Consider the following 72,089-nt stretch of genomic DNA (forward strand, 5'->3'; position numbering starts at 1 on the left):
GGGGTGTCTTGTGTAAAGACTTGAGTTTATAATTATGTTGTTTTAAAAGCTTGATTATTCCTAAGCCACGATGGGTCGGACCCAAGTTATGTCTCGAGGGGTAATCAAGTAAAAGAAAATATTTTACCGTAAGCATATTCACCAGCATGTGTTGCTGACGTATTTTCTAAACATTTTGCAGGTAATCAAAAATAGGGATGGGAAGCTCGAAGTGCTCAAGATATCCGATGGCTCAGATCTTTTTGTTAACTTTAAAATATAAATGGTGGTTTTGTAATTAAACAAGTAATCTTTGTAAAACAATTAATAAGTGTTTTTATAAATCCCATCTTTTGTTAAATATATTTAAATCCACATAAAATAAAGACTTCCGCTTTAAATCCGCTAACTCTGATTTATTCACAAATGTGGTACCAACATATGCGTCGCACGCCTAGGCCGCGGTCTGGGGTGTGACAATTTAATAGAAATCCTCATCCACAACCAGGAACCATAGTGTGTTCAGTTTTGCAGCTAGAAAGGTGTAGATGTTTTCGGGTGATCAAGATGGGTTCACTAAGCAAATGGGGATACAAGAAGACATAACTCGAAGGTGACGCTCGGGCCACGGTCAACACAAGCGAGACGATGTGAGCGCGGTCCCAGTCCAACGCGATTCCGGTCTGATTCTAACTTGATGAAGGATGTTCAAGAATTCACTATATGATCACAAGTTAATGTCCTCGGTATGAATCAAGTTTTGTATATATGTGTTATATTTGTTATTATTCTTGTTTAGATTTGTATATAGTATATGTACTACAATTTCCCAAATTATATAAAGAGATTATTTATTTGTTTCGTTAATATTGTTTAATAAAATCGCGACCCATGTCCTACACCTAAGACTTTTCATGCATTTTACCTGAATTCATGGGTATGGTCTCACCATACACAAATTACCCTTAAACTAGTTATAACATCTCATTAAGTTAAAAATTAATCTGGCCAAATATTTGATATAAACATTCTATAAAATAGAGATATACTAAAAATTAATATTCGGTTAAAGAAAGATATTATTTATAATTAAAAACATTTATATATTAAAAAAATAAGTTATGGGTCTCACCAAACCAATAGCTTTTAAACCAAGTTATAACATCTCATTTATTTGTGAAACACTTTCAACCTAAAACCATAAGTATATTATTAACTTCCTCAAAATATAAAATTAAAAGTCCAAAAAAATATATAATATTAGAAATGAATAATGTAAAACATTCTTCGTAATATGGAGGATAAATACTAGTATAATATATATATAAAGAAACTGATGTGCATGCGCGGTGTGTTAAAAAGTTAAAGTTAATGGATTTAGTTTCCGCATAAGATCGTGTTTTACATTTATAAAAGTGATTTCTACTAAGACTAAACACACACAAAATAGGAAAGAGTATCTATCGTATATGTAGATAGTATTGGTAAGAACCAAGTATCGATTGGTGGACACAAATATTTCTAATAATAAATCTTCATTTTAGTTTTTTTAAGAAAACCATATAACTTCCATTTCTAGAAAACGTTTACAATAAAGTGGCAGGCAAACGGGCAACAAGCTGCGCACCTACCCCCTTTTGAATAGCAAAGCCAAACCTACTAAAAACGAAACTTTGAGACCTAGGAGTTGAAGAGGTTCCGTGTACGACACGCTGAACTCTACTAAAAAATTTACAGCCTCTGGGGCCAGGAAACCAAATGTATCAAAAGCAAATGGGAGAAATGTGACACTCGTCAATTTCAGGTTAACTCCGTTAACTCAAACTCCATCAATTCAAACTTAAGATCACTGGATCTATAACGCACATCTCATCACATTTAAACTAAGGTTTTAAATGACGCTTGACAACTACTACATGTGTAGTCTTTCGGGAATTGCACCGAAACGCAAACGAATTGACGCGAACCATTGGTGAATAAACGAAAAACATCAAAACAATAATTATGTGATAATTATGTGTTAGACTTATGTGTTATGTGATAACATTGTATGGAACGTTAACTCAATATGCAAACTAGTTAAAATAAGCTAGAAAAGTACAAATTAGAAGTTGAGGGACCTAGATGTAACATGTTATTATTAATAATAATATTAATCTAAACCCTAACACTCCCTCTCTCTCTCTCTACCCGATCGGCCCCCCCTCCCCTTGTTCTTGGCTGCCGTCAATCACACACACATACATACAAGAATTGTTCAAGTTTGTTGAAGATTAAGGTGCTAGGAAGGTATAAACAATTATTCTATGCATCCTTTATGTTTAATTTTGGTTTTTAATGGGTTAATCTAAAACCCTAGGTCACGAAATTATGAATAAGTGTTCTTATGATTGATTGTTGCTAGAGGATGATGGATTATGTGTTAGCTATTGATGTTGATGATCGCATGTGATTTTGAACGGTGAAAGATTATTGAATCATTGATTGTTTGTAAACCCTAGAGGGTTATTACTGATTTTTGTGATTAATCATGCTCGTTACATGTTTTGAGATATGTCGTATGCTTAGGATGCATGTTAGATGATTGTTTGTGCTTGCTGAGTTTTGACAGCAGTGATTGTTAAACTTGAACGATGTGTAACTTGTTGAATATAAAAGCAAACTGAGCTAATTATGAGTCTACAAGGTAGTACTCCGAGTCTAGTTTTCAGAAAGTCCAATCACACCTAATTTGGAGGTGTTTTGGTTGGTCAAATGATTTAAATGTGATTAAAGGTCAAAACTGGTACTGGACAGATTGTAAGTTATGTTTAGACAACTGTAACTAATTGTTAATGTGGAAATTGGTTGAGGTTGTTAACACTACAGGGTGCTATGTTGAGTCTAGTTTCTATAAAGTCCAAGTTTGTAATTTTTGGACGAGTAAAAGTTAATCTTTATGATTTTACAAAACTGAAGTGCAAATCTAAGTTGTGAGACCTGCTGTTAGGTTGTTTTGTAAATATCATATCTCATAAACTACAAGACCAAATGGGTTGGTTCCACTTCTGGAAGTTAACTTGTTGAGTTAAGAACCTAACCCAATTGGTCTTGCATTAATTAGATTTTTCATTTAACGGAAATAACAAATAACATTCTGTTGCGCATGATTTTTATTGCTGTGAGTTTGCTGTAATGTTTTGATCATTGTGAGAAGTATATATAGAATAAAAATACAATAAAATATGTTTTGGAAACCTAACACATTTATGTTTTTATGACGATTTTTGGTGAATTAATTGAGATGCTATGATCTGTTGAATAGAGTAATCTTTCAAGTAGAATTCTGTCTTGATGAAACTAGCTGCTGAACTTTGTGAAAGTACATGAAACGTGCTAATTGCTAGATAATTGTTATGTTTTGACCAATTTGCCCTTGTGGGGAGTAATTGCTAATAATGTACACTATTAATACTTGACACGTAAATAATTGTTCACAACATGTAACGTATCACAAATGTGCTTGTTAAGTCACACACGAGTCACAAACGAAACACGAAACGTATCTTGTGCATAGGAATTATGTGCCGGGTCTAGAGACTCGATAATAGTTCCGACTCTTAGAAAATCTCCTTGTTGTTATAGAACGCTAGTGAGAGTTTTCTGCGACGCGCATCACTTGGGTGACTTGTTTTTAGGAATTCTTCGCAAACAGTGAGTTTCATTTTCCCCTTTTAAACTCTTTAAACGTTTTTCACTTGGGGGAGATAATATACTCCGAAAACGCTTTTAGATTTTGTTAGTAGATTATATATCACTTGTAAAGGCTAAGTGGCAAACGAAATAATTGAAGTCCTTCACACATCGAACCGTTTAGTATTGTAAAATAGCGAGCCATTGTTGAGTAGTACTACTGGGTTTGACAAACCCACCCAACGCTAAGCTCGACTGGAGGTCGAGTGGGTGTAATCTTGGCTAAACACATTACCATGGTCGGGATAGACCTGGTGGCAAGGCACATGATAAACAGTCAGCTTCGGTGTCGAACACTTAGTAATACTTGTTGTATAGGCTAGCTACCTATAAATATATAATTGATTTAACACTATCTAGTAACGCAAAACGCAAAACGCAAAACGCTAAACGCAAAACGCTGAACGCTTTATTTTATATAAACTTGTGAACTCACCAACCTCGTGTTGACACTTTTAGTATGTTATTCTCAGGTAGCCGAGGCGGGCGCGCGGTATAGGATCATGCATTATTTGATACGCCATTGTTTATGCAAACTTGTTTTAAACTGTTATCAATTGGGTTTTAAGTCGTCCGGCGTGACGCAACATTTGTATTATGGTTTTTTTTACGCTTCCGCATTTATTTACACTTAAACGTTTTCGTGGTTTCAAAAACTTTATTTATGGTTTGATTATAACTAATGATTCCGAACTTGTTGGTTCACTCCCTCTGACGGTAAAACTCCGTTAGTGGATTCGAGGGTGTGACAAGAAAGACATGTTGATTCTCTAAACAAGCTTTCTCGTATCTAACAACTTTGTCTGATTCAGTCTTCAACGCAGCCTGACCCACAACAAACCCACGGTCCCTGAGCCCAACAAAAGGAGACACTCCTATAAGATCCAAGAAGATTTATATATAATATATAGGTGAACAAGAAGAGAAATTCTAAATGAGTAAATCAATTATATGAAGGTTACCATCTAAGATCAAGAATCCACTCCATTTTTCCTTAATGATTATAAAGTAAATATGTGATAAACTTGCTTTAATAATGTATGATAGAATAGTCTTTCATTTCTAAGTGAACATACCTTATGGCATAAAAGAAAGTAGCATTCATGTCTACCACGAGAATGTCAATTTAAGTAATCAAGTAGTTCTAGTAAAGTATAAAGATTAGGATTGACTTTGATTTCTCAAATACCCATTCTAACAACTTCGGGTGGTTATAGTTTAGTCACATAACCTCCCATTGGTTGATTTAAGTAGGTTATAATTACACATTCCTTTAACATGTGATTTCTTTAACTAGTACGATAACCTAAGCAATCGTGTTAACGATGTTATTTCAAAATTACCAAAACTAGAGAAATAGATCATAGCTTATATCTCATCATTTCTAAGTACAATATAAAGATCTCTGTTTTATCTTAGATAAGTTATCAAGATATTCTTTTTACCATTTCTAGTATCCAAGAACATGGGTGAATCATTAATGATTGTTAATCATCAACCTTGATTTGTTGAGTTAAAGTGATAAACATTTTTCATTAAAGGGTAATTGCAAATAACCATGTATTTACAAAAACTAAATCACATATTAATATAATCATCAAGTAAAACATAGACTCTTCATCTAAATTAGATGATAAATGGAGTTTAGCTTATAATGAGCACGGTTATGAACATCAAAAGAGATGAAGATAACAAACACATTATTAAACTAGAACAATCTAATCAAATATGGATGAATCTTCCTTCTTCAATGGTGATGGATGATGATAATGATAACTTCCAAGACTTCAAATTCTCCACAAGATATTCAATATGAGTGTAAAGTGGGTGTTTTTATAAGTGAAACCCGTATAGAACTCTCTTCAAGCACACCAAATGAATGCAACATGCTCCACTATCTATAGGCGCGACCCCGTGCTCCATGAGGCACGTCCCCCGTGTCCAGCTGTCCACTCGCATTTAATGCTCTGACAGATCGTACATGCTGACTCACCACGAGGGCGTGCTTCATGAGGCACGACCCCCGTGTTTTTAGGTGTCTGTTATATTTTCTTTTGTCTTTTCTGAAATGTGACCACGAACCCATGCTCTCTGAAGGACGGCCCCATATCCAACTGTCCGGTATTTTGTCTATTCTTGCAGATTTTTGTCTTTTCTTGCACATGAAAGCATGAGGGCTTGTTCCATGAAGCATAAGGGTATGCTTTGCTGTTTTCTTTGCCTTTTCATTCGTTTGTTCGTTTGTGGTTTGGATTTACCTGAAAATACATTTTAACATGATAAGTAGTCATTTGAACTATATTATTTGATAGAAATTGCAATTTTTAGAAATTATTTGATGCTAAAAAGATGTATATTTTTATATACATCAGAAACCTTTAAAAGCTCGCTGGTTGCACCCTACTTTTTCTCAAGTCACCAGATTGTTTTATTTGTAAATCAAGGCCTCTCATGCATTTGACCCAAATTCACGGGTATGGGTCTCACCAAACCCAAATAACCCTTAAATGAGTTATAACATCTTATTAAATAAAAAATTAATTTCACCAAATATTTGACATGAAAAATCCTGTCAATTAGGGATATAATCAAAATCAATATCCTATTTTTTAAAAAAAAATATTTATAATTAAAAAACAATTTTATAGTAGAAAAATAAGTGGATCATGAGCCTCACCAAACCGAGATAGTTTTTAGAATGAGTTATAACATCTTATTTATTTTTGAAACCATTTCATCATCAAATCATATATAAATTATTAACTTCCTTACAATAAATAAAATTAAAATCCATAAAAGTATATAAATATTAGAAATTAATAATACAAACAACCTCGTAACACGGGGGTTAAAAGTTAGTATTATTATATTATAAAAATAATAGTATATTAAAAACTTCGCACATCATATGTGCTCAAATACACAACAATAGCCAAACAATCACTCATAGGAAAAATATTGGTTGAATGTGAAATACATGAAATTTAGACAAACCATAAGGTCTTTCTCTATGGCGGGGGGGGGGGGGGGGGCATCGAAGGCTCTCCACAGTGCCATGTCATCGCAACGTAAGAAACGGGGCTTCGAAGCTCTTCTCCATAACGCTCCGCTGTGGTTTAAAGCCCCTTTAGCGCCACATTATACACACACACATACATATATATATATGTATGTGTGTGTGTGTGTGTGAGAGAGAGAGAGAGAGAGAGAGAGAACTACACCCATCGTTGTGAAGTTGCCCCTCTTCCGTGCCCCCCCACCTTCCGCAACCCTCGGCGGTGTGTCGCGCCTTCCGCGCCCCAAGGCCGCCCATAGCGGGTGGTCTAAATATGTTCTTGAGGATAAATTAATTGTTTAAGAGAAACTATTGGCTAAAAAACGATGATTGAACCGACAAGGTATATTAGAAACATAAGAAAAAAACCAAAAGAGATAACACAAACTTTAGATATATGATTAATAAGCTATTAAAATAACATGCGCATGGTAAAAAATAATAGCAGGAAATAAAACGTCTTAGAAAAACAAACACAATAAGGATGCGATATACAAAGGCCGTATGTCCCGTAGAGATGCATGTCTAACAAGTCTTGCCTAACTCATTCGTGCCAGGTAAGTTTGGGTCTGTCTCTACTTCTCCGCCCTCTTCACAAGAAAAGTTTCAACGACTCTAACAGGCATCGACGTGTCTCGTCCTCACATGACTAAATGATTTCAAGCTTCTCTCTCTTGTCTTATTTGATATATAAAACATTGTTTTTTATTTTCTGAAAAAACACCTCTAATATTTCTCGAAAAACATTATTTTTTATTCCGTCTAATCTTGTGTGCACAGACATTTACCTTAGCATCCGTATCTTTTCTACCTTCATCTTGCGCACCAGTGTCTTTTTGATGGCTCAACAATTTGAATCGTATGACATAGCCGGTGGATACCAATATTTAACTTAACAAAAAAACACAGTTTTTAACAGAATACAAGTGATTGACTTGTTCATCGACTCGCTTGTTTGGGTCATTTAACATTTTATAGTCCACCTAAATAAAGAAACATTTAATATTTTAAGCATGACTCTTCATCATTATTCATTCAATTCAAATCAAAACATTTTCTTTCTTCTGACTCTAACGCAGAGTTGAACCATTTGTTTAAACCAACAAAACCAAGTCAAACCTAAGTTGAAAATTTCAACACAGTTTAAAATTCAAGCCACATGTGAGCTCGCGCTAGGGAAACTCGCAAAGACCCCATACTCATCACTTTTATTTCACCTAGATGATGCATAATCTACTATTATAATAAACAAAAATGTTGATTGAACCATAAACCCCTTAATTAGCTTAATAGTTTGCCAAGTGGCACTCTCATGTATTAACCTATAATTTCTAATTAAATTTATTAATTTATAACTAAAATTTAATTAAGATTTAAAACATACCTTATATAGTCTTATCATTATCCCATTCATTCCTTATCTAGCCTTATCGTGGATTACAACTAAGAGAGTTTGATTCATATTATAAAGTCATGTTCACTAAACCACCATTTTTATTGATTATGATTGCCCAAATGACTTATTTACTCTTCTCACAAACCTGAAGTATATTGACTCTTGGTTTATATATTGTTCCAAGTTGCGTGCAATAGATCCCCTTTGCCAATGACAAATTTGGATGTACCATGATAAAAACATGATCAGAAACATTAGCGAGTTGGGTAGAAACCAATTGATCAAATTTTTCTAGCTAGGTTATTTTGACATTAAAACCTTATTTACAAGATCTAAAACATAAATGGGTTGGGTAGAAGGTCAAAGTGACTAATTTCGTATGGACCTGTTGGAACCGGAACACTCCTTGTCCAGTATTTTGATTAGCAATATGGGCGTCAAATATGAATACAAAAGCCTTATTATTTTAAAATCGAGCTGAAATGAATTTAGCCAATCTTTCTTTCATTTTTTTCTCTCTCTCTCTTTTGATCTATCTGACTGATTATGAATGTAAAAATCAAACTGAATGAATGAGACAAGTGTTAGGTATTAAATCATGGTTAGTTTGTTTTTTTTTTGTGTGTGAATTGTAGGTAATAGTAGAAGCAATAATTGGGCATCAGATGGCTTCATCAATGGTTAGGGAAACTAGCAATTAGTTCAAATAAAAAAAATTATATATGATTTGTATATGCTTTGTTGCTACACAACGTATGGTTTGTTAATGTTTCAGTAAAGCTATAGAAATTTATTTGTATATATAAAACTTGCAACTTATTTGTAATTTTAGTGATTTATGAACTTTTCATTTTTTATTATTATATGTAATACGTAAGTTTAATCATATAACTTATTTAAAAATATTTATCAACTATACCATTTTTATTGTCCAACCCGTGTAATTAATAAATATTTATACATATATCAAGCACTAGTAATTATTTATTTGGCTATATATTGTGTACATCAAGTCATAAACATTAGATTAAAAAATTAATCTAAAATACATAACCATGTATTAATATTAATATGAATATTATAATTTAACAAAAATACACAACCAAACCAAATTGACACGCCAATGAATCCAAAGTATATATAAAAAAATTGTCTTTTGTACAAAACCAATGTATAAAACCAATTCTTTAGTATTCTCTCTCTTGTCTTGATCTTGAAAGTGTGAGTTCGTTTTCGTGTATCCATACTCCTTTCTTTTCTTTCTTTCTGACTCTTTGCAGAATTTAAAAATCTAGTAAAAGAATCTTGAAATTAAATTTCAAAGCTGCAGCTGCAAATGTAATCAATCAATCAGCCAAAGTGTGTGACAGCAGGTTAAAATTTTAGCATGCACTCTTGTTTCTGCTTTCTAGGTCTTCTACTTTTGTTTTTTTGTGGAGTGAAGATCAGTATTATGGCTACTTTCTCAGAAAAGGTGATTACTTTTTGATGGGAGGTCCTTATAATAATATATGATAATAATAATATTCAGCACTCCTCATGCTTTGATAGGCGTGCTTTGATGCAAAAAAAACACACCCTTTTTGCTTCTTTCTTTTTCTTTTTGCTTGATTACAAGTTAGCCCCACTTTGATGTTGCAGGTTTATGTTTCTTGGTTGTGTGTTTTTGAGGCACCATCTTCTGTGTCTTTTTGGATTGTATTTTAGATTCTCCTCTGTGTTTGCCCCTTAAATCAGGGATTTAGGCTTCATTTCCTTGTTTTCTGTTGTTGTTTTTTTAGTAAACATTTGAGCTTTATGTTCATGGTGGTGGGGGTTTTGTGTTTCTTGAGATGAAAAACTTTGAATAAAGATTTCAAGATTGGATCTTTATGATGTTTTATGAGATGGGTTTGATGTGATTTGGTAGTTTTGATGACGATGATGATGAGGACCTTCATTTGTTGCTGTTAAAGTTGTTGATGTAGAAAGTATGACCACCATTGAAGAGAAGTTGAATTCAACAGGTGTGAACAGTGGGGCACATAGTTTACTTGAGGAAATGAAATTGTTAAAGGAAATGCAGGACCATTCTGGTAAGTTTTTTCTTCACTTTCAACCAAAAATATGGGTTTTTCATAAAAAGCTTCTCTTTTTCCTTGCATTTTGCAAGATTTGGAAACTACCCTTTAGTTGAGAATTTGCACTAATTTTTCTAGTTTGTTAAATCTTTTTTAGCTTGTTTGTTTGTGGATTTTTGGAATGTTTGTGGATTAATGGGAATTCTTGTACTTTTTGTTGAAAAAATGATTTTTTTAAAGTTTTTTTAGCTTGTTTGTTTGTGGATTAATTTGAAATCTTGTGTTTTTTATTTTAACATAAGAACTTTTTAAATATTTTTAGGTTGTTTGTTTATGGATTAATTTTAATGTGTTTTTTGTTAAAATAATGAACCTTTTTTCTAATCTGTTTAGCTTGTTTGTTTGTGTGATTTTGGATTACTTGTAGAATGATGTGAATTTTTTTGCTATTTTTGTTAAAAATTGCAGTGATAAAGAAGCCAATAAATTCTGAACTATGGCATGCATGTGCTGGGCCATTAGTAACTCTACCACAGGTGGGAAGCCTAGTTTATTACTTCCCACAAGGACATAGTGAACAGGTTTGTGTTTTATTAAGTATTTGTTAAATTCTTGATATTTTCAATAAAAAAGTCTCCATTTTTACTATTTTCTTGGATTGAAATCTTGTTTTGTATGCAATGTTGTCTTTGCTCTAATCGTTTTGCTAGAATTAAGATCTTGGATATAAAAATGCAAATGACATGTGAACCCCCATATTAGTTTCACATCATGTCTCACATCCCTTCTAAGTTAGGCTAGGGGTATTGGTATAGTAATATATGACATGTGAATTGTCATATATACCCCTAAGAGCTCTTTGTAATATCATATTTAGTTATTTACCAAAAAAATATATCAAATAGTCCATTCAAAACTAATAAGGATTCATGCTTACCCATTTTACCCTTTTCATAAAAACTCTCATAACCTATATCTTCACCTAAAAGAAATGCATTTATGTCAAGAATAAGAAAATGGTAAAATGGTATTTTGTGTCAACAAAAAAGAAAGAAAATGGGCATATTTGATATTATGCTTTTTTTAGTATATGTGAAATTATCTCTATAATTTAGGTAAAAAGGGTAGGAGTGAAGTAAACATAAAACAACCACACTTGTTATTTTCTTTCTCTTTCCACATATCCAAATTCCAAACTAATAATTGCATGGAAGGTGGGTCCCTTAGAAGTTGAGTGTGATGGAATCAAAATTTTTGACTAGATTATGTTCCATCACAAGTTCATAACATTTTTTCTTCATTAACAAAGTTTTAGTTATTTCTTTTACTAACAAAGTTGTTATTTACCAGGTTGCTGTTTCGACAAATAGAACCGCGACGTCACAAGTTCCTAATTATCCAAATCTTCCTTCTCAACTTTTGTGCCAAGTTTTAAATGCTACATTACATGTATGTCCCTTAGTTTGTGTCAAACTAAATAAGTTTTTAGGTTTTTATTATGATTTTCTTAGAATCAGTTTGTTTGTGTTGTTTATATAGGCAGATAAAGATACCGATGAGATCTATGCTCAAATGAGCCTTCGACCAGTGAACTCGGTAAGTTATGTAAATACATTCATGATTCATCCAGCAGAAAAAAAGTCAGACTTTGACATTTGAGTGTCAACTTAACCTCAAAATTTCAAGAAGTTTTATAATAGAAACGGAAAGCACTATGCAAAAATGCGTGATTGTTAAGGCATCATCATACTTGGCACTTATGTTGCAATGTAGTGTTTGTTTTACATTGTTGGTTTTCTTGTTTCAACAAAAGTCAATTAGTATTGATAGAAAGTCAAACTTTGACTTTGAATGTCAAATTGAAATCAAATTTTCATGAAGCTTTAAATTAGAAACTTAATACACTATGCAAGAAACAAGTGACTGTTGAACACCATTTGACGTGGCATTTTTCTTGCATAATGTAGTGATTGTTTTTTACAATGTTGGTTTGTTTCTTCAACAAAAAGTCAAATACACTTGATTAAAAAGTCAACTACATGTTCTTCCAAATTTAATCATTAAACTTGAAAAGATGGACTAAATGTTGCTTGTTATAACTTGGAAATTAGGAAAAGGATGTTCTTCCAATACCTGACTTTGGGATGAAACCGAGTAGACATCCAAATGAATTCTTTTGCAAGACTTTGACCCCGAGTGATACGAGCACACATGGTGGCTTTTCGGTCCCTCGTAGAGCCGCAGAAAAACTCTTTCCACAATTGGTAATACTTCATTTCTTACATTTCCATTTTCTTAATTATAAAATAGTTTAAATCCTAATTTGAGGTTATGCATTATATGATTTATTGGTCAATTTTCTTTTGTGTTTAGGATTTTTCAATGCAACCTCCGACTCAAGAGCTTATCGTTCGTGATTTACATGACAACACATGGACATTCCGTCATATATACCGTGGTGAGCATTTAAACCTCTCTTTTGGATATTCTTTTGTTGGAAAGAAATGAAATCAAGGTTGCAATTTGGTCAAATTTACAACAAGGGTATAATGGTCATTTATAATAAGTAAGGGTAATTTGGTCAGTTTACAACAAGTTAACAAAAAAAATCTAACAGAGTTGATGTTAGGGACGAAATGGTTTGTAAAATTTAAAACCATGGACGCTGATACAACAAAAGCTTGGACTTTGTATTAAACTAGTTATAATGGCCAAACAAGACGAAAAACGAACTTAACTCTAATTTCTTTTATAAAGCCTTTTTCTTTATCACCAAATCTTTCCACCTTTCAAAGGAAAGTTATGAAATGAAAAATCTTTATTCTGGATATTATTATTTCCATCTCAGTTTGGAGTTTTAGTTAAGTTTTTTATATTCTAATGCAGGGCAGCCAAAACGACACCTACTTACCACTGGTTGGAGCATGTTTGTTGGTGCAAAAAGGCTTAAAGCTGGTGATGCTGTTCTATTTATAAGGTATGATTATTGTAATTTAACTTACATAATTTAACTTACATTTTTAAAATGTTAATCACAATCCCAGTATACTGTTCGATAACAGACAAAGGGCAAATGAGTAATCTTATGTTGAAACAAAAGGGCTATACTGTAATTGTCACTAAACGACTGAATCACAACCATGTAGTAGTGTAATGACTTCAAGCAAACAATTAAAAGTATTAGTCAATATGTTTAGTATAGTGGCCCGGCCCTAATTAACATTAGCCGGCCCTAAATAGGGTTTTGTATTCTCTATATATATCTGCTGTTGTACAACATTAATATACACAATAATACAAATCATTCTCTACCAAGTTCAACTTGGTATCAGAGCCACTCCTTTTTTTTCCCCTGCCGATATCCTTCCTCGCAGATCCACAGATCTGTTTTTTTTTTCTGCCGACAGCAAACCCTAAACAGATTTTGTTTCTGCCTTTATCACAACTATGGCAGATCTGGCTCCTTTCTCCACAACCGACAAAACAGCCCATAATTCCCGCAAGTTTGGGTTTACCTTATCCCCTACAAATTATGGCTACTGGAAGGCTATGGTTGAACCCTTTCTTATTACAAACGGTCTCATCGGATATGCTGATGGTAGCATCCCTTGTCCTCCATCAACAGTTACAACTCAACAGTCTTCTTCTGGTAAAGATGCTGCTGCTCCTCCTGCTGTCATTACACCCAATCCGAACTACACCGTTTGGCAAGCCAATGATGCACACGTTCGTATGCTGATTATGTCCACCATCTCTGAGGCATCATTCCAACACGTTCAAGGTACTACATCACGTGATTTATGGCTTTCTCTTCAACGTGCTTATGCCCCTCACACTGCTTCAAGGGAATTTACCCTCAAAACACAATTGTTGAAAATACAAATGAAAGGAGACGAAACTGCTCCTGCCTATCTTGCGAGGGCCCAAGAATATGCAAATGCCCTCGCTAACATCGGTGCACCAATGACGGAAAAAGAGATTGTGATGTTGGTTGTGGTGGTCTTCGTGAAGAATACAATCCTGTTAAACAAGGTCTTCTCACCAGAGATTTCCAAGCTGTCTTTTCTGAACTCCCTGCTCTTCTTGCTGATTATGATTTTATGATCAAGAAACCAGTCCCGGAGATGCCGTCGGCCCAGGCATACACGACTTCTACAGCAGCCGGTTCTCCCTTGGTCCCTAATGATACGGTTCAGGCTCTCCAACAACTTGTTGCTCGTCTTGGTTTCCAGTTACAACCTACCTCTGGCGCACCTCCACCCTCGCTTTCTTAAGCCTTTTACCCAAACAGGGCTGGTCCGAATAATAACACTCGAGGTAGAGGTGGTTATCGTGGCCGTGGAGGTCGCAACAACAACTACAACCGCAACCAGGGAGGCGGTCGAAACCCGGGTCAGTTCAGTTGGGCCTCTAATCAGAACATCGTATATGGTTCTTGTAACAGGTGCGGAATCGGTCACCTGCCTTCTCAATGTCCAAATCGGGACCCGTCTACCATTCAGACACGACAGCCGTCTGCCAACTGTGCTAATCATCGCTCTCAAGCATCCACTTCTTGGCTGCCAGACACCGGCTCAAACAGTCACGTTGCTCCAGACATGTCGGGCTTTGACTCCGCCGAGCCTTACTACGGTGAGGACAATCTGCACGTTGGTAACGGTAAAGCTCTTCCTATACTACACATTGGTTCCTCAAAAATCCACTCACCTAACAAAACCTTTTACCTTAAAAATGTTCTTCATGTTCCAGAAATCAAGAAACACCTTCTGTCTGTTCAAAAATTCTGTCATGATAATCACGTTTTCTTTGAATTTCACTCTACCTTTTTTGTTGTGAAGGACAAATCTACACGCATTACCCTCCTCACGGGTCCAAGTGATGGTGGCCTTTACAAAATCAACCTTCCAGTCAATCAACCAATTCCAAAAGTTGCTTTTTCAACCACTCGAGCTTCAACAACCACATGGCATCAACGACTAGGACATCCACACTCCCAGCTTTTTCAGACTATGCTTTCTAAATATTGTTTACCTATTTCTAGCAAAGACTTTGATTTTCGTTGTAATTCCTGTTCTATTGGCAAATCAACGAAACTTCATTTACCATCTTCTGATTATGAAAGCAGTCATGTTTTGGATTTACTCTTTTGTGATGTGTGGGGGCCCGCACAGGTCACCTCCTTTGATGGACATACTTACTTTCTTTTGTGTGTTGATCATTTTTCAAAATTCATGTGGTTGTTTCCTTTAAAACGTAAATCAGATGTCTTTGACGTATTTAAACATTTTGTTACCATGGCCGAACGACAATTTTCGACTAAAATCAAATCAGTCCAAACCGATTGGGGAGGAGAATTCCGAAGTCTCTCACCCTTCTTTGCCTCTCTTGGCATTATTATACATCGTCTTTCTTGTCCTCACACCAGTGAACAAAACGGTGTGGTTGAACGTCGTCATCGTCATGTTGTGGAAATCGGCCTAACATTAATGGCCCAAGCCCATGTTCCACAACGCTTTTGGCATTACGCTTTTGAAACCGCGGTCTACTTAATCAACCATATGCCATCTCGTACCAACTCTACTACCTCCCCGTTCGAGCATCTCTTTCATCATAAACCCGATTTCTCCTTCCTCAGAATTTTTGGATGCCAATGCTACCCTTATCTTCGCCCTTATAATCCACACAAAATGGATCTTCGATCCACTTCGTGTATCTTCCTCGGGTATTGCACCTCTCATCATGGATATCGGTGTTTTGATCCGGTTTCCGAACGTATCTACATTGTCCGTCACGTTCGATTTAACGAGTTCCTTTTTCCATTCTCTATCACCGAACCTACACCCTCTTCTCCTACACCACCTACTGCTCATACATCTAACCCTTATGTCTCATCTTATCCTACACCACCCACTGCTGATACATCTAACTCACCAGTGCCCAATCCCACATCCGATCCTATACCTTCCACACCCTCATCTTCTATACCCGAACCACTTATTCCACAAACTCCTCCTACTCAGCACCCTGCTTCCTCACCTACCTCATCACCAACCTACACCGAAATTCCAACTCACACCTATTCTCGCCGAACCACCGACGCCCCACCCTCCTCCGCTTTTGACCAGTTCACCAAAAATGTTGCTCCCAGTCCCACCACACCTCCCACTCAAACCGCAAATCCCTCCCAAACACCACATCCTCGTCAACGCCCACCTAACCTTCGCCAAAATCCTAAACAAACCAAATCCTTCAAACCCGCATCCTTTCACACCTCCACACCTTTTGCTGAGTCTGAACCGACCTCCTTTACCACTGCCAACGCAGACCCTCACTGGCGTAAGGCTATGGCCGATGAATACTCGGCACTCTTACGAAACGGAACTTGGACATTAGTTCCACGGGTACCAAACACAAATGTGGTCGATTGCAAATGGGTCTATAAAATTAAACGAGATCAACATGGGGCCATTCAGCGTTATAAAGCGCGTCTTGTTGCTAAAGGGTTTTGCCAACAACAAGGTATTGATTACACAAAGACCTTTAGTCCAGTGGTTAAAGCCACCACTATTCGAGTAGTTCTCTCCATTGCTGTTTCAAAACAATGGTCTTTACGCCAGCTGGATGTTCAAAATGCCTTCTTGCATGGCGACTTAAAAGAAACAATTTATCTACAACAGTCACAAGGATTTGTAGATCCTAGTAGACCGAATCATGTCTGCTTGCTCCACAAATCCCTATACGGATTGAAGCAGGCACCGAGAGCCTGGTTTCAGCGCCTATCAGCAGCCCTTGTGTCTCTCGGTTTTCGGGGGTCTAAAATTGACCTCTCTTTATTCATCTATTCGGCTAATGGGACAGCTTATTTATGTTGACGACATCGTCTTGACAGGTAACAACAATAAGGCTATTGATCAGGTTGTTAACAGCCTCAGTCACACCTTTGCCATCCAGGACATGGGATCTTTGTCTTACTTCCTTGGTATTGAGGTCTCTCGGTACGGCTCGGCTCAGACATCGTTCTCTCACAAAAGAAGTACATCAACGACTTGCTTGCTCGTGCCAACCTCTCGCGGGCAAAACCGGTTCCATTACCATGCACTACAAGTGCCCCATTATCTCTTGGTGACAGTGAACCATTTGACGATCCAGTAAAATATCGCCAAATGGTGGGTGCCCTTCAGTACGTCACTCTCTCCGGACCAGATATCACCTTTTCTGTCAATAAGGTTTGCCAATTCATGCAGTCGCCAACTACTCACTGGTCTGCTGTTAAGCGTATTCTACGCTACCTCCAAGGAACCGCCGATCATGGGTTGTTACTCTCAAAATCCTCCTCTTGTGTGCTTCATGCATATACGGACACGGCTTTCAATGCCTTGAGTGCCTTCTCTGATGCAGACTGGGCTGGATGCCCTGTTGACCGTCGATCCACGGGAGGGTATGCTATCTATCTTGGATCGAACCTCGTCTCATGGTCTGCACGAAAACAAAAGACAGTATCTCGTTCATCTAAAGAATCAGAATATAAGGCACTCGCTGATATGGTAGCGGAAGTGACCTGGCTTAAAACACTTCTCCGTGAACTCCATGTTCCGATTCGCTCAGCTCCAAACTTATGGTGTGACAACCTAGGGGCTACTTACTTGTCATCTAATCCGGTCTTTAATGCACGGACAAAGCACATAGAGGTTGACTTTCACTTTGTAAGAGAAAAGGTTGCTCAGGGGGCCCTATCAGTTCAGTTTATTTCAACAAACGATCAGATTGCCGATGTCTTCACAAAACCGCTCTCATCTGAACGATTTCTCTTCTTGAAGTCCAAGCTAAGGGTCGTTCCTCGGCCTTAGCTTGAGGGGGAATATTAGTCAATATGTTTAGTATAGTGGCCCAGCCCTAATTAACAATAGCCGGCCCTAAATAGGGTTTTGTATTCTCTATATATATCAACTATTGTACAACATTAATATACACAATAATACAAATCATTCTCTACCAAGTTCAACTAAAAGGACATGGCCATTGGCCTGTCCACATGATGATATAGAGGGGTATTTTTGTCTTTATACCTTCTTTTTGCTGAATTTGTAGGGATGAGAAGTCGCAATTACTATTAGGAGTACGGCGAGCAAACCGTCAAAATATGTCATTGCCATCATCGGTTTTATCTGCTGACAGCATGCACATAGGAGTCCTTGCTGCTGCAGCTCATGCTGCTGCTAACCAAACTCCCTTTACAATATTCTACAACCCAAGGTTTGTCTTATATAGAGTTGACAAAATCAGTGGGTCAACGGGGCTGGGTCACGGGCGCGTCACAACGGGTTGGTTTAGTATGATTACTAAAACTAAACGAGTACGGTAATAATGTGCTTTTTAAAAAAAAATTAAAGTGACTTTTGACCTGTTTCGTTCTAGCTCATGTTCTTATTAATCTGACCCATTTTAGATAAAACATTACCAATTTGACCCACTTATAAATAATGGGTCAAAAGCACCTCTAATACAAAGATGTATACATAAAAACTACTTCGTTATTTTAGCTATTTTTAAATTCATTTAGGGCATGCCCTTCGGAATTCGTCATTCCATTATCAAGGTATCGAAAAGTGGTTTACGGGACACAACTTTCAGTAGGCATGAGATTTGGAATGATGTTTGAAACTGAAGAATCAGGAAAACGCAGGTATGTCTATCCAAATTTTTATTTTTATGAATTTGATACACTAAAATACAAGCTCGAACTCGACTCGTGAATAGTTTTTTCAAGCTTGAGCTTGGCTCATTTACACTTATATTAAGTAACTTATATACATTTTTAAATTATTCTATACATATAGCATTTTAGATATAACATAATATATATTATTTAGTGATTTTTGTTTATATTTTGTATATTATAAGTATTATATATATATATATATATATATATCAAATTTTTTTTATCATTTAGACTCTCGAGTCAACTTATGCTCAATAACTGAAGCGCATGCTCATTTATTAAACAAACTTATTTTTTGGCTTGAGCTTGTTTAAGCTCAGCATGATTCAAGCATTTAGCGGGTCGATCTCTAGTAGCTCACGAGTGGCTTGCTTCATTTACACCCACAATTGGTGTTAATCGATCATCTTGTTGTTAATGCAGATACATGGGCACAATAGTCAGCATAAGCGACGTGGACCCATTAAGATGGCCCGGTTCTAAATGGCATAACCTCCAAGTCGAGTGGGACGAGCCCGGTTGTGGTGATAAGCAAAGTCGAGTGAGCCCTTGGGACATCGAGGCCCCTGAAAGCCTCTTCATATTCCCTTCTATCACTTCAAGCCTTAAACGGCCGTTCAATTCCGCTTTTCTCGGAGCACAGCCCGAATGGGACAATATGGTAAACCGCTCGTTCATCCGGGCCCCAGAAACCATAACCGGAAACCCTATAAACCCTTCAATGCCAAGCATATGGTCAGAACAACTAATCAAGATGTTAATGAAACCTCAAAATACTAACAACAGTTCAACATCCGTTACACCCGTTCAAGAAACTTTTCCTGCCAACAAAATCCCGTTATTACAAGCGGAAACCCGTTCTCATTATCAACTCAGTCAACCCAACTCCGCCACCACCACCATTAACACAAACCCGACACCGCAACCCAATCCAAATCTTTCTGGAAGTCAATCACCACAACAGTCAGAAACGGTCAAACCTGACTTGAAACCGGTCAACTCCCCTCAGAATCTTGTACACGAGCTTCCATTTCTTAATCAGTTGTCTCCGTTTGATTCAACTATGCTCCATGGTCAACAATTTGACTCGCCTCAGATTGACTCTTCGACTCTTAACGGGCTGTTCCCATTTCCAGATACAAACGTACTAAACCCGTATCCATCTCTCGGGCCGGAAACATGGGACCCACAAGCGAACAACAATAACTCCAAATGTGTGTTCCAATCAAACCAATACGGGTTCAAAGACTTAACCGATGGGACCCACAACAATCAAGAAAGTGGGAATGTATACAACTGTCTAAATTTTGAAGGTAGTAACGGTGGCAGCACCATGGTTGACCCTTCGGTCTCAAGTACGGTTTTGGACGAGTTCTATAACTTAAAAGACATAGAGTTTCAAAACCCGTCTAGTTATTTAGTTAATAATAATTTCAGCTCGAGTCAAGATGTTCAGTCACAGATAACTTCGGCTAGCCTTGTTGATTCTCAAGCTTATTCTATGCAAGAATTACCCGATAACTCAGGTGGGGCGTCCTCTAGCAATGGTGAGTTTGATGATAGTGGACTTCTGAATAACAACTCGTGGCAACAAGTTGCTCCTCCACCCCGCGCACGAACATATACCAAGGTTAACGCTAAAACTTTCTTATGAATTTTCATTAAAGATTTGTTTTTGCTATACGGGTTTGGGTTTAAAACGTGTTTCTTTGGGTTAATTGTGTGTACGAACGTATACCATAGTCAAAACTCAAAACTTTTTTATGTATATACCTTAAAGATGAATTTTGTTATATGGGTTTGGGTTTAAAACGTGTTTCTTTTGGTTACTTGCGTGTATGAACACATGCCATGTTCAAAGATCATGACTTTCTTATGACTTTGTATTAAATATGGGTTTTTGGTATATTGGTTTGGAATTAAAACGTGTTTCTTTGGGTTACTTGCGTGTACGAACGGTCAAAGCTCAAAACCTTTTTTTATGAATTTGTATTAAAATGAGTTTTGCTAAATGGGTCGGCATTTAAAATGTGTTTCTTGGGGATACTTGCAGATTCAAAAGGCGGGGTCAGTTGGGAGGTCTATTGACGTGTCAGGTTTCAAGAACTATGATGAACTTCGTAGTGAAATTGAAAAGATGTTCGGGCTTGAGGGGTTGCTTAATGATTCAAGAGGATCGGGTTGGAAGTTGGTGTATGTAGATTTCGAGAAGGATGTTCTTCTTGTTGGAGATGATCCATGGGAGTAAGTTCTATCTCTCTATGGTAAAAAATACATGAAAAGTTGATAAATTTCTGAACTAATATTTTAATCTTTAAAAATAAAATGAGAACTAAAACTGAAACTAGACGAATAAATACACGTGTGAATTAATATTCGTGTGGTTTTATATAGAAAACAAAATTTGACCTGTTAGAGATAAGCCAATAGAATTCTAAGTTTGTGCTGTTAAATGCAGGGAGTTTGTAGGATGTGTCCGATGCATCAGGATTCTATCGCCTTCTGAGGTTCAACAGATGGGTGAAGAGGGAATGCAGCTTCTGAACAGCAATGCGGCATTACAGGCTGGGATGAATGGTGGCCCGGTATCTGACAACGGACCCCGCGCTTGGGTTGGCCCCACGTGAGTTGGACAGGTCTCTTAACCGTCATGGAGCGGTTGGATCCAGTGACCTGATGATAAGTAGCAAGATGATTGATTCTTGGTATGGTAATATGTTATATTAGTGAGGAGACAACCCATTATTGTAGCTTTATTAAGATGTAATGAAGACATTTGAAATGTTGTATTAATCATTTAATCATAGTCTCTTATCACTTATATAATATCAAAAATGAAATAACAGAATATAGAACATGGAAATCAAATACTGACTGATGACTCTTAAAACAGATACAATACATGGAGCACTAAACAAAGCAAAAATCTCAAGGGGTGTATACGTGGCTAGTCTATGTACCAAATATGTAATGAGGTGTAACTAGGCATGTTCAAAACGGTTTGGGACTAGGAACCGGAACCGGTTCCTAACCGGTTCCTATATTCAAAACCCCCTTTTAAACCGGTTCCAGGCTCGAACCGGTTAGGGAACCGAACCGGTTCTCCCACCCTCGGACCCCTAACCTATCTAACCGGTTCCTAACCCGGTTCCTGTTCGATCCAACGGCTATTTTTGACCCCAACGGTCAAAAAACGGCCAAAAAAACGATTTCCAACGGCTATATTCGATCCAACGGCTAGAACCGGTTAGGAACCGGTTCCGGTTCCTACCCGCCCCACTCAGAAATGCAAGAACCGGTCACGGATCATCGGGTTGAATCAGATAGGGTCCGGTTCCTACAAAAAACGGGTAGGAACCGGTTCGGGTCCGGTTCGGTTCCAGGAACCGGTTTCGTTGAACATCTCTAGGTGTAACACAATTAGAGCATTCACATCCTGTTCCGTATATTTTCCCTATAATTTAGCTAAAAAATATCATTCCATAAATTTATCTATCATTTTTAAAAATTCTTCCACATTCTATTCCTTATTCATATCCATAAATTAATTCTTTATTATTTTTTTCTCTTTTGTCTTATTATATAATAAATGGTGATTGGGAGATATGTGATATATTATATGGTATGGATCAAATATGAGTCCCTATATTTAGGGATTTACTTTAGTTGCCATATAACTCATCCATATAATAGAGAATGGATTGGAGAGGTGATTTTGATGGTTTTCTTAAAATTTACCCTAAATTATATGGGTTTGACAACTTTAGAGAATGAGTTGAGAATGCTCTTATAACACATTTGGACAAGCCTATACATATGAAGTATTATGGAGCAACATGAGTTGTAATGTATTAATGTGTATTAAAATGATTCATTGCTAGTGATTGATTATTTGAAATGTTTTATATAACTTTGGCATGTTGACATATGCTATTTAGATATATTGAATTAAGTTTTAATGTTTATTAGATTCATTTAAGGCATGGACCTTTTACTATAGGTCGTTTTGGCAAGTTAAAACCACCATTTAAGATCATTGGATTGAATTTATGTATTGTTCATTGGATTCATTTAAGATGTGTGGACCTTTTACTACATGTTGTTTTGGCAAGTTAAAACCATCATGTACAGGTTTTGCTTTTTCTTTGTTAAATTGGGTCAGACAGAGAATTCTATTCGAATATCGACAGAGAATTTCACAGTGGGTAACTCGATCAATAGCTAAAGGATCACACTGAAAAAATGTGTAGATTCAAGAATATAAGGCTATGTGTTGTGTGTTAGGTTATCGCACACACACACACAAACACGAATAATATTGGAAGGGAAGAAATAAACGAAGATGAACATGCGAGATTTACGTGGTTCAGTCTATACTAACCTACATCCACGGGCTGCAACCAAGGTATTTTACTATTTTTACTGCGATTACAATATATAGAGATTGAGTTTCAAGCTTAAAGAACAAAAAAACATAAACGTGCCCTAATAAAGAGATATAAGGCCGGCCCAAAACCACTCATGTCTTCTATCTTCATTAAACCCGAATAATTAGTCTTCAAGTAACCCCGACCCAACCCGAGCCCAAGCCTCCAAATCCCAACATTGTGGCCCAGCAAACGATGGCTTCGAAGGATAAATTGAGCCACATCACTCGCGAACACCGCAAAAGGTATTAAAAAACGGTGGCTTCAACGGCATAGACGAGCTGACCAGCGGTCGCGATAGGCAAAAAGTGAAGGATATGGACGTGAATTGCTAGCGGACCACAACGGGTTCAAGCCAACGATGGCACGAACAACAAATGCAGGGTTAGGTCTAGTCAGCACCATGTGGCACAATATGATAGGATGAATCTTGGTGGTGTCTCAAATACAACACATAACCTAAAGGGTTTTAACAATAACATATTGAATGGAATCTTACAATTCGAAATCCTGAAAAGATTGACATAAAAAGCATAAGTGCCTTTGGGAAAAGGATATATCAATTTTCTAGGTTTTAACATAAGCGGTTTTCAAATCCCATGGGATATTAAACTGATTCATTACAGCACAAATATGATGTATAAACATGGTTGAGAACTTCTCAAACATATTGTGGTTAGAACTTTAGAAGAACCCATTATCAAAGAAAGAAGTATAACAAGGGAAAAGGTATTCTGAAGGAAGAAAGATAAAAAGGCAAAAAATGAAAGAGTGAAAAGAGTTTTAAAGAAGTAAACGAATCATATGTTAGCCTATGACGCCAACCTTATTTTGAGAGTGATGACGAGGCTGACACGCCTGACAGTACAACTGTAAAAAGATCTCGAAAATGGGCAAATTAAAATAACAGTTTTGTAACTCTTAAACAAAGCCCTTGCAAAAAGACAAAATCATAAAAGTCATTTTATCTGGAACCATGTCCCACAGGAATTGACTAGAGGGACTTGCACCCCGGTCAACATACCGATGGATAAAGAACCACATCGACACATACAGAGACAAAAATGGCCATTATAAATAACAACCATAAAGAAAGGGGACCCATAAGATCACACCTGAATATACCAAGATAAAGTCCACAATATATATGCAATCGTAATTATAACCATGTGATACATCAATATAACAATACTTTTATATTTTATACCGTGTATTTTACTATCTCTAAAATATCTTTCCTTTTCCTTGAGCATTATATCACCTTTCGGTTTCCATACCTAGAAGTCGATCATGATACATATTGTATGGGTTAAGATTCACTTCAACAAAAATCAAATATTTTTAATAACATAGATCAAACCAACATATCAAAACCAATAGAAGATATTTTTTGTAATTGATTCCAAGAAGGGTAAATAAGAAACTTTGAAGTGTGACATGCTAGCTACAGTTTACAAAAGGGCCACATTACATATACCTCCTCTTCAATACAAAAAGCATTGACTGAAAAGTCAACTATTTCTTTCGTTAGTTGGTAGGTGAGTTTATGTAGATCATCGGTGGAACCCTCTATCCAGGTTTTCTTCATTTACCATTTAGTTTGTTTCATAGGGCTGGCAAACGGGTTGATCGGGTCAGGGTCGGAATGGGTCAATTAAAAAATGGGCTTTTTTTGGTTCAGGTCAAAAAGGGTCTGGGTTGGAATGGGTTCGGGTCAGATTGTGTTCAGAACTTCAGATTGGAACGAGTTGTATTAAACTGATTGCACAAAAATTATAAAAGGAGATAAACTTTGTTAGTTAGTTTTGTTAATAACATTTATATATTACGGTTTGTATTCGTCAATTAGTTAATTTTATGAAATCTTTCCCATACTACAGGTCTCATGGTAACAGCTGCTTTAATATACTGGACTCTCAAATTTCTCCGGTTTGCAGTTCATATTCGTGAAGTTTGTGTGTTAACTGCTCCGTTTTTCGCTTCGAACACAACGGTCGTCGCATATTTTTTCGGGAAAGAGCTGTGGGATTCCGGTGCAGGTCTTGTAGCAGCAGCGTTGATTGCGTTATGCCCGGGATATATTTCTAGGTCCGTGGCTGGATCTTATGATAATGAAGGTGTTGCGGTTTTCGCGTTGTTGCTTACTTTTTATCTGTTTGTTAAGGCGGTGAATACTGGTTCGCTTGCATGGGCTCTTGCTTCGGCGTTTGGGTACTTTTATATGGTGTCAGCTTGGGGTGGTTATGTGTTTATTATTAACTTGATTCCGTTGTATGTGTTGGTGCTGTTGGTTACTGGGAGGTATTCGATGAGGTTGTATGTGGCTTATAATTGTATGTATATAGTGGGAATGTTGCTTGCCATGCAGATTCGGTTTGTTGGGTTTCAACATGTGCAATCAGGGGAACATATGGCTGCAATGGGAGTGTTTTTCTTGATTCAGGTATGGATTTGGGGCATCTAGAGTGTTACTTTATTAAAGTTAGGCCTGCAAACTAACTAAATGTTCAGTGACCCGTTCTGCGGGAATTTCATTTATTATAAATGAGCGAACTAGAACAAAAGTTTGTTCATATTTGATTGTTCGTTCTTTTATTAAATTAATGAATAAATGTGACATGTGTTTCTGTTCGTTCATCTAATTAAATGAACAAAAAAAGTTTGTTCATGCTCGTTCGTTTTTTACATAAACAAAAAAATAAACAAACATAAAAGTTTGTTCATGCTCATTCCTTTATTACATAAACAAAAGTAACAAACATAAAAGTTTGGTCATGCTTGGCCGTTTAATAAGCCGAGTCGTTTCACATAAACAAATTTAAATGAATGCACGTAAACAAATGTTCGCAAACATAATTGAATGAACGAGGATTCGTTTATAGGCCTAGCTATTTCACATAAACGAATTTAAATGAGTGAACGTAAACGAACGTTCACGTACATAAACACATGAGACGTGTGTTCACGTTCGTTTGTTTATGTAAGTAAACGAACTTTACGTCAAATGGTTCATTGAATGTTCGTTTTGTTTAGTTATTTCACATAAACAAATTTAAATGAATGAACGTTTTTGAAAATAAATGAAAGAACGAGATATGTGTTCATGTTTGCATGTTAATTAAATAAGCGATTATCTAGTTGAACGTTTGGTTTGTTTACAGGTCTAGTTAAATGTTAATTTAACATTTTTTGTTATGTTGGCAGGTGTTTTACTTCTTGATTTGGATCAAGCACATGTTAAACGATACAAAACTGTTTCAAGCACTTTTAAGGATCGGCGTGACATCAGCGATAACCATGGGTGCAATTGCACTGGGTTTAGGGACAGCTTCTGGTTACATTTCACCATGGACGGGCCGGTTTTACTCTTTACTGGACCCCACATACGCTAAAGATCATATACCAATTATAGCTTCGGTTTCTGAGCATCAACCAACCGCGTGGTCATCTTTCATGTTTGACTTCCATATCCTGCTTTTCCTGTTTCCAGCTGGTTTATATTTCTGCTTCAAACGATTGTCAGATGCCACTATTTTTATTGTGATGTATGGACTCACGAGTATGTATTTTGCGGGTGTGATGGTTCGGTTGATTCTTGTTGCAACGCCTGCGGTCTGTCTTATTAGTGCGATTGCAGTATCGGCTACAATAAAGAACTTGACTCAGTGTATCAGGGGGAAGACCGGTCAAACTGTGTCGGCTAAGGGAACAAGTGGCACAAGGGGATCATCTAAGGTGAGAATCCTTTTTGGTGGTGTCTTTAAAAGTTTTGAAGTTGCTAAATTGGGGATATGACATGCCTCAGTTTATATAGGGCTATAGACCTGTAAACGAACGAAGCGACACAAACTGAGCATGTTTGTGTTTGTTTAACTTCAACCAAACGATCAAACACGAACGATTAAACGAACATGGCTTTTTTATCTGTGTTCGTTTGTTGAGAAAATGAATGTGTCTGTGTTCCTTCTTTAAACGAACGGCTCACAAACGAAAATAACTTAACATAGATGAACGAACATAACTGAGCTAAAACCAATTAAAAGTAGCCGCAGACAACAATACTCAGTGCCTAAAAAGTGAATAAAGTGTATTGTAATGTATCTAAAAATTTAAGTAAAATATTAACAAACATAAATGAACATAAATGAATGTATATAAACGAATTTAAATAAACGAACCTAAACGAATGTTTGCGAACATGAATCAACAAACGTTACATATGTCATGGCCGTTCGTTTAACTAAATGAACAGAAAGTTCGGTTTATCAAATAAACAAATTTCCCGCCAAACAGTTCATAGAATCTTTTGGTTTGTTTACATGCCAAGGTTTATATAGTAATCAACCTGAAGTACTGTTTTAGTTTTGTGCATATATTGCAACAAGTTTTGAGTTTTTGTTTTTTTGGTAATATATTTATTGCAGCAACAAGTGGCAGCAGATCAATCTATACCATACCTTAAAAATGGTGCTACTGTATTACTTTTCGGTGCATTCTACTTACTAAGCAGATACACAATCCATTGCACATGGGTGACATCAGAGGCATACTCATCACCATCAATCGTGTTAGCTGCACGTGGGGCCCATGGTCAGAGAGTTATATTTGATGACTACCGTGAAGCATACTTTTGGCTTAGACAGAATACCCCCTCAGATGCTAAAATAATATCTTGATGGGATTACGGTTATCAAATTACAGCCATGGGGAACAGGACAGTTATTGTGGACAATAACACGTGGAATAATACCCATATTGCTACAGTTGGAAGGGCAATGTCGTCTTATGAAGATGAAGCGTATGAGATAATGAGATCTCTTGATGTGGATTATGTGTTGGTTGTTTTTGGTGGTGTTACTGGTTACTCTTCTGATGATATTAACAAGTATGTAGTTTTTTTTAAACGTGATTATTGTGAAAATATCTTATCTATATTTAATTATGGTAGTGTTATTACAAATTATAATAATGTATGTATTTAGGTTTTTGTGGATGGTGAGAATTGGAGGTGGAGTTTTTCCTGTGATCAAGGAACCTGATTATCTTGTTAATGGTGAATATCGTGTCGATAAAGGAGCGGCTCCCAAAATGTTAAACTGTCTAATGTAAGTTTGCTTTGTCATGTTGTTGTTTGTTTAATTTGGTTGAGTTAGAATTGCTATCAAAATATAAATATAATTCAGTTTTTTGTTAAATTACTAAAAGGCCTGTTCTAGCTTAATGAAAGATGTTTTAACGTTATAAGATGTACGAACTTATCTCTTGTGATTAACGTTTGCCATATTACTTTATAGTTTAATTTCTATCAGTGGCTCATATTTTAATAAAAATAAAAATTCTTACATAATATACAAACAAACCATTAAACGAATTTGTCATATGTATTTTTTTAAATAACTTTTAAACGTTTATCTACACGTTTAGATAATATTCCTACACATGTGTAGGTAATACTACACATGTTGCGTTCACGCGCATAACCTACACATGTGTAGGTTCTATAAATAAACTAATTTTGTATATGTATCTTTCTAGAATATTGAAAGTGACGAATAAACATTTTGCATTTTTAACCATTTTCTTGTATTTTAAGTTTTAATAAAATTGAAAAAATGAAATGATTAGTTTTATATTTTCTGTTCTTGCAAAAAAATTGTCTTCTGCGTGTATTTTAATTGTGTGTGTTAACTGAACAAGAATCGTTTTCATTCATTTAATTTAAACTGATTGTAGGTACAAGCTATGCTATTATCGATTTGGGGAGCTGACAACAGAGTATGGAAAACCTCCAGGGTTAGTATCCTAACTTTATTACATCATTAATACCTGGTCATCACAAACTGCTGCCTTATATTATATTATCTTCATGATAATCTGATATGGAAAAAGTTTTGGCTCGTTGAATATTATTCAACACAGCGCATTCGTATATAAACGGGTCAAAGTTGTCACCTCTATGGTGGAACATTTGTTAGGTTGAAGCGAATATGATTTTCTTATAATTTGTAAAATGACATTGACAGGTACGAGAGAGCAAGGGGAGTCGAAATAGGGAATAAGGACGTGAAACTTGAATACTTGGAAGAAGCATTCACAACCTCGAACTGGATAGTTAGGATTTACAAAGTTAAACCACCCAGCAACAGATGGTAATTTAAGGACTGCTTTTTGACTAAGAGAATGTTGTCACATATTTTATTGTGATCGTGAAAGTTTAGTAGATCCTGTACTTTCTTTTTACTCTTTCTGATATGGTAAAGCTGGATGGTAGGTCTGGGTTGGGCCGACTCGTTTACACGTTTTACCCATCTGTTTTTATGAATAGTTGGTGGCTTTGGTCTAAAGGTAAGGTGAAATCTAGCTCAAATTGATTCTTTTCTAGATACCACCTTAAAACATCACGATGTGCTTCTTTTAAAACATCATTTACTCATGATAGCATTCAATCTTGTCTCTCTACTTACGTGCTGCTCATATTACAGCCAAAACGGTTTTAACAACCCCTTCTTTCCTCTGCTCGACCGTCAAAAAAACCGGTTCCGGACCCGAACCGGTTTCAGTTCATACCCGGTTTGGGTATTTATATACCCGAAATATGTACCCGGTTCCACATATTATATCCACAATCGGTTCGCACCCGGTTCCGGTTCCCCCGGGTATTTAGCTGCAGGTCAAAAACTAGCCGTTAGAACCGGTTCCAACAGTAATATAGCCGTTGTAACCGGTTTTTGAGAGTAATATAGCCGTTGTAACCTGTTCCAACGGTAATATAGCCGTTGAAACCGGTTTTTCTTGTCCAAAACCTTTATATAAATTGTTTTTCACCCCTTGTTTCACCACCAAACTCATAAACAATCTAAAATACTTCTCGTTTTACAAACCCGACCATCCGACTTAAAAATACTATGGCACCCACCAAAAATACTAACAACAAGGCTAACAAGAACGTTTTTATTGACCTGGTTTGTGCTATTGATGACCCACAAGTTGTTGGGGTCCTCGACCATAACCGCAACAAAGAAGTATGGAAGAATTGGGATTTGGTTCTCACTGCCGATGGTGATCAAAAGGCTCGATGCAAACTTTGTGGAACTTTCTTAAAGCACGATTCAAACTCGACTTTGAGAAAGCATATCGAGAAGCCATTTTGCAAGGCCTTGAAAGGCGTTCGCGCAACCGACCAAGTGGACTTGGGTAAAGATGGTACATTATTTCGTTACAACACGAACCAAGTTCAAGATAGAATGACAAAGTTCGTTATTCAACGAGGTTTGCCGTTTAACCACTTTGACGACCCGGAGTTGACGTCGTTGATTCGAGAAACTCTACAACCGTGATACACACATGTAAGTCGTACTACCCTAAGACGTCATTGTATCAAGTTGTGGGAGTGTGCGAAAAAAGAGTTAATCGAGTTTTTTCATACTTTATAATCGATGGTGAGTTTAACTACCGATGTTTGGTCGGCACCACACAGGTTACCCGAATCATACATATGTGTCACCGCTCATTGGGTTGATCCGGTGACATGGCAATTGATGAAACGCACCATCGCTTTTGAAAACTTCCCGTACCCACATACCGCCGAAAAATTGTTTGAATTGGTTGATGAAGTTATAACGACTTACAACTTGAAAAATAAAATATTTTCGATTTTGTTTGACAACGCATCAAACAATACAAAGGCGGCCGAAAAATTTATCATAAAATATTCACCACCTAGTTACGAGAATTTTTTTCATGTTCAATGTGTTGCACATATCATCAACTTGGATGTTCAACAAGGTCTTGCAATGAAAACATTCGTCAAGATTTAACTTTCTTTAGACTTATGTTACAAGATGTTTTCAAAAGTGGCAAAAGAAGACATCTTGAATATAAGAACTATTGCAAATCGGTTGAAAGAAAGTATTTGGGGCCGAATTGGGACGTTCTAACCCGTTGGAACTCAACTTGTCATATGCTCAAGTGTGCTTTTGCCAACGCCAAACTTTACAATGTTTTCATAACATGTTGATGTGCGCGATGCCAATATGCTTCCCAAAAGTGTTTGGGTCCATGTCGGTTATTTGTTGGAGTATCTTGATGTGTTCAAAACCGCAACAACTAAGTTATCGGGGAGTTTATTATCCTACTAGTTGTTGGGTTTTGCAAGAATTGTACAACATGTCTTCGACTTTTAGAGAGTCTGAAGAGAAGAACAAACTCTTCAAGGATATTGTTGCGGTAATGAAGGAAAAGTTCTTAAAATATTTTGAAGACATACCGCCGGTCTTTACTTGTGCCGCCGCTTTAAACCCATATTAGAATGTTAATGGGGTTGAGACATTGATCGAGGAAATATTCGACAACATGGGTATGCACGAGATCGACCCGAAGTTGTCGACGGAAGCGAAAGAAAAGTTTAACAAACACCTTCAAGATCTTTATGACCATTATTTTCAAATTTATGGTCCAAACACGAGGTCGTCTTTTGTGAGGCAAACAACGACTACTAGGCCGTACAAGGACAAACTTATAAACTTAATGAATGTGGTTCGTGAATCGGCCTCTAAGAGGCAAAGAGAAAACACACCAACTAGTGAACTTGGTAGATATAGTGGAGCAAACTATGTTGAGGGTGCATCGGTCGATGAAATTCGCAATATTGATTTGTTGGCTTGGTGGAAAGGAAAACAAAACGAATTTCCTATTCTATCCGCCATGGCTCGTGACTTGCTTGGCCTACAAGCCTCAACGGTTGCTTCCGAATCGGTTTTCTCTCTTAGTGGGAGGATACTAACAATGCGAAGAACAAAACTAACTCCCGAGTCTCTAGAGGTTTGCATTTGCCTAAAGGATCATTTGGATGCGGTGGATCATGTACATTAAAAGGCAAACATTGAAGACGAAATACTAATAGAGCGACCTATTCATGATGAGGAGGTGAAGTAAGGGCTTTCTTTCGGGAATTCGGGTGTGAAGAAGACAAGGATGAAGACTAAGAAAACTTGTAATTTTTATTTGTTTTAGTAAAATCATTTGTAACACGATCAAATTTCAAGTAATATTTAGTTTTTCTTTGTTTAACTACTTTGTTTTGTTTATTACTAGTAAAGTCTTATTAGTCATGGTTTATTTTTTGTTACTTTTTCAATTAACTAGAATAACGACAAACATTTTATTATATAAACAACACACATTACAAACATTATTAAAACATGACGATACTAAACATAACAAGTTAAAATAATAAAAAAAACGTCCGTCGTTTTAATCCGGCGTTCTACAACGATTAAACGTTGTTACCGGCGGCGTAGGTGCTTGAGTTGTAGAGCCGGAGGACTCTCCCGCTTCCGCTTTCTTGGAATCTAAACTTTTTTTCTCACGACAATACTTATTGGTATGCTTACGTAAGGTGGAGTTCGACCCCGCTTTCAGAAACTTGGAATAGTACTTGCACCGGGCCATCTCTTGTGAGTCGGTCATGACACAAAAATCGTAATGAACCCAAACATCGGGGCATCGTGTTGTTTCGATCACCATTACAACGTTGTCGTTACTTGCCATTAAACCGTTTTAAGCTAAGTTGTGATTTAAAGTGTTGTTTATAGATTTGAAAGTGTTTTGACAAGTCCTACACAATACATGCTATTAATAGTATGTGTGTAAGGTTTTTATAGTTAAAAAACCGGTTCCAACGGCAAAAAACGGCTATATAGCCGTTGGAACCGGTTCCTAACGGTCAAAAATGTTTAAATTTAAAAAAAAAACGGTGTACCGGGTTATTACGTAAAACCCGGTTTCGATTCATACCCTACCCGGTTTCACTGGGTTCTCATATTTCTCCATCGGGTCGGGTCGGTTCCTACCCGGTTCCTGACCGGAACCGATTCCATTCTGTACCCGATGACAAAAAAACCGGTTCCTACCCGGTTCCGAGTTTTAACAAAACCCGATTTTGTGCACCTCTACTTCACACGAGCTTAAAACACCCCATAAAAGGGCGCTTGGATGCTCTAATTCTAAAAAAAAATAACATACTTTCTTATCTTACATGAAAAAAAAAAATTTGTCCTATCTTTGGAATATCAAATCTTTAACTTTTCAAAAAAAAAAAAAAACAACGAAATTGATTTGGGTGTATTAATAAGGCTCTAAAGCTGTTTGCAATTCATATTAGTGACTTGTTACATCTTAAAGTGATACAAGAACAAGGTATAAATCTACGTAAAATATTTTAATGTCACAAATAACAAGTCATTATATATTGATTTTATAAGTAGATGCGTTTTAAATAAGTGTGGTAAAATTTTAAAAACACCAAAGGCTTTTTTTTTATACTTTCGGCAAGTTAGTACTTTGGTATTCCAAATTTAGGTTTTTTTTTTTTTTTACTGAAACATAGTATTTTATATGATAATTAGTTTTTATTCCCCGTGTTGCGGGGGTTGTGTTTCTTTTTCACGTCTAATATTTATATTTTTTTGAATTTTAATTTTATTTATTTTAACAAAGTTAATAATTTACTTAGTGTTTGATGATGAAGTGTTTCACAAATAAATAAGATTTATAACTCGTTTAAAAGTTATGGTTTTGATACCCATGTCCCACTTATTTTTTTTCATTTTTTTACAATAAAATTGTTTCTTAATATAAATAATATATTTTTCTTTAAAAAATTAGATATTAATTTTTAGTATATCCCTATTTTATGAATTTTCATATCAAATATTTGATGAGATTAATTTTTAATATATTGAGATGTTATAACCCGTTTAAGGTTATCTGGGTTTGGTGAGACTCATAGCCGTGAATTCGGTCAAATACATGAGAAGTCTTCATTTACAAATAAACAATCTGTTGGCTTAAAAGTGTAAGAAGCAAACATGGAGCTTTTAAATGTATATATTTAAAATTCAGATTCTTAGTTCTATAGTTTTTATTTTCTTTTTTTATTGCGCACAACATGTGTTGTAATTTATTTACATCCTCACATTTTGTTTTACATTATTCGTTTATAATACTTTTATATATTGTAAGGAAATTAATAATATACTTAGGATTTGATGATAAAAGAGTTATATAAATAAATAAGATGATATACTCGGTTTAAAAGCTATTTGGATTTAGTGAGACCCATGACCCGCTCATTTATTTTTTTACTACAAAATTGTTTCTTAAAAAAATAATATATTTTTTAAAAAAATGGATATTAATTTTTAGTATATTCCTATTTTGTAGGATTTTCATAATTACACGAATTTGCAAATCTAAAAATATAATAAAAAAACGCTAAATGTTTTAATGCTTTTAAATTTGAATGTGAGATGTACTAGGGATGAGCAAAATCGTGCGGAAAATCGAACAATTATACAATATTTGCCTTATGTAACATGTTGGGATTATTTATACAAAACTTCTACCCCGAGCACACATAATGGAATCGTAGACAGTCAAGTGAAATCCAATCCACGAAATAATTTGATCTATGGACAGCATCATTGTGGTAAAGGTCGTAATGCTAGAGGAATCATTACCGCAGGGCATAGAGGGGGAGGTCATAAGCGTCTATACCGTAAAATAGATTTTCGACGCAATGAAAAAGACATGTATGGTAGAATCGTAACCATAGAATATGACCCGAATTGAAATGCATACATTTGTCTCATACACTATAGGGATGGTGAGAAGAGATATATTTTACATCCTATGGGGGCTATAATTGGAGATACCATTCGATTTGGTACCGTCGGTATCAAAGTTTTAATTTTCGGGATTGGTACGGTACGGTACCGGTATTTCACGATTTTTTACCTTCGGTACCGGTACCAAGAATTAGCGAAATTCGAGATCGGGATTTTCGATACTGGTACCTGTACGGTACCGTGCTCATTCCTAAGATGTACTTGGCGATGGTGCCAAAAGGAGGCTCTATTATGCCACAAATGAAAGACTTGAGGTAGCGAGGTGGAGGGCATCTTGTAGATGCCAGTTGCCACGACTACTTGTTGAGAGAGAGAGAGAGATTGCGTTACGAAAAAATTGAGAGAACACAAAGAACATCTTTTAAAATGAATGAAACGTTCGAAAAAGTGAGAGTATTATGACCACATATTGGAGCATTTGGAAGGAATGAAATAAGTTATCATCATTTAAGGAGGCGTCAACTCAATAAATAATTAGCGAAGGGTAGACAAACATGTTTGGGTGAATTAAAAAATAGGCTCAATTTGATAAACGTTGGAGTTAATGCCTTAATGGAGTAATTTAAATTTTGACTAACATTCTAAATAATGAGGGTTGTAGCGTGATTTGTTTTTGTGTTTCACTATTCGTCACCGTTCAAATAAACACACCTATATACAAATTAGGTTTTCCCCAAAGTTCGAGGCAATTATGAATCAGTTAGCTTTGGTTATGAGTCAATAAAATCAAGTTTTGGTTACAAATTGTTTATTCTTTTCAGTTATAGAGGAAGATGTTTCATTGTTTCACACTTTCACTTAATTTGGTTAACCTTATGTTAACTATCACTTTCTACATTGATTTAAGCTCACTCTAGTTAATAGATCTAATAAACTAAAAGGTCTAAGTAATAAATCCTAATACAACGTCATATCCTGCAAAACCAAACAAAAAAACACAAGAGAATATAAACCATCTTTTAAGCGGTTGGTGTTACCATCATATTGTAACTACATTCATTATACATGATAAAACAGGTTTATTGTGTCAGTTTTCATGAAACTTAGAAAGAAAGACGAGTAGGAGTAGTGGGTTAGGTTTCTTATGCATTTTTTTAACAACAAATATTACTTTGCTTTATTACAACAATAAATCTAAACTACTCGTGCCCATGTTTAAACGTGGGTACTCCCCTCTAAGTAGCAAATGTCTCTACCAAGTGAGCTAGCCTCACATTATCAATTTCTTATGCATTGATTTGTTGTTGCATCTCAAGCTTTAATCTTATATAAACTTTGAATAGTAAATTACCTCACATAAATTGGACGTACCGAAATTACCTTTTAATATACATATGAAGACAAAAATATAAATTTACATAATTTGAAAAGTTTAAGTAATTACAACTTTTAATACATATGAACAATACTTTTAAACATATTGCTGACTTTAAAACTAACAAACCATATTTTTTTTAGAACGACGACTTTCATGTATTTAGGCTATCGCATTCTTTAAATTTGGAGAGCCCCGATGCTCCACTCTGGCCAGACTATGTAGTCTTGATTGAGTCCATGCTGGCTTTAGAGGTTTGGCTTAGACATTCATCCGGAAAACCATACGCCGACCGCCACAAGAACAGAAATCTCTAACATAACACATGATGGAACAAAAATCTAAGTTGGCTCAGGGTTCGAACCGACAACCCTCGCACAAATTCGTTTCGTCTCAAATCTCATTATCATTATCCACTCAACCAAAATGTCAACCCCAATAACCCAAGCCTAGTGTAGTAGATTATAAAAACTAACATTTTATCGTCCCCCAGAATTGAAGTGTGACGAGACGAAGAAAAGCAGCGTAGCGTGGTGGTGAAAAGAAAGAGAGACCGTTTGCCGGGCGTTGTTTGTTGTATTGTAATATTATTTTGGAGCCCTAGGTTTAGGTTTTGGTAATCATCCTCCAATGGCGGACGGTGTGTCGTCGATGAATCTGGCTGGAATGTCAAAGAACCAACTCTATGATATCATGTCTCAGATGAAGGTATATATAGATTATCCCATCCCCTTTGCGCAATTCATATTATTCAATTCCACACTCCAATTTGGATTTATGAGTTAGGGTTAATTGCAGACATTGATAGAGCAGAACCAGGATCAGGCCAGGCAAATCCTCATTCAAAACCCTCCACTCACCAAGGCTCTCTTCCAGGTATGTACTTTCACTTGTTTCTTTTCAATGTTTGGGATATTATTAAGTTATCAACATTATTATTTTATTACATTTGTTCAAGTATGACACAACAATAATTAGTTATTTACTTTTTCAGATCAATCTAATATTCCATATCCATAGTTTTATTGCTTGACTTTAGCTTAGCTTTACTGTTTAGTTTTACGGTTTACATTTTGGCTTTTTGGGGTTTAGCTTTTAGGTTGTAAGGTTCAATGAGCCGGTTTCAACGCCGCGAGAATGACTTCAATCGGACTTCGTTTGAGCCGGTTATCGATAAAATACAAATCCTTCTTAGGCTATGTAGACCAAATAGACGTTTTAGCGGATCCTTCCCCTCTATATATAATATATCTATTTGAACTTTTTGTAATACATATGCACTTCACATTGATGAGGTGACGATGCAGCATAAAATCATTTAGTTCAAAATTGTTCTTTTAATTCTTTTTTTTGTTTCATCAGGCACAAATAATGCTTGGAATGCTGCATCCGCCACAAGAAGCACCAAAATCTCAACCGGACGGACCGCCACATCCTCCGCAAGCAACGCCACCAGCTCAGCAACCCGTTCAAAACCCTCCATTGCCAGCTCAGCAGCCAGCAAGTTTACCAACACCATTACTTCCATTACAACCAGTACAACATAATAGAACTCATACTAATGCTCCGTTAGCACCACCAATGTTATCTCCACAATCCTCAAATATGGCGCCTCAATATTCTACTCAGCCGCCGCCATCAGTTATTCAGCCCACATTGCCACCTGTAACCACACCGTTGCAGCCGCCTATGCATATAAGTAGCACGTCTCATTTGCCACTTCAACCACCACTCCAACCGCCACTACCGCCACAACCCAGACCGGCATCTATGCCACCAACTTTTCCTCATCAAAGTTATCCTCACATGGGACCTGGTGCAGGTTTTCAGCACCAGGGTGCATCACAACTACACCATTCACAACCTGTGTTTCATGTAAGATTCGTGTCATAATTGTAGGTGTGGGTTGTTATATGTAGCATAAGTCTTTTAAAAAGTGTCAGATATCTGTTATGAAGTTTTGTTGTTTAGAGAAATAACTAGAAGATATGTATTTTAAAGGTTGATGTGGATTTAAGCAGTCAGTTTTAACATTAATTCCTTAGATGATTTTGGCAGTGGTTATATCGCCTTAACATTTTTTGCTTGTTCTAAAGGACATTATGACCTATTCAATAAGTTTATGGCATTTTCGACATGTTAAAAAGTTGAGGGATTTAACTGTTTTTAAAAGGGTTTTTTAATTTGACATATAATTGCGTTAATATTGGACAGAAACAACCAATTTTCAACATAATATATGGACCATTATGACCTGTTTAACCAGTTAATACGACATTTTGAACAAATAAAAAAAATTAGACTTAAAACGGTGAAAAAAATCCAATATTAAGACGCCTTTTTTTATAATCTTATTTGAGTTTTTAGTGAGATTTTATCAAGTTTCTCATGTACACAACTACATATATTTAATAATGTATTAAAGTATAGATAAACTTATGCACTCACTATAGTCTGCATATAACATAAAAGGTTCATATAAAAACGCATTCCATATTTTACAGGCCAATAAAAATGTTATTGGAATGGAATGATTCATTGCATGAGATTGTCAATTCAATTTTACATGTTCTTCATTCATTCATTTTCAACCAAAATATCTGTTACTATCACATTTTTTCATTTATTTTTTTGAATATTATAGTCAGCTTCAAGACCTCCAACTAGTATGAGCACCCCGTTTTCTCAAGGACAGCCACCACTCCCGAATCAGCAGCCGCCTCAAACATTGTACCAGGTAATCCTAACTCTTTATTTGAATCCATGATATTTAAAAAGACAAACATGAGGAAATATCTTGATTACCTTTTACCTTGATGTTTCTATGCTACAAAATGCTCTGTTACAACCTAATCATGTCTCCAAAATAATATCCTCTAAACAATATGCATCAATTTAAAGTACTTTTCAACACTAATTGGGTTTCAATTCACAATTAGACGTTATAAAAAATATCCATCTTGCTTTTTTTCTGAAAAAAAATCTGTTATATGGAAGATGTAGGATCACATAAATTTGCTTGTTTAAAAATTTTATATTTTTGACTCGATCATTCTGGTGTTTGACTTGGTCAACAGGGAGGAAGTTCACATGTAGGGATGGATTTCAATCAAATGGGAATCCAACCTGAAAGAGGATCCAATTGGATGCCTGAAGGACCATCACCAACACCCTTTCTTCCTCCTCATATGAGTTCTGCCAGTCAGCCTCCTCGACCCGCATCAGTAAGCCTATTCTCTATTTCCTCAACAACAGATAAATTCTTATTACTGTAGTTTGATGTCTTGTATTGTATATACAAAGAGAAGTCCATTTTGGGTTGTACCTTTTGATAACAGGTCAAGCTTAACATGCAAACGAACCGAACAAACTCGAACAGTTAATTGAATGTGGTTGTTTTGTTCGTGATCGTTTCTCTAAAAATGAACATGTTCATGTTCATTTATGTTCGTTCGTGAACAATATAAACGAATGGTTTGCGAACGTAAATGAACAAGCATAACTGAGCTAAAATCAATTAAAAGTAAGTGTGAGCAATAATGTTTTGGGCCTAAAAACTTGTTAAAACTAGACAAACTTGTAATCGGCCTAAATTGTAAATGACCATGTTAACGAAAATTAACAAATGAACTTAAACAAACGACCATAAACAAACGAACCTTCACTAACATAAAAGTACGGACGTAACCGACCTGATGAACATTAATGAACAAATGAGACATGTGTCCATGCTAGTTAGTTTATCAAAAAAACAAACTATCCGCTGAACAGTTCACGAAAGGTTCATTGAACGTTTAGTTCGTTTACAAGTCGAAAGCCATCCAAAGAATCTTCAAATGCTTACAAACTTCTAGTTTTTATATTTTAAAACAGATACTGTTGCTATGGCTCTTAACTATTGAATTTTGTGTTTTTGCAGTTAACTGCTGACATGGAAAAGGCACTGCTTCAACAGGTTATGAGTCTGACACCCGAACAGATTAATATGTTACCACCGGATCAAAGGAACCAAGTGCTTCAGTTACAGAAGATGCTACGTCAGTAAAATACCATCACATCGTCGGTAAACATCGTTTATTTTTTGTAATTGGGTCTAAAGTTATGATTGCCAAAAGAAACACTTTGCTTGTAAATGAACCGAACGAACACGAATTGGGTGTGCTCCTGTTCGTTTATTTAGCTTAAAGCGAACAAACGATTGAGCAACAATTAAACGAACGGGGTTTGATGTTCGTGTGCGTTCGTTAAGAAAGTGATTGTGTTTGTGGTTTTATGCGTTCATTTGTTCATAGTATAAACCTATGGCTCATGAACGTAAACAAACATAGATGAACGAACAAAACCGAGCGAACACCTATTATAAGTAAACATAAACATCAGTATGTTTGGCCTAAAACATCAATATGTTAATTTCATAAACGTAAACTAAATTGTAGTGGACCTAAATATTTTAAATGAATGTATAAACAAACGTAAATGAACGAACTTAAATTGACGAACATAAATGAACATAAGGTACGAACATAAACGAGCGTATACAAACTTTCACGAACAGAAATTGACAAACTCACCATGTGTTCTTGTTTGTTTTTTTAACCAAATGAACAAATTTTTTTTGTCATGGTTGATTGTTTATTAAATAAACGAACATCCTTCCGGGCGGTTCATTGAATGTTTGGTTCATTTATAGGCCTAAGTCTTCTTTTGTTGTGTGTCCTAAGTCCTCTTTTGCTCAGTGTTCTAAGTTTACATATGAATATATTAGACAGAGTTTGGGATTATAGTTGCTATTCTTAAAGATAGTTATCTGTTATTTTTTGCCTTTCAAAGAAAAAAGGTTCTGTTTAAGTTAATGGAATTACTTTGCAGACAACTTTTATCTTTTGTAGTTTTTAGTAAAGTGTTGATAAATAAAATAATCTAATTGAGCATCATTGAAATCTCTTATTTGGTGTTTGAGCTGCTCATTATTAGGAGCAGTAGTTGTGTCTTGTATAGCTGTACCTGTTTGTTTTGTCATTTTTTGTTCTGATTAGATGTTTATTCATGTTTTTCTCACTTTCTTTCAGGGATTTCGGAGGAACTAGATCAGGATTGATGAGACAACAGACAGTTGATGTTTTCTACATTTTGTTTCATATATGCGTTCCTGTTACATGTTGGTCTCCGATGAAAAGTAGTTATCAAAAACCGACATTTCAGTTCACAAAAACCTTTTATTGTTTGATTCTGAAATGTGTTTAGAAGATTGTGTGCGGTCTCTTTTGGTGTTTTTGAACTGTTTGTGAAAACTAAGTAGAATATGTGGCGATTTTTGCTACAGTTTTGTTTAATTTTGAGGGATTGGAAACATATTTTCCTAAGAACAAAAAAGGCCCAAAAATGAACCATTCATATACGAATGATGTTTTGCAGTTTTGCTTCTAAAGCATTTTGCGACCAAACTCTCATTGAATCCTCTAATCATTAATTGAAAAATATACTTAATCCCTTTGATATATAATATTCAGCTTACATATTTTAATTTTTATTTTATTTTATTATATGGTTCCATCTCTTTATTTAGAAAACATCATTGTATGCATCATCTGTCATGTCTTTATCAAAAAAGATTGAAAATATAATTTAACTATATACAACAACATTGTACCTGACTAAAGCCATGCCGACAACTGAAATTTCAACTAAACTATGTATTAAGAAAGTAAATGAAACAAAGTGCTATCATTTAAGGACAAATTTAACCAGAAAATTTGGTACACACACAAAACAAGCATAAAGATCATTTTTATGGCATTTCTTTTCAGTGAGTATTATTCCTTTTAAGGTACAAAACAAAGAACATGGATACTCTATGCTATCAACTGTTGCATGATATCAAAATACAAGAAAAAGATTATAATATGTTATAAGGGTACCTGTAGTGGTTTCACAAAAAAAATTAAAAACACGTCACTGTCATATAGGTTGAAAAATGTCCCCCAAAAGCGTGTAATTATTTCATTTACCAAATTAGTTAAAATAAATAAATAAATAGAATACAATATGAAATGCTATGATTAGTGTGTATATATATATGAGTAGGTAGGGGCATGCCTATGTGGGCAACACCCTACTTCTCAAGGGTGTTTTTGAAAGACGTGTCATGAGCAACACATCGTCATGTATATTCTAACACAAACTTGGAAAAATAAAAGAAAACAATAATATTATTTTTGGGAAGTAACATAATGTGATTTATATAAAAGTTGGTACCAGAGCCGGCTGATGGGTAAGTATAGTACATATGCTTTAAGCCTCCACCCATTCAAGGCCTCTAAATCTAATACTCATTTTGGTTTATACATTTGTAAATTAAGCGGGCTTATATCTTTTGGATATTTACTAAATTGGGCTGGACTTATAAGAATAGTGGAGCTGTAATGGAATAATTAATAATTGATTCCTTTTTCATAAATAATTTTTTTTTGGAAGCTTTTGCTACTTTGCAATAACATGTGATATGTGTTAAATAAAAATAGTTTGTAACAATTATTGATTTGATTTTGCCTAAATGATAACGTAATAGTAAGTTAGCCAACCGATGTAAGTTGATTGGTTTCACCCTGGGCAAAAGAAGAGTGTTCATAAAATGACTTTTGAAAAAAGGCTTTAATTTTTAGTTAGCTTTAGGCCTCTAACATAATCGAGCCAGCCCTGATTACTACTACATAACGACAGGTAATTTGAATTAACAAAATATAAGCATGTTCTTTTAAAATATAGAAATATAGTTTTCTAGTATTGGAATCATTGAATGCATGATTAATATTACCTGGACCCACATATAAAGAAAATAAAGTTTTTGACTTTTAAGTCAATTAACATATTCATTGTTGTTCCCAACCCAACCCCTTTCTTTGTTTCACTGAGAAATAAATAATATTAATATTTGTAAATAAAACAATATTCATTGATTCCTTAAATCATGCTCATCTTCTTCTCTCTAGATACCAACCCACCTGCTGCTGCAATTATTCATATTCATATTCATATTCATATTCATATTCAATCTCTGATTAATTAATAATAATAATAATAATAATGGGTGCTAATTGGGAGCTCAGGAACTGCTGCAATCATGATCAATTAGTGTTCCTCATCACTCTTGCCTTCTGTGTCATTGTCATTCTTGCGGTCTCTTCTTATTTTGCTTTTATTCATTATTATCAATTTCAATTTGGTTTTTGATGCCCCTTTTGTGCATTCACTAATTTTCTTAAAATAAATCAATAACTGATTGATTGATTGATGCATGTTATATAGACCATGATTATTCATTCATTCATTTATTTGACTGTTAGGGGTTGTTTTCACTTCAAGATTTCTATCAAATAGAAGCTAAATACCACTTTTTGTATTTAAACTAGTCAAAATGCATTTTGACTACAAATAAAACTATAGAACATTAGCGGTTTGAAATTGGTTCGTCTGTTAATGAGCCCTGGCCAAGGTCATCTGGCTTGTTGGTTATGATTTTTATAGAGTTAAATTGTTGTTTTTGTTTGGCTTGTTTAAGTTAAAGCGAAAAATATAAAAAATCATAACAAAAAAAATTTGATATATAAAAGTTATAAATTCTATAGTTTATAGTTCTGCATTTTATGCACACTAAAAATATTATTTCTTGTTTTTATATATATCAATATGTGTAAACAAGTAGCTCTGGAGGACGGTAATAATTTTACCATTCAAGCTTGTTACTATATTTCTTCATGAAGCAAGTCATGCTGTTGCTTGCAAACTTACATGTGGACATGTATGCAAGTTTTATTTCTTTTGTAATTTGCTTTATATTTTTTAGAAGCCATAACATCGAAAGAAAGAGTTATAGATAGAGTATGTAGGTGCATACCCTTACATACCCAACTCTGGATGTAGCTCTGTCCCTAGTCCATACCCAATCATATATATATTTTTTTTCATTTCTTTTTAATTATAAAGTTAGTATTGAAAAGAAAACAAAAATATATACGCAGCTCGTGAAAGTAAATATATGTAGCTCGAGAAGTTACACATATGCATCTAATATAGGGTCTATATATGTAGATTACGAGCTATATACATGTACTTTTGTGAGCAACATATATTTTGTATTTGGTCTTGGTAAAGATCATCAGTATATAGAAAGAATGAAAAAATAAAATTTTATTAAGTTAGTGTTTAAAAGTGGTTTCATGAAGTTTTCAAGCATATCTTGGTGGTTTTAATTTGAAATGCAATGTTTATCTATCTCCTTCTAAAATTATAGAAAATAATAAACAAAATTCGTTTATTTATAGAACTCACACATGTGCAAATCGAGTGCAGTTTATATATCTTGTACATAACCTATACATGTTTAGGTAGACGTTTTTAAAAAACACATGGAGCTTAATGGGTTTTTTACTTTTTATATGCATAACGTGGACATTGGTATGAAAGAAGTAAAAGTTTTAAAAAATAGGAACCATTCATAGAAAAAAATTAACGAACATAAATTATTGTGTGAACAAAAAGAACAAACCCCTAAGTCCTTTAATTTTTTCTATCAATGGTTCATATATTTTAAATTTTGTACTTCTTACATACAAATATCCATGTTTGTATATCTTAAAAAAACCATCAAACTAATTTCTTCATATGATTTAAATTTTTTATACCATTACCTAGACATACTAAACGCATTTTTTCATACTTTTTTTTGAATTTCAAGAGACAAATAAACATTTCATTTCTATTGTGTTCATTTATTCTTAGAAACTTCAAGATTGATAAAATGAACTGTTTATTTTGTTTTGTGTGTCCTTGCTATATTTAGTGTTCTGCGTAGATACCTCCCATGTGTGTGCGCGCGCATGCATGTGCCACATTTTTTTTTTCTTTCTTCAGGTTTTAATTTTCATAAATAATTAATGCGTGAATTATGATTACAAAACAATATTATTGCAATTATAATCTCAATCTTCGAATAAGAATAATTCAGGATATTGTGCTCATTGAAAACAGACTTTAGACAACTTTCAACCTGTTTAACCTTTCTGACAACTTCCCATTTGACCCATTACTAACTAAACGGGTTGAAATTTCCACCACTAACTTTTCGTCTTTTCATATGAAATGAAGGTGGAAGGAATGCAAATTTTTGCTGATGAAGGTGGAATGACTGACACACGCGGCGGTGTATATTGGTTTATATTGCCTGCTGGATGTAAACTTCTTTCGCCTTCTTATAAAGTTATTAGTTTTTCAACTGCATACTAAGTTTTTACATTGTTTCTTGATGTTTGAAAGATTTGGTATCTTCATTTTGGGGGATGGTTTTGATATTGGCTTCAACAAATCTTTTGGCTGCAAGAATTGCTGCTGGATGTCTAGCAGTTGCCTTGATTATTGTTCTTTTTGTTGCTAAAAATGTAAATAACTTTCTCCATCTCATTGTTTCGTTCAATTATTATTTTGGTAATCTATGTGTTAGCCACCAAGGTGGCAGGAGTTGCAGGTCCGGTAATGGGATTTGTTGAAAAATTTTCATGTGTCAAATTTAGTAAAAACAATCTAACGAGTCAGAATTTGTAAAATCTTTAATGGGTCAAATTTAGTCACAAATGGGTTGGTTTGACCTGCACACCCTTTACTCATTTACTGTCCATCCTTTTGAATTTTATAAGCAAGACTTAATTTTGTAAATAATTAATCACTAAAATTATTGACAATATTATTGTTGAATAACGGTTCACTTTTCTTGAAGAAAATAACTTAGGAGGTTGTAATAATACGCTCTATAAACCGTTTGATTGGTTTCCATTTAAGCTTTACTTTTATTTTCACACTTTTGACCATTTATTTATAAAACATAACACGTTTTGACCAAGTAAATCAGTTGAAAATGCCCCCCTCTAGTTTAGAAGTATCTCATGATCTTTACTCTTGTGTCATATTCACAGTGGACACTTCGCGGGCTTTGCATAGGTATGGCAATACTACCCTCCAAAATATATCTTTCTAATTATAGGTGGCAAAATGGGAAGTTCGGGCGGGTTTGATCAATTTTGATCCATTTCCTTTTAAGGTATTTATTATTATTTTTTATTTAAACCTGTAAGTTTTGACACTTTTTTTATGTCGATTACAATTACCAGGATTTCTTGTGGTCATTGCTATAGTTTGGGTCTTGCAAGAAACAACCAAAATTCGAATTCTTCGGTACATAATAATGTTCATTGGTACTTACCATCTTTAACTCTTCATGATTAGGCTTGTAAACGACAAATGAACACGAACACTTAAATCAAAGGGGTTTTCTTGTTCGTTCGTTAAGAAAGTGAATGTGTTCATGTTCGATTATGTTCATTTGTTAACGAACAAAACTGAGAAAAAAACAAGTTAAAGGTAAGCGTGAATATCAGTTTGTTGGGCTTATAAAAATGAATATAAATAGACTAAGTTGTAAATCGTAATGATGATATTTTAATTTAACAAAGCCGTACTAAAGATTAATGGGCCTAACAGTTTAAATGAATATATACGCGAACAAACGTAAACTAATGAACATCGTGAAATTACATGAACAAAAGAGAGCTGTGTTCATGTCCGTTCGTTTAACTAAATGAACAAAATGTTTTGTTCATGTTCCTTCTTCTATTAAACGCACAAACATAAACGAACTTCCCGCTGAACGTTCGGTTTGTTTACAAGCCTATTCATGATCTCTCTTTTTGCTACATCATAAGTGAATCTTTAGTGACCGAAATATGTTACTTGAAAATGTCACAGGTGTGATGAACAGCGTGTTTTCTATCTATGGTATGATCTTTATTTGGGCAATCTTATATTCTTTTCAAATATAACATTGATATGCTTAATGTGTGTGTTGTTATAGAGTTTAAGATGAAAAGTTTACATTTGTATGCAGATATATATGGCGATTTAATTTCTAGACAGGTTCATACAAGTGATGCTGAGAAGTTTGCAGAAGTCTGTCCCTGCCCGTGTAATGGTGTCGGGTGGGGTGTCATTTGGTTAGTTATTATTCTTTCATCACAATTGCATAACATGTTTAAAAAACAGGTGGTGTTCGGGCTGACATGTTCAATTATACGGGTCGTGTTTAGGTTAACCTGTTTAACCCGTTTAGTTAAATAGTCGATATGCCAACTTGTTTAGTTAAACAAGTCAACCCACTGCACCCGTTTGATATGTTATCATATAAATACAAACCGAATTCACACATTTTCATAATATGTTAGAAAGTTTTGACATGTCTAACTCGTTTGATCCATTTGTGACCAGTTGCATTTTTAGTTCTTCTGTATGCATACTATTCGACCGAAATTGGCACGTTTGCGTATAATTGAAATATTATAATTTTCACATGACAATGACATCAAATTGCAAAATGTTGAAACTTTCATGAGATATAATTTCAATTTGCAGGGGACTGGTATCACTTGTTTTTCTTGGTATAGCTACATACTTTGGTCTTGTTATCTTGTCTCAAGTTTAATCGGTACGTTCTCTTGGGATTTTTTTTGCTAATTACATATTTATTTTTGGATCCACAAGTAAACCACTTCCATTTATACAAAATTTCTGTAGGTCAAAATATAATGCACAGAATAGTTGATGACTGAAGCTGAGAGTATACATTGTTGGTAAAATCTTGAACAACATGATAATTGATTTAAATATTATAAGAGGTCAACTTCTTTGCTCTTGTTGCTTCCAAGTGCTTAGAGCAGTTTAGAGCTAATATATACATCTTATTGGCTAATTGTATTTTGTTTGGAAATGATAATAGTTAATTCCTTTGTCAAATAAAAAGGTTTTTGTTTTACTGGATGAATGGGTTGATAATAGTAGAATTCTTGGTTTCGTGATTCTTGATTCTTGACAAGAATGAATCTGTCTCTTCAAACCTGAGACATGTCCGTCTACTTACATAGGGCCGGTTTGTAATATATACAGTCTCAACATTCGTGGAGGCCTATAGCGAACTAAAATGTTGAGCCCATTTTCAAAAATCCAAACCCTCCTCCTTTTTCCGGGCTTGGGACCGGCAATAATAAACTAATAAATTTATAGTTGGTGGATTTTTTTTTCTTTAACTTTTTAGATTGACCCGATTCAAATTTTCGAATTGTGTTTGACATTATAAAAAGATCTAACTATAGATAATCTAAGATTCTAACCATCAGCTGTCATTAGTTTTTGTCTATATTTTTATTTTATTTTTTCTACTATGGGTATCATAATACAAGGATGACTCATTAATGATAGAGAAATACTGGAGACCCAAAACCAGTGCCTTATTTGGCTGGCCCATGGGCTGGGCATGTATACAGTTTAGTTTGATGGTTAAACTGAGCAGCCGTAAAAAAATGTCAAAAATCACCAAACCATCGAATGGTGAAAGCCTGACGGTTTAGTTTTTCTTTTATGGAACTTCGATAAGCAGTTCGGCTAATAGTTTTCATCAATACCAACCAGGTCTTTAACCTATGTTTCAGTATAGTATTTTTAGCAAACTGAATTTAGTGGTTTTATTTTGGTTTTGCTCAGTTTCATCATTGAAAATAACCGCAGAGATTAACCTAATAGAAGCGACCCGGTTAACTGATTCATTCCCAAGCCAAAGAATTTTGTTTCTTTATTCCTGCCATTAAAAAGATTTACTTTTAAATACATTAACTGCTTAAAAAATCATGTTAATAAAGAAACAAAGTTATGAGTAGAATGTTTAAAACAACATTTTGGACTCAAATAAAAATCCATGAACGGTTAAATATTTGTTGAACAAGCTAGCTTTGTTATTTGTGGTCCATTCCAAAGGTTGTGGACTAAAATAATAATAATAATAATAATAATAATAATAATAATAATAATAATAATAATAATAATAATAATAATAATAATAATAATAATAAAGATATTAATATGAAAGTGGACAAGGACGCCTTTTTAACCATAAAATGATTGTAGGTAATCCCTATCAAGATTGTTATCCTTCCAAGTTCCAATGTCTTTGGACCAATTACTTTTCATATATTCTTCATAATAATTTATACCTTTTCTGAATTTTACTTACAAGTTACAAAGCTATATATTTTGCAATATTTTGTGTGTAAAGTACAGTTGTATTAATCGTATTACGTTTAGAATTACATATCCCACACCTTTAGTGGATGTTAACTTCAATAATTAAATCCACACCAATATCTATATTTCACCAATAAAAACGACTTCTTTATTTCTTCATGGCCCAAGCCACACCCCTGGGCGGGAACCCATTTTCTAAGGCCTAAAGCTTTTTATATATTTGTATATATATATGCATGCGCTTGCGCGCGCACACGCACGTATATTTATATTAAATATATAATAAATACTAAATCTAATAAAAATTATTAAATTATATTAATAAGAGTTTAAAATGTATAACTATTAGGCCCAAAGAATTTTTGGATTCATAATGCTAGTATCCAACTATAACTTTTTGAGTTATTGGACCCATTTAAAAAGTAGTCGACTACTTGGAAATCGACCACCTAGTCCATCATCGTTGACCACCAAGGTATGTTAAATTAGCCCTATATTGAGTGTTTTGTAATACATAAGCCCTAAATTAGATGTATTGTTAGTAATTAACTAATTATGCCTCCTAAACAAACTAGCAATTATTTTTGTTCACAAATCATCATAAAACCGTTACAACATGTCGTTTTAGTACCATGTTTTTTGCTATGTTTATTGTTAAAACGTTAAACACCGTTTATAAAACAGTTTATATAATTTGTTACTTGTTAGGGCACAAGGGCCTTTTTCTTTCAGCTCAGTCAAGACATTTAAATTCTCATGACTAGCCGTGGATCTCTTCCACCACTTTGATTGTCAAAATTGCGTTATTTTTTAACACCTTATCATTCTTACTACTCCAAATGCTCCACGTTGCAAAGAAAATCGTTTCAATTACATTTATGAGGCCTTTGGCCATGTCTATCTCTTTAGTTCCTCCCACATTTGTTTGTGTGAGACGATGGAACCATGAATCGATATTTTGCATCAAGTAGTTCAATTTAATGAAATCAATGTCAGGTTTTGCGAAAGCATTAAGCCAGTTTTTGGTTTAGGCTCAAATTGGTGACAAGGAGAAAAAGGGCACGGGTCTATTATTATTATTTTTTTATTCATTAAGTTGTTAACCTTACTTTTATCTTTATATATACTGTATGTAATTGTAATCTCGTGTCTCAACTCAACGAAATAACCTAGTTGCAATGACCCACATTAAAATTTTTGTGTCGTTTATATTTTCTGTTTGTGTGTTTATCGTTTATGCATGTGTGTTGTCACTTTCGCATGACCACTGTATTCTTAACACCCAGTGGCGGACCCACAGTTTCCACTGGATTCGGCCGAACCCGGTTTTTTTAGATTTTATATATGACATGTAGTATTATATTTAACAACCGAGCACATTCTTTTTCGACGAGTGAACCCAATATCTTTTTAAAACAATATCCAAACCCCTTAATTATGAAAGTTTTAGTTATAAAAGATATTCGGGCCCACTAATTATGAATCATTTCCAAAACATGAAAACATGTAGGGAACATGAGAAACCTATTAGAGACGAATCAATTTCAAATCATTACTACAGATCTAGTTCTTTGATATGTTAGAGGTGAATCAATACGTGAACGAAGTGTGTGAGTGTTAAGAGAGTAATTTGGCAGCGTAACAACACTCGGGAAATAATATAAATCACAATTGTTAAATTACGATTCAAGATACAACTATATATAGAAGACAAAGTCCATTCGTTATACAGGTCATAAAGAATGGGACTCATTTGTCTTCAATCCCTACTTTAAATTAACAGTATAACGAATGACTCATTCACTATATCTCATTCGTTAACATTCCATAACGAATGGTACATTACTAATAATGATTAGGCCCATTCGTTAAACATCCATAACGAATGGCCATTTAGTATAACGTATGAGTTCAATCGTTAAGCATTCTTAATGAATGAACACATATACATAACGTATGGACTGGTGAAATTACCAAAATGCCCTTTTACATTAATAACATAAATTACAATGATAAACAAAAGCTGAGACGACAAAACAATGCACTAACAAACTCCCCCTCATCTCGTGCTCTTTGTCTTCGATCATTTGAACCTCTTTGTCTTCCAGTCCGCACAACTATGAATCCCAAACGCATTGCAAACACGCATGACACGTTGAAAATGCATAGCACGATCATAATCTTTAATCTCGACAAAACGGATCTCATTCTTAAATAACGCGTCATTGTCCACTTCCGATAAACTAACCAGCCACATCGGATCAATAACTCGTATGAACTCAGTCATCAAACCTGTACCGAGAACAACAACAGCTTCACCAGTGCGGTTGTCGTAATACCACCGATTGAATGTCTTGTAAAGACTCTGTGGAAACGTCTTTACAGACACTTTTTTCATCGTTCGTGGCGGCTTGACCTTCAACACAAGCTTCCTCTAACATGTTTCTGGGTCGATCTCGTCGATATACTTTCTCGTTGGAACCTGTGGTTTAAAGAATTAAATCCGTGATTTACCTTAAACAACAGGTGTTGATGAAACTAGTATGCCAGTTGATTACCACCACGATTCACAAACGGCCGGTTTACAAGCTTTCGCACATCCCATCCTGGTAAAGTGAGAACATCGGTGATGTAAAGTGAGAACATCGGTGATGTATTGGTAGTACTGTACACCGTGTTCCCACTTAATGATGTATACGTTAAGATCAGAATCATACAACCAAGACACAATATCACCTTTGACGGTTTTCACAGCATTGAAAGTTATCATTTGGTGAGCCATTGCACGCGCTTTGTCTTGCTTTATGTTCTCTTGCTCCGCATACTGATAAACCTCAATCATTTTAGAGAAATGAGCCTTGTTGCGTACCTCGAAGAAACCTTCAAAGGCTGGATTATTCGAATATGCTTTATCCTTCAAACTCGATCCACCTTCAGACACTTTCTCTTTATTCTTCTTTTTCTTCTCGAGATGCTCTTCAGCCGCTTGTACATGTTCATTGGTGAAGAATGGAACACCCGGATACACATTGGTACGCGTGTAAAATTAGGATATTCCTAAGCTGTCACATCTTCAACTACAACGTCATCATAATTAAACGACGTATCCCAAGATGGGATACTCGTGTCAAACTAGACTTCATCGTCATAAATCACTTCCACATCCTCCCTCTTTCTCCAATGCATCTAGTTTATCGTCATTCAGACCAAGCAACAACGAGATTTGATCTCGAGATAAGGCAAAATCCACAAATTCCCCTTCCTCAATCTCGTCAGCATTTTCCATGCTCATAACAATCCCTTTCTCATTATCCATAAATAAAATGGTGTTGGCTTTGATCGACTCAATCGGTTGCACGTTGGTAGTATCTTGATACACTACCAACTGCCGATCATTACTCTCAGTTTCAACACCACCAGCAGATGTACTAGCATGTTGAGTATACTCACTACCACCCTTACCAGCATCGGGGTCTTTCTTGTCATCGTTTTCCTTCAACTTTTTTAACATATCATCTTTGCACGTTAGTTGAAGAATAATGTTTTCCCGCTCTTTCAGCTTCTCCCCCCTGAGCATTAACAATGGCGTGAAGCTCACGATTCTCTTTTTGGCTTTACAAGATGTGGCTCACCATTCTGCGTTGATCCATCCTCATTTGATCTTGCAATTGACGGTCAACAGCCATTTGACTTTCCTGGAGGTGGATCAAGCTCAACAACATATCCATTTGTTGTGGAATGGTCAAATAATGAAATCTAGGAGGTATTGTGCACTGGACCTTGAGGACGACTAAACCTCATGAAAGATAAAGCCGAAGGCTGCATGTCATCATAGTTAGTGCATGAGTTGTGGTAATCGTAGTGATAGGAGAGGTCGGCATATGAGACAGCATCGATTGAGGAATCTAAGCGAAACATGGATCAGATGATGCCATCTTCATAAGTGTAATAGCCGAGATACTGACAGCAGCAGAATCCACCGGTACTTGTTGAGGAACTGACGACCTTGGTTCAATAGGACCAATCTCCACACCACTTCCCCTACATACCCTCATCTTCTTGGATTGTTTTGTCATAGGAGCTTCACACTTTATTTTGCGCTGAGCAGCCTCAGTACTTGCTACCTTAACCGATTTACCACCACCATCTCCCCCATTACCTCCGTCACCGCCATCATTACCATCATTGTTCCCATCTGGTCCATCTTTAAGTTCAGAATAGGAATCATCATGGATCCAACGATCATTAGATGGACATTCATAATTAGGCCTCGCTAAGTGACCAATCAACCCCTTAAACCTCGTTATGTCCTCAACTGATTGTTTTCGATACGTCTTCATACGCTTCATCGCATCCAGAGTCATGTGTTCTAAAACCATCACATCAGTCATCAATGTCTGGTCAATAACTAGATCAGGAACCATATCATTGATGATCAACTGCGAGAAATGCAGATACATTAAGAACTTGTTCTTAGGATTACGAACCAAGCATTTCTCCTTAAATGATAAAAGATCAGCTCGGAGAAGGTGAACGACTTATTCAGTATAAGTGCAACAAATGCAGATTGCAACATGATTCTTCACTCTCCATATCCACCTTTACGTCCACCAAGGAAATGAATGATAACGTGAAGTAGGTACTTGTATTGTTCGCACAAGTACGCCTTGTTATACTGTGAACGATCAAGATCGCCTTTGTAGAACAACCTCTGAAATAAGCCTTTGATTAACGTGTTGTCAAACTCACATAGATGATCAATCATATAAGCAAACTGAAGAACTCGTCGCATCACGTCATCATCAATCTTGATCGTCTTATTCTGCACCACAAATACGATATGCTTCTCAGCATCGACATAACGAGCACTGCTCCAAAACGGATGAATAACACTGAAATGTAGTGGTACATCAGCGGATATAGCATAATGTATACGTGAGCGATGAAAGAAGGCAATATCATCCCAAACATATCACGTCCCACAAAGTCATGTTGCAACAATGCACATATGTTGTGTTTCTTATCATAAGTCAGCTCAACTACGGCAGGTGCAACTTCTTGTGCTTGAACTTGTGGTTCCTGAGCTTGTGGTACTTGTGGTGCTTGAGGTTCATCTTGAATGACTAGGTTTTCCTGTGCCGCCATCAGCCATATCTGGAATCAGAAACCCGAACATTAGTAAAACCGAACATTATATCATAAAGTTAAACCATATCTCACCAACACTTGGTAAAATATGCATTCTGTTCAAAGTATCATAGCTTATTCGTTATCCATTCGTTTTGACGAATGAGTCCATTTATTATAACGAATGAGACGATTCTTTATCAAATAAATGACAATGGATTAATAACGAATGACAAGTAACGAATAAGTTCTCGTTGCATATATAGGACGAATGAAGAGTCATTCGTTATAAAGTAAAACAAATGTACCTATTTGTTCAAAATATGAAGAATGAGTTCATTCATCCACTGTAGACACAAATGAATCTACATTCGTTATTCATAAGGAATAATTTGATAAATATCATTGTTTGACTCTTAAACAGTCAAGGTCAAAATTGATTATACGCAACTAGTCAAACATGCCATATCAAAATTGCAATTGAGCTGAAAATCTCATCACTCAGTACAAAAATGATATGGTTAGACTCGCAGTAACATCGTCAAACAATCCTAATCATCTGATAGATCAAACAATGAGTTTAATTTGCTCATTTGATTAAAACAATAATCGTTCAATAAATCCATCAATTAACCCCTCATATGTCTATAAAACTTGACGAAAATGATTGTGTTGTGTTCGTCTATACCTTGTGAACACGAATTGATCGATGAAAATGAGTTTAATTATGGTCAAGATTTCTAGAAAAATTTGGCAGGGGCTCGTTTAGGAAATGAATAAATCGAGGAAGATGAATGACCCATTCGTCTTCATCTAGGGTATATATAAAGTCAGACTTGCACACACCCCAAGGCACACGAATGAGTTCATTCGTTAATTCAAAATTAATGACTGGCCTTCCATTCTTTTAGTCATTCGTTAACAAAAGTTAACGAATCAATTTTCACTTATTATCATAACGAATAGCAAGCTATTCGTCTTTCATTCATTTTTTCAAACATAGGGAATGAAGTCATTCGTTATCAGACCAGCGGGTGCAAATGAACTATAACGGATGGGTACATTCGTTATCATTTTTCATTTCAAATGACCTTCATTCGTTATGATTTAAGTTAACGAAAGGGTTCTATTCGTTACTACAGTGTAACGAATGAGGTATTAAATATAAATGTAAAAATGAAAATTTCATTTGAACATTTCAATGAATAAATAAGTATCAAAACCCGTGTTTTGATAAATGTTACCTTAAAAACTTTTATCATCCGAGGTAAAAACTAATAACTTAACGTGTTTTTCATGAAAAACACATAACTTAAACCAATTGTTTTTTTGAACGACCAACTAAGTAACGCCGGGTACTCTGTAAGCGGCCCCCATTGGCTAAAGGTAGCCCGAGCCGGCCACGAGTCTGGACGGACGGAGCCTATAGCGGTCCACCTATTGAGGGATTCCCCGGATAAAACCCGACCCCCACGCCCGCCAAACGGCATGATAATTAGGATCCGATAAAGCCGGATGAGATCATGACTCGAACCCTGGAAAGCCAAGGTCATCCCTTATATCTCCGATATAAATTAGTGATAGTAAGGTTTGAACCCCCTACCTCTCACTAGTAAAGTGAGTGCTCTACCATTGAGCCACATCCAATTTATATAACTTAAACCAATTAACTTAAAAACGTGGGAAAAACTTTTTGTATTTTCTTTTTTAAAAATACGCTTTAGCTCGGAAATCGAAAATAAAACAGAAACAAGATAAAATTTTGGATTTTTGAATATTTTCGACATAAAAACAAACTTAAAACTAAGACAAATATGAAGTCTATTTTACGAAAGTAGTACATATTTTTGTGAGTTGAGCAAAGAATCATATTGATCAAATCGCTCTTCCATCACAGTTTTATACTTCAGCGCTATTATGACTGGTGTTAAGTCAGTCATTGGTATTGTTGTCCACCTAAACTTCAACAACAAATTGTTCTGAAATTTCAATGATATGATGAAATTTGTTCAATTAAGCACGAATCATAAGTGGCCCCCATTTTTCAAACATGATTGAAATATCTCATACAATGAAGCTTATCATGTATGTCCTTTTCTTTACTAAAAATGATTAGTAGTGACTCATGCTAAAATAACAAATAAAAAAATAAAGTAGAAGGTTAAAATTTTCCCTGAAGATCGGTATTACTACACGGAGATAAGGTTCCATTTTAACAAAATAAAAAGATAAAATAAATTGAAATTGTACAAGCCTTAACCTCAAGTTCGATACATGACTTTTTATAGTATACGCGCAGAAGGTCCAAGGCTTGTACGAAACACCAAGAAAATAATGCAGAATACTTAGGCCTTAACCCTTAGATCGATATTCCTACATGCATAGTGAGTCCAAGACTTAAGCAAAAATAAAGAAAAACAAAATAAAGTTGAATTTCTTGTAAAATGAAAAGAAAACTAAGATGAATTTCTTAGCAAAATGAACGCATGCACACATAGCAATCTTTAAAACATTTTGAAACTTAAAATACACATTAACCATGTTTCAATATGTTAATCCACTAGATTAGGCTAGCGTTTATGTTTATATTACTTACTTTTTCTTACTTATTTATTTTAAAGTCAACCAATGCACTAATAAAATGAAGCACACAACCTTTTAAGCTTATTTCTTACTGGATTTGGGACTACATGACCAATGTACTATAATCTTCTCTTTTTGCTTCAAAACTCATTTTTGAGGATCACAATTTTTTAATGTTTTTGGATTTTAATCTGTACAAACTAAAAGCACAATATTTTTGTATTTTTCCCCTTTCTCCTCAAAAAACCAAAATATTAAAGAAAACAAAATAAAACAAAACTATACAAACCAAAAGTGATTATCCGAGCTTAAGGATATCAGTAAGAGATTTTAAACCATTTAGACCAAGCAAAAATTTAAATCTCGTTTTATCAAATGCTTTGATAACAAGGTCTGCCTTCTGATAATCCGTGTGCACCTTTTCTATGTCAATTAATTTCTTTTCATAGCTGTCATGAATAAAATGATATCTAATATCAATATGTTTCGTTTTAAAGTGGTGCACGGGGTTCTTCGTGATACAAATAGCAGCAGAGCTATCAATAAAATGGGAGTAGTAAGAAACTCAAACCGTAATCCCGCAAGTGTTGCTGGATCCAACTGCTTCTTACACTGCCAGGAAACAAGCCGGCTTCCTAGAAATTGACAGCCCGTTGTAGTTGACTTGAATTTGATCTTGAATTCTCCATATCCGAATCGAAAAAAGAAGTGAGATCGAAACTATCATCCTTGGGATACCATAACCCGATGTCAGGACTACCCCTCAGATAGTGAAATATACGCTTCACCGCCGCCAGATGAGACACTTGGGGACTCGCTTGATACATGGAACACAAGAAAACAAAAAACATAATACCAAGACGCGACGCAGTTAGATATATTAAAGAAACTATCATAGCTCGATATAGGGTCGGATCAATGATATTCTCCCATTCGTACGGTGACAAATTGTGACCCAAAGGAAGAGGAGTAGAAGGGATTTTTGCGGCAGTTATCTTGAATCGGCTCAAGACACCGTTCACATACTTTTTTTGATAAATGAATTTTCTGTCTTCAGACTGTTGAACCTGAAACCCCAGAAAGAAATTCATCTCCCCCATCGAGCTCATCTCGTACTTGGTCTGCATTGATTTTTCGAAGTCCTCACATTGCTTGTCGTTTTTAGCCAAATATGATGTCGTCGACATAAATATGGACGAGGAAGATCTTCTCCGCCAGTCTTGTAGAAAATAGTACAATCCATAGTTCCTCGTTTGAAGCCATTATCCATAATATGGTCAGCAAGCGTGCCGTACCAAGCTCTCGGGGCTTGGTGTAGACCGTAAAGAGCATTGTTTAATCGGTAAACACTGTCTAGATAGTCATGATCTTCAAACCAGGAGGTTGTTTCACGAACACCTCTTCATGAAGTTCTCCATTAAGAAACACACTCTTAACTTCCATTTGATATACTTTAATCTTCTAAAATGCTGCATAGGCTATAAATATGCGTATAGTTTCCAGTCTTGCAACAGGAGCATACACTTTAGTGTAATCTTTGCCTTCTTACTGATGTAACCCTTGCACGACCAAACGCGATTTATTCCTTACGATGACCCCACGATCATCCTTCTTACATTTAAAAGCACATTTAGTCGTAATAGGCTTCTTAACCCGATTAGGTTTATCGATGAGATCCCATACACCCAGTCGAATAAACTGTTGCAATTCCTCTTGCATTGCTTCGACCCATGATGAATCTTCAAGCGCCATACGAACACTTGCCGGTTCCATTTGAGAAAGAAAGCGAGTGTATTTAGAAATACTCATGATTCATGATGAATGCATATTAGCATTAGCACACAATACATTAGAATCACTTGCATTAGCAATTTGATGTCACGTACGAAAACCAACATCAAGATCACCAATGATGTTGTTCTAAGGATGATACGTGTGAATCCGAAGTATCGGATTTTCAGGCACAACAACATGATCACTTAAGTTAGTCAGTTTCTCTTCAGCATCATGAGATGATTCTCCAACCTTGGGATTATCTATATATGGAGCCGTAGAAGAATCAACAAAATGACCATCATCCGACGATACATAAATTACAACATAAGTATCATGATGATCATCTTGAACTGTATCACTATAATTAGAAGCCCTTGGTGTAGAAAACAGTTGGTCTTCCAAGTAAGCACGCACCAATTCCTCATCCGGGAGATCAACTATGGGAGTAAAAGAATAAAATAAACTCTCATAATCGAACATCCAATCAGGACCCTTGGCAACAGGAGGTGTTATGTAGCTTTGACAATCTACATGGTAGCATTCTTCAACACAACCCGAAGAGAAACTGAAAACCCATTTCTTAGGCGATTCATAGCCCAAGAAGTAACCCTCAACAGCCTTCTCCTCGAATTTCCCCGCATCACGTTTTAACATAGTGCAAGGACACCCAAAAGGTTCGAGAAATTTTAAATTAGGTTTGCGGTTGTTCAGAAGCGCATAACTCGTCTTTTGTAACTTCTTAACCATCAGAACACGATTGAGCGGTGTAGCAAGCCATGTTCACAGCCTCATTCAAAAATTGAACAAGAAGATATGAATCTACAAGCATTGTTCTTGCTGCTTCAATCAATGTTAGATTCTTTCGTTCAGCCACACCGTTCTGTTGTGGTACGTATGGAGCATTATATTCCCGATGGATCCATTTTTGAATACAGACTCCAATATAGTATTTTTGAACTTAGTACCATTGTAGCTCCGAATGCGTCTCGCCTTATGTTTGTAAAGTGATTCGATCTTTGTGATTAAGTTCTGGACAAGAACCGGTGTCTGATCTTTTAGAACTCATAAATAACACCCACGAGTATCTTGAATAGTCATTAGTCACGACTAAACAGTACCAGTCTCCAGCAATACTCGCACAATTCACAGGACCAAACAAATCCATATGAAGTCAGTCTAGCGGAGTATCAATGAAATTAAATAACTTTGTCGGTTGTAACTTCTTTTTATGTTTGCCTTCTTGCATGCAAATAGTGATCGGTCAACTTGAAATGTTTTGGCGAAACCCCATCCACTAAATTATTTGTCATCAGATAATTCATCTTTCTGACATGAATATGACCCATACGCCTATGCCATAGAATCGAGTCTTTCTCAGTTGCTTTAGAAACAAAATATGTTTCAACAGATGTAGAAGTTGATACCTTAGTACTCATATTCAATATATAAATATCATTCGACCGAGGAGATCGCTTAACAACCATGTCTTCTGGAATGACATATACTGGTTTGAGTATTATGCACACCATGTCAGTAAACACGGTGGTGTACTTTTTGTTACAAATTTGAGAAACACTCAACAAATTGTGATCCACCTTGTCACAATAATTAACTTTTTCTAACGTAATACTACCATTTGACACATCACCCTCCTTGGTTTTCATACCCCCTGAATTACCCGCAAATGATACATAACCACCTCGAATATACTTCACATTGGTTAAAAGGTTAATTTGCCAGTAATGTGACGAAAGCATCCACTATCCATGGTCCAATTTTCTCCAGATATAGTCTTGGATAAAATCTGCACATTCAAGAAACATGATTAGACCAAAAAGGCAGCCCAGGCCTCAGTCTTGGGAACCTTTTTATTTTTAACAAAAGATTTAACGTCAGTTGACCCCAATTTTGATCCATGCATTTGTGAATAAGTCATTGGTCTCTTCGAATTTCGTCTCAGATAAGTATCTTGAATCACCTTTGTGTTAATATTCTTGCAAAGTAAACACTTTGTGGTTTAATTTAACTGAATTTGCATTAACATGAAGCACCTTGCGTGGATTCACATTGTGAAACAAGATATGGGTCTCGTCAACATGAGACATTGGTCTCTTGAGAATCTCTTTAACTACAGGAATTGGATGAGCATTCTTCACTTTTCGTGTTCCACAATTCCTTACAACGTGTCCACATTCGCCACATAAGAAACGGGTTCTCATATCCACAAACGCACGTTGTGAGTTGATTGACGATTGTGCAACACTTTGTTGACAAGAATCACTTGATACTTTAACAACATCTTCATCATCAAGCGTCACAATCTTTTTCTTTTTAAAAAAGTCCAAGTTTGAGCAATTAGAAAAACTTTGTAAAGTGTCTGTTTCAGTAGAACTAACAAACTTTATTGTTTTAATAGTGTTTAAGTGATATTTCAAACTAGGTTTAAGAATAGGCTTGTTTAACGACTTAGATTTTGCAAAAGCTTGCTAAAGATCATGTAAACTAGAGGTCTCGTTTTGAAAACACACTCAATCAATTAAGGCTTGATTAAGTGTAAGGGATTGTCTTTCTCTTTGAGAAAATGTTTACCCCCTTTAATTTGAACAGAAGGGTTAATGAACTGCATTAAATCCTTATCAGAGATCATTGATTTCTCTGATTTCTTTGTTTTAACTTTTGGATTGTTGTTCTTAGAACTATTTTAACTATACACAGCTTCCTCAAATTCATGAGGCTCACACAAAATGTGATTTTAATGTGGAATATTCTTAGCCTTGTGTATAACTTGAGGTTCAAATACATCCTCGATTACAACCTCTTCATCAGTTTTGACAAACACTTTGGTGATTTGAGTATGAGATTCTTGAGAAACAATTGGTTTGACATAAGAATTTTGTGTTGACTTTTCCACATTAATGACTGTCTCAGATTTATCAGTTTTAATAATATTTTCATCTTTATCAGAAAATGGATTATCTGAATAGTCATTGAAAAACGGTGGGTGTACCTCTACAAATCCTAACCCATTCTTTGAACCCTTTTGTTTTCCTGAAACTTCAATAATTTCATTTAAAAGGAAAGATGAGTTTCTAAATCTACCCAACTTGTTTTTTAACCCAAGAATTTCATCCTCAAGTTCAGTTATTTTAGTTCTCGATTTGAGAATCTCTTGAAATCTTTTGTCAATAATGATAAATTTTCCTGAAAGTTCGGCTTTCAAATCATCATGATTAATAATAAACAATACTTCTATTTTGTCCTCTGATTTCTTTTGTAAATCCGATGATTGTCTATAGTTATCTTTCACTAAAGCAAGTTCTTTCAGAAGTGATTCGTTTTGAGTATGAATTAAGTCATATTTTAACTTGAATTCCTCACAAACATCATAAGACACAGTTTCCGATAATTTAGCTGATACATTAACTGAATTCTCAGACACAAGAGAAATAGAGATAGTACTAAACTCATCGATTTTGGCCATACATGCAAAAGAAGTTGGATGCATGTTGATTGATATATCAGAATCCGACTCAGTCTCTGATTCGCTCTCGATGACCAATCCTTCTCCTTGAGAAACTTGAAAATTCTCAGCAGATTCAAACACAACAAGATTTGCTTGATTTTCTATACCATTACCTAGTAACCTTTGATTCTAGTCTATACCATCAGCCGTGAGCAGTTCTTGTGAACCAACAGACTTTAAAGAATCACCCAGGATCTTTTTCATTTGAGTCTATGTACTTCTTACCCTAGCTTCTATCTTGATTACGAGGTCCATTGTATTCTTTCTTTGGCTTGTCGCACTCTTTGGCAAAGTGACCAAATTCCTGACAGTTATAACATCTTACCTTAAGCTGATCAAGACCAACCCTCTTATTCAAGGTAGGTAAATCTTTTCCTGTTCTCTGTATGAACTTCTTTACCTTACGAACAATCGTTTCCATATTCCATTTCAAATCCATTACTCCAAATTATCCAGATCGATCCGATCATAGTCTTCATCAGTAGGTTCACTTGTGGCAATTTTACCACTCACCAAATTTTCATACAAACTCATGAAAGCACTTAGGAAAGCAAAGTGTTGTTCAACTTCTTTCATGCTCACATTTGGTGGTTGAGCTGAAGCATTACCAGAAAATGAAGTATTTGTTCCACCAAAACAATTGTTTGACCCAGATGCCATGAAACAAACATTTGGCATTTATTCATTTACTGAAGATGACATTTCTTGTAAAGTCTGAGATAAGAAAACATTGATTGGAGCTGATGAGCTGCTTATGGTAACGAACCTCTATACAAAGTTGAATCTTGATTATCTTTTAATGATTTCTGACACTTCAAGTCATATTCCCTTTCCTTTATCTTTGGCATGAATTCCATTTCCGTTAAATACTTAGATTTAAAGAATGAATTTTCTTTTAAAAAAAAGTAGAAAAGTGGAATAAGAACTTGGCAAAGCATTCTTGATAGTGTCAATCTGATCTGATTTAGATGGTTCCATTTTCTGTTTGTTCATTTCAGCAATTAGGTGATTAAACCTAGTCAACATCTCTTCTACAATTTCACCCTTTAATAAACAAAAGTTTATGAATTGAAACTTTAGCCTGACCTTTTTACTCTCTTATGTATTACCCATGCTTCTCATCTTGATATGTTGAAACAATTAAGCACAAATCTTAATACTTCCCACCTGGTGGAAAATGTTATCTGGTAAAGCCATTGTCAAAGTAGAATATGCTTTAGTTGTGATTTCTAAGGCCTTTTTATATTCCTGAGTATAAGCTATAGAAAGCCTTTGGTTCAAAACCAATAGTTGCATCACCAAGCAATGGAGCGGTATAAGCATCATCAAGACGTCTGGAGCAATCAGGATGTACGGATCCTAAATGTTCTTGGAATCTTTGTTCCCATTTAGCAAAGTCACTGAATTTCATGAGTCGGGGACATTTGGAATGTGAACCGATTTCAGTGTCTAAGTGAATCATTTGTTGCATCATCATATTTTGAGATGCCAACGCGTAAAAGTTAGCCATGTCAAAAATATGGGTTAAATTATCACAAGTTCAAGTTTAGGTTAAAAAGTCCAACTTCAAAACTTAAGGGTTTAAATGTAACTTGTTGTAACAAATGAATTAGTCTTGTAAAGAATGATGAACAGTAACACGAATGAGGTTATAAGGTCATGGTAACGAATGAAAACGGTTCTGGTAACGAATAGTATCACAAATCAATATAACGAATGACACCACTGTAGTAACGAATAGCTATAACGAATAGCTGGTTTCTGAGTAACGAATGAAGTCAATCGTAACGAATCAACAAAAGAATAGCATAACGATTAGGCCTAACGTATAAGGTAACTAATCGGTTTGTCACGAATGGTGTTTTTGTAACGAATGAGTTTATCACGAATGGGATATTGATGACGAATGGTCTACAATACACGAATGAGCAGTTGTAACCAGTGTTTTGAAACCCAGACCGGACCGGCCGGTCCGACCGGGACCCGGTAAGTAATCCGGTCCGGTTCGCACCATATAGCCCGTTTTCTAATAACCCGGCTGGGTTTAACGATTCGCAGTACGACCAGAACTGGTGAACCACCGACCGAACCAGTAAAACCCTTATTTTATTAATCAGAAATCGTAGCCGGGATTCAAACTCTTGGAACTGGCCAGATGAAATTCTTAAGAAAGAAGCCTTAAACCAAACAACCAAGTTCAGGTTCTGTTTCTTAAGAAGAAACTTATATCTTATATACTTATTTAGTAAGCACTACATAAAACATAAATGAAAATGAATGCTAGTTTGATTGGACTAACCAAGCTCATTCATCATAGTTTATGATTGTAAAATTAAATTAAAGCATTTGAAGAGTTGAATACCAAAATAACTTCATGTCTTCATCCATTTCCAAGAAAAAACAAGATAATTAACTTTGTATTTAATCCCCAATGGATCGAATTTACATCTTGCATCTACATAGTTGATTTCTTATACAAGTTATTGAAAATAAAGTTTGGAATGATTAAAAAATCTAATATATATATATATATATATATATTTATTTATTTATTTATGACGTCATCCGGGTCAAACACCGGTCCACCCTCCCGGGTCGATCCGACCTTTGACCCGGTAAAGTGTCCAGGCCGGGTCTGAAAACATTGGTTGTAACAACCTGGGCACGTGTCCAAAAACGGATATTATACTATAACGAATGGTAGCTACAGTATAACGAATGAATCGTTATACGTAAGGAATGGGTTCTTCAAATCTTCAAGATTATTTCCAGATCTTCAGCAATTCAGATCCATACGTCAATCCAAACCACAAACAATTCTGGATTACTCGCTCATAACACAACCAAATCCAACACATAATAGCTCAATAAACTCGTATTAACCTTGCGAACAAACCCTAACACGTCCAAACAATCAATACCTAACCAAACTTGTCCGAATACACTTAAACCATACTCTGCTCCATACTTATACCAATTAACCACAATTTCACTCAATTAACCAACAATAATCCAATTAAACTTACACGAAGATTTTCGATCTGATTACGACTAGAATCCTAATCAATTTGCCCTCAATTATCCATCTCACAGTGATAATTGGTTCAAAACAATCAGACAGTTTCAAATCTCAATCTATAACAATTAACTAATGAATTCTCAGTACTTCATCACAATTATAACTCAATTCACCTTAACAATCGAACATCTAGGTTTTGATACCACTTGAGAAACCTATTACAGACGAATCAATTTCAAATCATTACTACGGATCTAGTTCTTTGATATGTTAGAGGTGAATCAATATGTGAACGAAGTGTGTGAGTGTTGAGAGAGTAATTTGGCAGCGTAACAACACTCGGGAAATAATATAAATCAAACTTGTTAAATTACGATTCAGGATACAGCTATATATAGAAGTCGAAGTCCATTCGTTATACAGTTCATAACGAACGGGACTCATTCGTCTTCAATCCCTATTTTAACTTAACAGTATAGCGAATGAGTCATTCGCTATACCTTATTCGTTAACATTCCATAACGAATGGTACATTACTAATAACGATTAGGCCCATTCGATAAACATCCTTAACGAATGGCCATTTAGCATAACGTATTAGTTCATTCGTTAAGTATAGTTAACGAATGAACACATATACATAACGTATGGACTGGTGAAATTACCAGAATGCCCTTTTTAATTAATAACATAAATTACAATGATAAACAAAATACGAGACAACAAAACAATGCATTGACAGAACAATTAAATATGTATGTTTTTTAATATGGATTTGTTTGTTATTGAATGTTAACAATGTAATTTTGTTATGATAGTGATATTGCATTTTATTTATTTGACCAAATGACCCACCCGACCCATCCGGGCTCGAAACTTTGACGCCGTATAAAAACCGAACACTGAAATTCCGAATCCGTAGGGAAAAATTCTTGGCTCCGCCACTGTTAGAACTAACGTAAATGTCGTGCTCTAATAAAAAAACAAGTATTTATGAAGCTTAAATACTTATAACTAGTACGGGTAAGTAAGGCCGTCTCCATAAGGAATCAGTGGAAATTGCAAGTAAAGTTCATAATTATTAATTATTATATTAAGCGGGCAAACGAAGTCAAGCAGTTTAAAAAAGTTGACTTATAAGAACACGCGATTAAAGATTAAAGGTTGCAAACAATTATGGGAAAATGATTCACTTTAGGTTAGGTAATGTGATGACCGACTAATCACATATTCATAAAGATTAATTGCGCATTAAGTACTAAACCTAATAGTTGAGTTGTGAGGACATACGATACCCTAACCGAATTGTTGACACAACTGAACCCCGGTTTACCCAATTACTAGTTTAATATATGAAAATCAATTATAAGCAATGACTAACAATTACTGGTTCAATGAAATAAGAGCTAACGCTACATGTGATGAACACAACCAGAAAAGTGATGCAAGTTTGATAATCAAAATCATAAGCTGTTTAAACAATCAATGCTAATGTAAAACAAGATTAAAGACATTCAATCAAGTTATTTATTCAAAACATATAATCTGATCAAAGTTAGTTTACACAAAATCCTAACCTAAAGTGAATACAATGGTTTAGCCTGACATCAACATCACGAAGTATTCGCTTATTTGCTGAACGGATGATAGCATACGATGAACTGACGAACCGAAGGTTTCGGGATGATGGAAAATCGTCCTAGGGCTTGTCTCTAATTGCTGGAATGAAGGATAGGTCGAAATAGGGGCTCAAAACTGATTATATCAAATTTAGGTTAATTTTCCCGTCTTGAGGGATGCTAGCGCGACGCTAACATCCAGGGGATGAGTCCTTAGCCGCGCTAAGGACTCAATTGTCTGGTTTCTTAAATCCGATCTTTGAGTATCTCTAAGATCACCCTCACCCCTTAGCGTCGCGCTAAGGGTGTCTGACACATCCTCTTTAATTTCTTCTTTTATTTTTTATAGGAAATTGTGCCAATCATCATGAGTCTTCTACATCTTCGTTCCAAGCCCGTAATTCATCTCGATAAGCGTCCTTATCGTCAAGTATCCTAAAACACATAAACACGCTTGAAGTACCAAAGTTCACATAATATTTAAACTAAAAGTAAACAAATAATATCATAACTAGGATAGTGCGCGTGTTACACACAGGTGGATCATATTTAAAACGTCGTATATAAGTATATATTATAAATTAGTAAAATGCAAATGTCATATTTATATAAAAAAGAATAATTTTACATAAATTATGAGACATTAAATTGTTATTTTAATTCAAGTACAATAACATACAAACACTAACAAAGATATATAAAAAGTTAAAACATTTTTATAACATATAACATGAGAAAAAAACACATATTAATTAAATATTGAGAATCTAATTAAATCAACATCCAAAAATCGAATCTATAAGGAATACTTCAACGTACATGGAGTCCGAAGCCTGAAAAATTACAAAACATATTAGTAACTATAGGGTGAGTAATAATAGTATTTTCGTGTTTTCATCACAAAATCGGTTGCTAAATAAGTATATATACGTTAAAAGGAAAATCAAACCTGAGCCGACCCATTTTGATATCAAATTCATATCCAATCAGAAAATCAAATTCACAATTATTATTTTTTTGTTGGTTTTTTTGGTTATTTTGCACATCCTTACTTGATTATTGCCATCTTTCTCAACAAACTTATCAAAGAAACATATTTCATATCTGATATGAATCAAGTTTCAACATTACCATATCATCAGGTTGGCATATACCATTCATCACTAAAAAAAATAACAATCTATCCGTAACCATCTTAACAAACCACTCATCTATGTTGATTGGCCATATCCATTGACTATATTAGCTCTTGCATGTGCTCTTTTGTCTTCATTCTTCCTCTTTAAAACACTAACAATGTCAAAGCTTCCAATATAACCAACTTCCAAAGAAATAAATATGCCGGTTGATATGGTCTAAATTACATATATAATAATCTACATATTTTCCTACAACTTAAATAGTTTTTGATAAGTATTTATTGAAAATTGTATCTAACTAGTAATTATAGTATAAATCTGCATATTATGATGTTTATAATATATTTACGTATGAGAAATTCTTAAAGTTAAAATTAAAATGACAATTTTAATGAGGCACTGATTGAATTATTATTTCTTTTCATACGTAAGCACTGAAGATGTGAAGTTTAAATTGCAAAATTGGTGTGTACTCCAAGATATCAAATGGAATTTAAAACATGTCACATGGCTTGAGCTAACTCTTTAATTCACACCATGAAAAATAATATGTACCTAGAATTAATAGATGCATATATGGGAAATAATTTAACTCAAATCCCACATGGGCTGGAAAATAACATCAACGAAGGTTTTTATTATTTGGGCTATAACCACATTTAGTTAATGGGCTCTTAAATTAAATGATGCAAATCAAGATATAAAAGGAAGTGGTAGGCAGTCAGAGACGAATTATTGGAGAAGCTTGGGATCCGTCAACAGAGAGAAATAAAGGTTTTATTTGGAGTTCAACCTTACACAAAAGAAATCGCAAAGAAGAAAAGAAAGAAAAGGAAGAAAGCCTTTCGTTCAAGTAGAGAGTGTTTGGGTTCAACACCTACTTAACTAAGTGTCATCATTATTCGGTTTGAATTTATTATTTTAAACATGAGCTTGGTTGTTGAACTTAATTATTTTTGTTTCTTTTATTTTAAGATACTAGGCTAAACTTATTAGACTGCCAAGGCTTGTAATGAACAATTGTTTGAAGTTTTATTTTATTTGGAATTTGCTTTTCGTTATGATTTTATGATGCAGTAAATTGTTTGGTTTATTTGATTGATGTGCATGTGTACTTGGTTTTGGTTGTTCTAGTTTTATTATTCCACAAAATTCTTGGTGATTGTTTCATATGATAGGATTTTGTTATGTCATCTACTGTGTGTTTTTTACTAGTTTATGCTTGAATTTGAATAAGATCATAGGAATAATATTATTAGTCAAACGAATAAAAGTGTGTTGCTAACCTAGAAAGCTGTAAGGTGATAGGTTATTGCTAGATCTTTGTTGATTGAGATTGCTAGATTTAGTTATTCGTAAGGAGTCCGTCTAGGTTTGATTAATTAATATTGTCTAGCGAGTCAATTAAGTTCATCAAATTACCTTTGATTTTCGCGCTATAAGGTATCATTTCGCTATAAAGGTACTCTATCATAATTAACAGATAACCGTAAGGAGTCTAATATTAAAATTGGTGTTTTTAATAACTTAAAAGAAATCTATAGGCATCTTCTTGAGAAGGGTCAGGGGTCCTGGGTTTTCTTTTAAGTGACTATTTTATGATCCCGATTCCATAACAAGTATTTTCCGAATAATTGATAATTAAAACTTTGGGGATTCTAGCCTATGTGGTTTTTCATCGTCATCTGATTTAAATCAATTAAAATTGTCTTTTGTTTATTTACTTATTTTTCTTAATTAGTTTAAATTTAGTTTTTAAGTCAAATTACATTTGATTTTCGCGCTATAAGGTAGGATTTCGCTATAAAGGTACTCTATCATAATTAATTAGATAACCGTAAGGAAGTCTAATATTAAAATTGGTGTTTTTGAAAACTTAAAAGAAATCTATAGGTATCTTCTTGAGAAGGGTTAGGGGTCCTGTTTGGGTTTTCTTTTAAGTGACTATTTTATGATCCCGATTCCATAACAAGTATTTTCCGAATAATTGATAATTAAAACTTTAGGGATTCTAGCCTATGTGGTTTTTCATCGTCATCTGATTTAAATCAATTAAAATTGTCCTTTGTTTATTTACATATTTTTCTTAATTAGTTTAAATTTAGTTTTTATGTCAACCCCCCCCCCCCCTTTAATAATAATAATTAAATAGTCGCGTCAATTATTTAGGTCTAATTAGTTAATTTGCGTAATTTAAAGAGTCTCATGGGTTCGATATCCGGACTTACTTAGCTTTACTAGAGTCGATTCGGTTCATTTGCCGGTTAGTAGTTTAGTCGAGTTTTAGAGAGTCTAGAGTATTACTTAGTGTTTAATTTAAGTTAAATTAGTTAATAATTATTAAACTAGTTTTAGCACATCAAGTTTTTGACGTCGTTGCCTGGGACTCTTGGCAATTGTGTTATTTACTCTGATTGGACTTACTTGCTATATACGTGCTATCGTGTTTTTGCTTTTGAGATTTTAGGGTTTTAGTTAATTAAATTTTTACGTGTTTATTATTATTATTATTATTTTTGCTTTGATTCATAGGTGTCTAATTGTACGTGTCTTTTTCTTGTTTAGATTCTTGTAATTATGTGTGAAATTTGTAATGGACCTCACGTTACCGTTAAATGTCCATACTATAGTAACCTTAATTGTGATACGTGTGGTGATCCTCATTTACCCTGTGATTGTCCATACAAGGGTTCTAGCTTTATATGTTATAGATGCAGTGGTTTTCATATGACTCGTGCATGTCCATATAATCGTACTAACCCCTATGTGCAACAATAGTCGTATTTTTTACAGGGTCCCAGTCATATTTTTATAACAAACCGGATCAGGGATATCAATACAACCAAGGGCAAGATTATGGTCAACATTCTGAGAGCAACGCTAACAGGGTTGTTGAGGCGTATTTAAATAAGATCGAGGAGTTGTTGACCCAACCATTGGAGAAGGATGCCCAATACCAACAAACATTAGCTGAACATGATCCTATACTAAGAAATCAACTATCTGTTTTTGCAGGTCTCCTGGATGCAGTTAAAGGAATCTCCGGAATACTAACAAAGGTGGAAGAACGGTCAAAGAAGATCTCCCAATGCGTGTACGAGTCAGAAAGCGAATTTATTCGAGAAACCGAAGAGGAGAGAATGCAAATAGAGCAGCAACCGACACCTGGTTATATGTATGATGCGGAAGGCAACTATTTGGGATACATGAATCGGCTGGGCGAGCTGTTCCCGATGTTTTCAGAAGAAGGGAAAGAGCGAATCATGGAGTATATAGATGATTCAGAGGAGAATATTTCAGATACGGAGACACGAGTGGCTGATAAAGTCCCACAGGCTACACAGGTATGCGTTGTTGATTTTTTGCGGGTTGTTACAGTGACTCCGATGATGAAATAGACAAAGAAAAGCAAGCTGCGTATTTTAAATCATATGTGGTGAAACCCGTGACTGAGGAAGATGTAGATTTGGGAGAGTGACTTGAGCTGATGTTTGGTTCTAAGGATTTGGTTGTGAATGAATTAAGTGAGGAAGATGAATTCCTTGATCTGGAGTTGGATGGATTGTCGAAGTATGATGAGGGGGTACATTGGATGTTGATGGGGATATTGCGTTTTTCTAGGCCCTAGGACGTTGTAGATGATGATGTGGTGTTAGAGGATGCACACCACTGCCAACCCGTAGGATGTGTTTTGAATGTTAAACCGGAATCAACACCACGGGAGAAGGTCGAGGATGAGAAATTACCCGAAAACCGAAATTGCGTACATTTTAGTAGATGGTCTACATGAATGAAAAAGCCTTTGCATGTCAAACAC

General features: G+C 35.2%; 3 protein-coding genes and 1 pseudogene across 4 annotated transcripts; all 4 read left to right on the forward strand.

Moving 5' to 3' along the window:
- Positions 1–9,522: 9,522 nt before the first annotated feature.
- LOC143556108 (auxin response factor 5-like) lies at positions 9,523–21,731 on the forward strand. Its single transcript, XM_077045526.1, has 13 exons — positions 9,523–9,535; positions 10,130–10,237; positions 10,691–10,803; positions 11,573–11,671; positions 11,762–11,818; positions 12,334–12,486; positions 12,596–12,680; positions 13,109–13,199; positions 18,311–18,475; positions 18,783–18,905; positions 19,365–20,571; positions 20,995–21,185; positions 21,400–21,731. The coding sequence occupies exons 2-13, from the start codon at positions 10,135–10,137 to the stop codon at positions 21,566–21,568; spliced, it is 2,556 nt and encodes an 851-aa protein (XP_076901641.1). The 5' UTR covers positions 9,523–9,535; positions 10,130–10,134; the 3' UTR covers positions 21,569–21,731.
- A 3,520-nt stretch (positions 21,732–25,251) lies between these two features.
- LOC143556109 (dolichyl-diphosphooligosaccharide--protein glycosyltransferase subunit STT3B-like) lies at positions 25,252–28,494 on the forward strand (annotated as a pseudogene). Its single transcript, XR_013139319.1, has 4 exons — positions 25,252–25,811; positions 26,573–27,103; positions 27,793–28,253; positions 28,351–28,494. The product of XR_013139319.1 is annotated as a dolichyl-diphosphooligosaccharide--protein glycosyltransferase subunit STT3B-like (transcript).
- An 8,467-nt stretch (positions 28,495–36,961) lies between these two features.
- Positions 36,962–41,770, forward strand: LOC143556111 (cleavage stimulating factor 64-like). Its single transcript, XM_077045527.1, has 7 exons — positions 36,962–37,078; positions 37,169–37,246; positions 37,733–38,245; positions 39,015–39,107; positions 39,448–39,594; positions 40,290–40,433; positions 41,440–41,770. The coding sequence occupies exons 1-6, from the start codon at positions 37,001–37,003 to the stop codon at positions 40,413–40,415; spliced, it is 1,035 nt and encodes a 344-aa protein (XP_076901642.1). The 5' UTR covers positions 36,962–37,000; the 3' UTR covers positions 40,416–40,433; positions 41,440–41,770.
- A 2,307-nt stretch (positions 41,771–44,077) lies between these two features.
- LOC143556105 (uncharacterized) lies at positions 44,078–48,136 on the forward strand. The gene is made up of 9 exons (XM_077045523.1): positions 44,078–44,168; positions 45,515–45,599; positions 45,683–45,804; positions 46,336–46,360; positions 46,531–46,614; positions 47,165–47,194; positions 47,304–47,409; positions 47,825–47,897; positions 47,987–48,136. Exons 2-8 carry the CDS (start codon positions 45,524–45,526, stop codon positions 47,892–47,894), a joined length of 513 nt encoding a protein of 170 aa, XP_076901638.1. The 5' UTR covers positions 44,078–44,168; positions 45,515–45,523; the 3' UTR covers positions 47,895–47,897; positions 47,987–48,136.
- Positions 48,137–72,089: the final 23,953 nt, after the last annotated feature.

This window comes from Bidens hawaiensis, unplaced genomic scaffold (assembly GCF_021521415.1).
Source record: "Bidens hawaiensis isolate Kalapana, Puna unplaced genomic scaffold, B.hawaiensis_p1.1 tig00018436_1, whole genome shotgun sequence".
NCBI lineage: Eukaryota > Viridiplantae > Streptophyta > Magnoliopsida > Asterales > Asteraceae > Bidens > Bidens hawaiensis.

What these genes read in the sequence shown, in the direction of transcription:
- LOC143556108 (XM_077045526.1), top strand. Translation starts at nt 10,135, where the DNA reads ATGACCACCATTGAAGAGAAGTTGAATTCAACAGGTGTGAACAGTGGG. An exon ending in GAAGAATCAGGAAAACGCAG is followed by an intron (nt 18,906 to 19,364) that starts GTATGTCTATCC and finishes TTGTTAATGCAG; the next exon opens with ATACATGGGCACAATAGTCA. An exon ending in GTTGGAGATGATCCATGGGA is followed by an intron (nt 21,186 to 21,399) that starts GTAAGTTCTATC and finishes TGTTAAATGCAG; the next exon opens with GGAGTTTGTAGGATGTGTCC.
- LOC143556111 (XM_077045527.1), top strand. Translation starts at nt 37,001, where the DNA reads ATGGCGGACGGTGTGTCGTCGATGAATCTGGCTGGAATGTCAAAGAAC. An exon ending in TCACCAAGGCTCTCTTCCAG is followed by an intron (nt 37,247 to 37,732) that starts GTATGTACTTTC and finishes TTGTTTCATCAG; the next exon opens with GCACAAATAATGCTTGGAAT. An exon ending in ATTCACAACCTGTGTTTCAT is followed by an intron (nt 38,246 to 39,014) that starts GTAAGATTCGTG and finishes TGAATATTATAG; the next exon opens with TCAGCTTCAAGACCTCCAAC.
- LOC143556105 (XM_077045523.1), top strand. Translation starts at nt 45,524, where the DNA reads ATGCAAATTTTTGCTGATGAAGGTGGAATGACTGACACACGCGGCGGT. An exon ending in ACTTCGCGGGCTTTGCATAG is followed by an intron (nt 46,361 to 46,530) that starts GTATGGCAATAC and finishes TACAATTACCAG; the next exon opens with GATTTCTTGTGGTCATTGCT. An exon ending in GTCGGGTGGGGTGTCATTTG is followed by an intron (nt 47,410 to 47,824) that starts GTTAGTTATTAT and finishes TTCAATTTGCAG; the next exon opens with GGGACTGGTATCACTTGTTT.